This window comes from Miscanthus floridulus, chromosome 6 (genome assembly GCF_019320115.1).
Source record: "Miscanthus floridulus cultivar M001 chromosome 6, ASM1932011v1, whole genome shotgun sequence".
NCBI lineage: Eukaryota > Viridiplantae > Streptophyta > Magnoliopsida > Poales > Poaceae > Miscanthus > Miscanthus floridulus.
In genome coordinates this window covers 125,918,854-125,990,134 of record NC_089585.1, presented here as the reverse complement: position 1 = coordinate 125,990,134, position 71,281 = coordinate 125,918,854, and the positions used below count along the sequence as shown (strand labels likewise).

The window sequence follows — 71,281 nt, the reverse complement described above, 5'->3', positions numbered from 1 at the left end:
GAGGGTCTGTCTGTCGAGCCCCCCTCGGGTGCGAGCCTAGGTCGCGGGGTCTCGGCATCTTTGCAGAAGGAGCTCCCTAGCCTCTGCACGGAGCAAGAGGGCCGTCAGGAGTTCTTCTGGCTTTTTGAACGACCCTCACGCTTCCTTTTCGCTCGGAAGGAGGGTTTGTTTTGCCGAGCCCCCTCGTGTGCGAGCTTAAGTCGCTGGGCCTCGGCAATGTTTCGCAGGAAGAGTCCCTTAGCCTCTGCACAGAGCAAGAGGGCCGTCAGGGGTTCTCCTGACTTTTTGTTCGACCCTCGCGCTTCCTTTTCGCTCGGAAGGAGGGGTGGAATGTGCCACGCTACCCTCGGTGGGCGCAAGCGATGGCATTTCCGGTGAGCTGTTATCGGGTAAGTCCGAGTGGAGGCCCATACCCCGTTCGCTGGGGGTCGGCTAGTGGTCCGAAGACGCGCTCCAAGAGTACTGGAGGGTTTCTCTAGTGGGTGCCGAGGCTGTTCACTGGGCCTCGGTGGCTCGGTGCCTCCCTACGGTGGGATCCCATTCGAAGACCTCCCTGCCGGTCTCGGACGCGACACAGGGCGTCCCAAGCGTTTTGCTTGCTTGGGCCTCAGCCTCGTACAGGCTCGCCCATAGTCGCCCCTAACTCTGTTGCCCTGGGGCGGCTGTCGAAACCCCTAAGGGCCCAGCCTTCAAACCCCTGGACCGTAGTGGGCTCGGTGCCCAGTTCCTTTGCCTGAAAGGAATCGGGTAGGGATTATTTTTCTCCCTACGGCTAACAACGACAGGCACGTCTTTTGAGGCGACTTTTTTAGGGAGGCGAAACGGCGCCTGCTGCTGCTGTGGTTGGACGCGACGTGGTGTCAGTCGACAGGACGCGCAATTAATGAGGAGGGAGTGGGCGCGTGAGCGGAGAAATTAGATCTGGATTATATGCACCGGATCTGAGGGAAACTTCCCTGATTTCGTCGCCCAGTGGTTTCGCCTCGTCCCTGCATAAATACGCAAAGAGCCTCGCCTTCCCCCTCCTTACCTTTTCTGCATTCGCTTTCGCTACCTCCGTGCCATTGCTGAGAGCATAAAGCGCCAGGGAGGAGAAGGGCGAGAGAGAGACTGAAAGAAAGAGAGAGAGAGAGAGATTACCGCCGTAGCAGCGTCCTCCACCGCGCAATGGCTGGTGGTCCCGTCATCCTCCCGGCGGATCCCTAGGAGCGGTCTGACGTCACCGAGGAGAAGCTGTAGTCGCTCGTGGAGGCCGGTCTCCTTCGCTCGATCACCGACCCCGACGAGCCGGAGTGGATCGCTCCGAGGAACGAGTCGGAGCCGAGGCCGCGTGACGGCTACATGGTGAGCTTCATCATCTTCCACGAGCGAGGCCTCGGGTCGTCGGTGGATCAGTTCATGCGGGCGCTCCCACACTACTATGGCGTGGAGCTTCACAACTTCAGTCCCAACTCTATCGCGCAGGCGGCCATCTTCGTTGCCGTCTACGAGGGGTACTTGGGGATCGCTCCCCACTGGGAGCTGTGGCTCCACTTGTTCCGAGCGACGTTCACCACCAAGCCAGGGGGAACGAAGGGGGCTCAGAAGCTGCTGAGGGCCGGTGGCTACACTCTTCACGTGCGCCAAGACCGGCAGTCCCTCTACGTCCTGGCCCAGCTGTCATCGTCCAACCATCGTTGGTATGACAGCTGGTTCTACCTCCGCAACGACGACGGAGGACTTCCCCCTTATACCGGGCGGGTTGTAGAGAGTCAGCCAGAGAAATGGGGATACGGCGTCATCAAGGTCGATCAGCCTAGGCTGGAACCGCTCTTGAGGGCCTTGGGGAAGCTGTGTGACCGCAGCCTTTCGGCGGCCGTGGTCGTGGCGGCTTTTCACCGTCGGAGGGTGCTGCCGCTGATGGCTCGGCGGCGGTGGCTGTTCGAGATGACCCCGAGCGATCCGATCGCCAGTATCAAGATGTCCATCTTCGCCCTTACCGACGACGAGACCCTGCGTCGGGTGAGAGAGGCGGTAGACGGGAAGCCGAGGATTGGCGATTTGATGCCGTTCCCGATGCGCCCGTCGCGGGGGCACATTTCACTGGTAAGTTGGATGTCACCGAGGCTTTCGCGGCTTTCTTGTTTTTTGCCTTTTTTGTCTGTTGTCTTACTTCATCATTTCCATAGGGGATAAGAGACGTGCGAGACTCCCCGCCACCCGTTCCTGAGGACGCCCGGCGGCGAGGCGTGAACAGGGCGCGCGCCGAGGAGCAGCAGAAGAAGAAAGATGCCAAGGAGGCGAAGCGCACGAAGAAGCTCCTCACGCGCGAAAAGCTAGACGCCCGTCGCCGGCGTCAGAAGCTCGACGGTCTCCCGTTGGAGCCGTCTCCCTCGTCGTCAGTGTCGGATTCTTCGGGCGACGGCGACGAGCGCGAGGTGGGGACGGCCTGCCTAGAACACCTTCCCGACACTAGGGAGATGGTGCCAGGGGCACTGGTAAGGAGCCTGACGCCCCTAGGAGGAGGAGGTGTCCCGGGGCCGGTGGCGGCCTGTCCCGGGGCCGAGGCCGACACGCCCGAGGCGCAGGTGTCGGAGGAGCGTGCCGTCAGCCCGATGGGCTCGACGGTGGAGGTGGAGCGAGCGACGGTGGGGGCGACCCCATTATCTCCGCGAAGGGTCGAGGAGGTGCCGGGGTCCGGGGGAGGCCAGCTGGCACCGGTGGACACAGAGGCCGTGCTGCTGCCGCCACCGCCGCCGTTGCAGAGGAGGCTGGCCGTGCTGAAGCGGCTGCATCCCCGTTCGCGGTAAGCGTCTTTTTTTTTGGTGGAGTCCGTAGTACTTCTTGTTTGCCCCTTGGTTGCATGCTGACCTTGGGAGTGTCTTTGCTTCCAGCCAGAAGCATCTGGTGGAAGATCCTGCCTTGGCGCCCCGTAAGGCGCTCAAGGTGAACGTTAGCTCCTCCGCCCATCAGGCAGCGGAGGCACAGGCTGGCGTGCAGCGTGGCACGGCGTCGGGCGGGGCCATTTCGAAGGAGGAGGCTGCCTAGGAAAAGGGTGCCGAGGCGGCCGTGGAGCGAGTGGGGGAGGAGGAGCCCACGCCCCGTGATGTCGTGGGTCTTGGGGCGAATGAGGCTGGGGCGTCCACCATTGCCGAGGCCATTGAGGGTGAGGCCGGAGCCCCCAAGACCTCCGAAGTCAGGGCGGTGGACGCCGGGGCCACCGAGGTAGAGATGGCGGAGGCCAGAGCCCCTGGGTCTGTTGAGACCGAGGCAATGGAGATGGAGACGGAGCAAGTTTTGGCGCCACCCCTGGTTCAGACAATCTCGTCTGATGATTCCTCCCATGGGAAGGAGCGGCGGACGTCGAGGTAGCTAGTACCGTGGAGTAGCCAGTCCCAGATCCCGCCGAGGGGAGTTCGGCCCTTGTCCGGCTATGGCCCGAGCCCCGTGGGTGGAACTTCCCGCGTGTTTTCTAGCAGAACCGGGCTGACCCTGAGGGGGAGCCCGTGTTCGCCCTTGAAGATATCGCAGAGGGGGGGCGATGGGATACCCTCGAGTAGTACCGCCAACTGGCAGTGCAGTTGCTGCAGACTGCGATGACTATTATGGAAGGGGACTTGCCCGGTGTCACTCAGGTAAGTACTTTCCTCTCTCGTGCCGCGTTGTTTTCTCTCCGAGCCCCCTCGCAGTATTTGACGTGCGTTTCTTGCCTCTTTAGGAGCTTGAGACCCGGTCCCTTGGGAAATCGGTGTTCCTATGAAGGGAGGGGGATATCTGGGACCAGCTCCGGTGGTAGAAGGGCCTGCTTGCCGATGCCGAGGGGCTTTTGTCGGCGCAGAGTGCGGAAGTGGAGGACCTCTACCTTCGTTGTGCTGACCTTCAGGCCGAGTTGGCCACGGCTAAGGAGCAGTCTGCCCCTCTGGTGGCGAAGATCAAGGAACTGGAGGAGGAGCGAGACTCCTTCAGGTCTCGGGCCCAAGAAGCGATGGCCTCTACCAAGGCCACAGTCGGGTAGCTGGGTGCGGAGCAGAGCGAGCATCGGCTGACGAAAGTCGCCTTGGCAGAGGCTACTAAGGTGGCCGAGGCCTCTCGGGTCGAGGCCTTAGCCTTGAAGAGCAAGGCCGAGGGTAAGTTCCGCTGAACCGTGCTCCTTGTTCCATTTGTTCTGGTTCGCATTTGACTCCTGACCCCTCGTTGCGACGTAGATCTAGAGAAAGAGGCCTCCCAGTCGGTTGAGGCCTCCATCGCAGTGCAAGCAGCGCTGGATGTTGAGGTCCGGGAGCACAAGGCGCTGCGCAGCGCTGTCCGTACCGCCTGTGAGGCCCTGGACGTCGAGGGGGTCCAATCAGCCAGCTCCCTTGGGAGCCGCCTGATTACGTTGAGCGGCTACGTCCACGAGAGGCTCCGGGGGGCGTTGCACACGGGTGTCAAGCGCGCCTTGGCCGTCGTCTCCTCGCACTACGCCATCAACCTCGAGGCTATCAGCGATGGCTACGTGTTGCCAGAAGATGACGAGGAGGCTGATGCAGAGGTCGTGAAGCTGTTGGAGGCGGCCAAGGCACCTGGCACAGCGCTGGCCGGTCTATTTGAAGAAGAGGTGGTCCCTCCCGCGCCGGCCGCCGATCCTTGAGCTTTGACCTGGGCCAAAAGGGGCCATGTAACCGGATTGAGTTAGTTGCCATACCGTGACGTTTTTGTGGCCGTCGAGGCCTTTGTGAAGTGCTTGTATATATACATTTTTTTTTCTAATCGCTTTATTGTATTTCCGAGCCTCTGTCCTCTGTCTCGCCTCCGAACGTATCATCTGTAAAAACTCCCTTGGAGCCTAAGTTGCCCCTCGGGTAAAAGGTGGTGAGGGAGTTGCCGTAGCCCGGAGGCGTAGGTCATTCTCACCGCTCGGCCAGCCTTTTAGCCTTGAGACATACTTTTGGTCCTTAGGTTCTTCACAAATGATCTGTTAGAGCGCGCTAGAGAGAGTTTGGCGTAGGAATTTAACTGAAAATCGATTAAGGAATGGTGTCCGAGACTTAGGGGGGGTTCCCCCCCCTTCTAGCCCCCGAGGGAGGCTCGGCCCTGCGGAAGCATGGCCAAGTCTCCCTTGAAGTGTTATCGTAAAGCGTTTTATCTTCTGTTTCGATTTCTAGACAAGTCCTTTGTAAAAACCCCCTCAGAGCCTGGGCTGCCTCTCGAGTGCAAGGTGGTGAGGGAGTTGCCGTAGCCCAGAGGCATAGGCCTATCTCTCAGCTCGGCCAGCCTTTTGCTCTTGAGGTGAACCTCTGGTCCTTAGGTTTTTTTGTAATCGACTTGTCCTAGTACGGGACAGGTTCCCCTTGATGGGGGTTTCTTGAAAAATTAGAACAACTAAAGACGCTTCTTTAATGTATTTCGAGAGACAAAATATACAATGCTTGGAAATTTAAGGGTAGAAACGACGTTGCTGTTCTATGTTCCAAGCGTTGGTGAGGACTTCGCCCTTCTCGTTGGCTAACTTGTAGGTCCCGGGCTTCAGCACTTGAGCGACGATGTACGGCCCTTCCTAGGGTGGGGTCAGCTTGTGGCGGCCCTTGTTGCTCTGCCTTAGCCTCAGCACCAGGTCGCCCACCTTCAGGTCTTGGCTCCGAATGTGCCGGGCTTGGTAGCATCATAGGGCTTGTTGGTATTTTGCCGAGTGTAGTAGCGCGACGTCTCGGGCTTCCTCCAGTTGGTCGAGGGCATCTTCGTGGGCAGTGCGGTTGCTTTGCTCGTTGTTGGCCTATAGTCTCGGGGAACCGTACTCTAGGTCAGTGGGGAGGATGGCCTCGGCCCCATAGACCAGGAAGAACGGTGTAAATCCCGTGGCTCGGCTTGGCGTATTCCTTAGGCTCCAAATGACCGATGGGAGTTCGGCAAGCCATTTCTTGCCGAATTTCTTCAACCGGTTGTGTATCCTAGGTTTGAGACCTTGTAGGATCATGCCGTTTGCACGTTCTACTTGGTCGTTTGTCCTGGGATGTCCTACGGCTGACTAGGCCACACGGATGTGGCGGTCGTCGCAGAATGTCAAGAACTTGTGGCCGGTGAATTGCGTCCCATTGTCATTGATGATGGTATTTGGGATTCCGAACTTGTGGATGATATCCGTAAAGAACAGCACCGCTTGCTCGGATTTGATCTGAGCGATCGGACGAGCCTCGATCCATTTGGAGAATTTGTCGATGGCTACCAGCAGATTGGTATAGCCCCCGAGTGCCTTCTGCAGAGGCCCAACCATGTCCAGCCCCCACACAGCGAATGGCCATGTGATGGGGATGGTTTGGAGGGCTTGGGCCGGGAGGTGTGTCTGTCGAGCATAGTACTGGCATCCCTCGCAGGAGCGTACTAGCTTCGTGGCGTCGGCTACCGCTGTTGGCCAATGGAAACCTTGGCGGAAGGCGTTACCCACGAGCGCCCGAGGCGCCGCGTGGTGCCCGCAGACTCCCGCGTGCAAGTCCCAAAGTAGGGATTGGCCAGCCTCGGTGGTGATGTATCATTGGAGAATACCAGATGGGCTACGCCTATACAACTCGCCATTGCAGAGGACGTAAGTCTTGGCTCGCCGTGCAAGCCGTCGGACTTTGGTCCTGTCTGCAGGGAGCTCTCCGCGGATGAGGTAATCAAGGAACGGGACTCACCAGTCCGTACCCTGGTCGGCCTCGAGAGGCTCTGCTTCGATTTCCATGACTTCGGGCTCGCCTATGGAGGTCTCGGCGGCAGAGGGGGCCTCGGGCCCTTCGACAGGCCTGACCGGTGAGCCATCTTCCGCCGCCGAGGCGCAGTCGATGGAAGGTTTGCGGAGGTCTCTAGTGAAGACGTTCAGGGGGACTGGGGCCCTCGCCGACGCCATCTTTGCCAGTTCGTCCGCGGCCTCATTGTAATTTCGTGCAACGTGGTTGAGTTCGAGACCATCAAACTTGTTCTCCAGGCGACATACTATCGTGCAGTACGCCTCCATTTTTGGGTCATGGCAGCTTGACTCTTTCATCACCTGATCGACGACGACCTACGAATCACCCCGTACATCGAGACGTCGCACTCCAAGTTCGATGGCGATTTGCAGGCTATTGACGAGGGCCTCGTATTTGGCCACGTTGTTGGAGGCGGCGAAGTGAAGCCGGATCATGTAGCGCATGTGTACTCCGAGGGGCGAGACCAGGAGCAAGCCCGCGCCAGCCCCAGTCTTCATCAGAGACCCGTCGAAGTACATGGTCCAGCATTCCGATTGGATCTGAGCGGGTGGCAGCTGTGTGTCGGTCCATTTGGCTACAAAGTCGGCTAGGACCTATGATTTGATCGCTTTATGAGGCGCAAAACACAAGGTTTCCCCCATGAGTTCGACAGCCCACTTGGCTATTCTACCCGAGGCCTCCCGGTTTTGGATTATCTCTCCTAGAGGAAAAGACGACACCACAGTCACCGGGTGGGACTCGAAGTAGTGACGCAGCTTGTGTCGAGCCAAGACTACGGCGTAAACCAGCTTCTGGATGTGGGGGTAATGCGTCTTAGTCTCGGAGAGCACTTTGCTGATGAAGTAGATAGGTCGTTGGACGAGTAGAGCATGTCCCTTCTCCTGCCTCTCGGCTACTACAGCCGCACTGACCACTTGGGTCATCGCGGTGACGTAGAGTAAGAGGTGCTCGCCCTCGGTGGGTGGAACCAGGACGGGGGGGTTGGTGAGCAGTGCTTTGAGCCTGGCGAGGGCTTCCTCGGCCTTGGTGGTCCAAGAAAAGCGCTTGGACTTTCTCAAGAGGCGGTACAGGGGCAGGCCTTTCTCACCGAGGCGCGAGATGAAGCAGCTCAGGGCTGCAAGGCATCCCATGACCCTCTGCACCCCTTTGAGGTCTCGGATCGGGCCCATGTTGGTCACAGCCGAGACCTTCTCCGGGTTGGCCTCGATACCATGTTCCGAGACTATGAATCCTAAGAGCATGCCTCGTGGAACCCCGAAGACACACTTCTCGGGGTTGAGCTTGATGCCCTTCTCTCTGACACATGTGAAGGCAACCTCCAAGTCGTCGACGAGATCACCGGCCTTCCTAGACTTGACTACGATGTCATCCACGTAGGCCTCGATGGTTCGCCCGATGTGTTCGCCAAAGACTTGGATCATGCACCGCTGGTAAGTGGCCCCTGCGTTTTTGAGGCCGAACGGCATGGTTAAGTAGCAGTACATGCCGAATGGAGTGATGAAAGAAGTCGCGAGCTGGTCGGACTCATTCATCTTGATTTGGTGGTAACTGGAATATGCATTAAGGAAGGAGAGGGTTTCGCATCCTGCAGTGGAGTCGACGATTTGGTCAATTCGTGGTAGTGGGAATGGGACCTTCGGGCACGCTTTATTTAGACCAGTGTAGTCCACGCACATCCTCCACTTGCCACTTTTCTTCCTGACTAATACAGGGTTAGCCAACCACTCTGGATGGAATACTTCCTTAATGAACCCGACCGCCATGAGCTTTTGCACTTCTTTGCCAATGGCCCTGCGCTTCTCCTCGTCGAACCGGCGCAGGCGCTGCTTTGCCGGCCTGGAGCCCGCTCGGATGTCTAAGGCGTGCTCGGTGACCTCCCTTGGTATGCCCGGCATGTCCGAGGGACTCCACGTGAACATATCGATGTTCGCATGGAGAAAGTCGACAAGCACGGCCTCCTATTTGCTGTCGAGGGTGGCGCTGATCTTCAGTCCTCGGCCGTTGGGGACGGTGGGATCGACAGGGACGAGCTTGACAGCCTCCGCGGGCTCGAAGGTCCCGACGCGCCGCTTGGCGTCGGGAACCTCGCTGCCAAGCTGGTCAAGATTGGCGATGAGGGTCTCGGCCTCCACGATGGCCTCGGCGTACTCGATGCACTCGACGTCGTAGTCGTATGCATGTTCGTACGTGGACTCGATGGTGATGATGCCGTTGGGGCCTGGCATCTTGAGCTTGAGGTAGGTGTAGTTGGGGACCGCCATGAACTTGGCGTAGCACGGGCGCCCCAAGATGGCGTGGTAAGCCCCCTTGAACCCAACCACCTCGAAGGTGAGGACCTCCTTGCGGTAGTTGGAGGGAGTGCCAAAGCAGACGGGTAAGTCGATGCGCCCAAGGGGCCGTGTGTGCTTTCCCAGCACAACGCCGTGGAAGGGCGCGGAACCGCCTCGGAGCCATGACTGGTCGATCTCCAGGAGCTCCAGAGTGTTGACGTAGAGGATGTTGAGGCCGCTACCTCCGTCCATGAGCACTTTGGTAAGCCGGGTGTTGCCGACGATCGGGTCGACGACGAGCGGGTACTGCCCGGGGTTTGGAACATAATCGGGGTGGTCATCCCGATCAAAGGTGATTGCCTCCCGAGACCAATCGAGGTACCGGGGGGTGGCCACCATGACCGAGAAGACCTCCCGGTGTTCCCTCTTTCGCTGGCGCGTCGTGAGGCATGCCGAGGGTCCGCCAAAGATTATGAAGGCGTTGCGTACCTCGGGGAACCCATCATCTTTATCGCCGTTCCTCTCGTCGGTGCCCCTTTTCCTGGCGTCATCGTCGTCGGGGAGCCCTAGCCTGGCGTAGTAACGCCAGAGCATGGTGCACTCCTCGAGGGCATGCTTCACTGGACCTTGATGGTAAGGACAGGGCTTCTTAAGCATGTCGTCAAATAGCCCGGGGCCCCGGGGGCCTCGGGGATTCCTGCGATCTGCTGTGGCAACATGGCCGGCCTCGAGGACCTCCTGCTTCCCCGGGCGACCCTTCTTCTTTCTCTTGGGGACGCGGGTGGGCGAGGCCTCGGGGGCCTCGTCCTTCTGTTTCCCCTTGGCGTCGTTGTTGGGGAAGATGGCCCCAACCGCCTCTTCGCCCGAGGCGAAGTTGGTGGCGATGTCGAGGAGTGCGGCCGCTGTGGTGGGTACGTTCTGGCCCAATTCTCTGACCAGGTCTCGGCAGGAGGTGCCAGAGAGGAATGCTTGGACGATTTCCGAGTCATCGACGTGGGGCAACTCGATGCATTTCTTGGAGAAGCGCCGGATGAAATCTCGAAGAGATTCGTCCGGCTTCTGGCGGCAACCTTTGAGGTCCCAGGAGTTCCCGGGGCGCACGTAGGTGCCTTGGAAATTCTCAACGAAGACCCTCACCAAGTCGTGCCAGTCGTGAATCTGTGCGGGGGGAAGGTGTTCGAGCCAGGCTCGCGCTGAGTCTGACAAGAACAAAAGGAGGTTGCAGATGATGAGCAGGTCATCGTCCGCACCACCTAGCTGACAAGCCAGGCGATAATCGGCTAGCCATAGCTCGGGGTTCGTCTCGCCGCTATATTTTGTGAGGTTGGCAGGTTGCCAGAACCGGGCTGGGAAGTGAGCGTTGCGGATGGCTCTACTAAAGACCCGAGGGCCAGGTGGCTCGGGAGAAGGGCTGCGGTCCTCTCCGCTGTCGTAGCGGCCGCCTCGGTGTGGGCGGTAGCCCCAGGCGGCTTCGTCATCGTGGCACCACCGCCTGCCGACTACTTCATGATCGCCTTGTGCCTCGTGTTGGTCTCCAGGTCGATCGCGCACCGAGGGGGCCCTATCGACCGTCGGCGCACGAGCGGGCTCGGGACGGACCGAGGCATCCTAGCCCCGGCAAGGTTGCGCCGTGGGTTGCTCCGAAGTGCCTCCGCGTCGGCGGGAGGCGGAACTTTCGGCCTGCTGCACCGCAACAGTCTCGAGGAGGTCTCAGAGCTCTCCGCGGACTCGTCGCCCCTCGGTGGTGGAGGGCTCGGGCATTGCTCGGACCAGCATCGCAGCCGCTACGACATTCTGGCTAGCGCGATTGAGGATCGGGGGTGGCTCACCCCCCTCGTTATCGTTGATGCGGTGGTGGACGTCGTGGGCCCTCTGTCGGGCTCCTCCGCCCTCACCGCGCCCTTGCTGCTCCTGCTCGAGAGTGCCCCAAAGCTATTGCAGAAGGAGTCGGTCTTGTTCGACCTTGGCTTGAAGCTCACGGAGCTGCTCCAGGTCTGGGCGTCGATGCTCCCCGCGGATGGGATTCTCGTTCCATGCCGCCGGGACTTCGAGATGTGGAGGTGTGGCATCGCCCGTCCTTACCTAGGGTGGGGAATGGTTCCTGTCCTCTCGTCCTCTTCGCCCGCCCTTGGCATCCCGAGCTCGATGTGGAAGCACTCACGAGACGGATCATAAGTCCCTTCGTCATCAGAGTCGGAGTAGCCAAAGCAGTAGTCGCTTGCAGTCATGAAGCGGCGCATGGCTTCGGGGTCACAAAGACTGGAGAAGTCTGCTCCGGCCCGCGCCTCGTCTTCTTCTAAGGAGTCGGCGTGGGCATGCGCCGATGTTGCGGGGGAGAAGTCGAGGGCGAAACGTTGGTGGAGTCCTGAGGGCTCTGCGTGCTTGGAAGCGTAGGCGGAAGCGAAGGCGGCGGTGGCGTTTATCAACCTGAAGGGGTACGGGGATGGTGCCATTGCTGGGCGCCACTCCGCTGGGGCTGGCCCCTCAGGAGGTGGCGGGACAGAACTTGATGATGAGGCGTCGCCGTGTGTCGCCAGAATCTTTTCCTTGCCCAAGCTCAGGTTAAATAGGTCCTCGGCCTGGGACTCTGTACCAACAGCTAGGCAAGGGATACCGGCGGAGCGCGGCGCGTTGCCTGAGCTTGCGTGGTGTCAGGGCGGTCCCGCTCGCGTCGCGCCTGGCGAGTGCTACGGGAGCCTGGCCCGGACGCTGCCTGCGCCTGGGCTACGGGTCTGTGGTAACATCGTCGGGTAGTGGAGCTCGGGGTGTGAGGAGTACCATATCGTATCCACATCCTAGAGACATGAACTCTAGGCTCCCGAACCATACCATCATGCCGAGACGCAATGGTCGTACGGGGTCTGCCATCCGGAACTTGCTGGGACGATGAAGCTAACACGCAGCGAGCTCCTACCTGGCGCGCCAACTGTCGGTGTTTTGGAACCAGGGATCCCTCAACCGACGAGTGAATTTGTGCTGCGTGCCTCTAATTCCCGATGGTGATGCAAAGAGACATAAGGTTTATACTGGTTCAGGCAATCGACGCCCTACGTCCAGTCCGAGAGATCGATCTTGTATTCCTTGCACCGGAGTGCTCGTAGTAGGGGGTTACAAGCTAGGCGAGAGAGGGAGCTAGCCCTAGGTCTCGGCGGGGGTGGTGTGGGCTGCTTGAGGCGTTGTTCTCAAGCAGCGCGGAAGTGTGTGGTTCTATGGGTGAGTTCCTCTTTCCGTTCCTTCTTCTCCCTCCCTAGAAATGACCCTGGTCCCTCCCTTTTATACTCCAAGGGAGAGCCAGGAACGTACATATGTTGCTACATAGCATTCTATGAATGGGGACGGCATATCCGAGCCCTGCAGCCAGCCACTATTGCGGTATGGTCGATGGAGTGGCTCCGTCCTTGTTGTGCAGAAGTGACACGCCGATCATATGTGATCCTGTGCGTCGTGGGGCTCTAGTACAGCTTGAGGCAGGACATGGCGGGTGACGTGCCGGTCATCGTGCGATGACGTCGTAGGGAGCCGAGGCTCTGTAGATGCCGAGGCCGAGCCATCATGGGGGGCTTCGATGGACATGGATCCTCAGGCCGCCGAGCCCCTGAAGCAAACTGCCGAGGCTTTGGAGGGAATTATTGGTTCTGGGTACTGATTCCGAGGCCACAGTATCCCGGACGTGGCTCCCCACGCCACGTTGTTCTTGGAGCAGGAGTTGGCAGCACAGTGAGGCATGGGCGTCAACCATGTGCATGGCGGTGGGCACAGTGGCGGGCCACCCCTGCCCAGTCCTACCTCCCGTCCCGTCGGCCATTCCGCTGTACTGTGCCGAGCATGCGGCCGATGTCAGTGGCAGCAGTTGGCTGAGTTAATGCGACGCGACATTTTGTCAGAGGGACAGGTGAAGGAAGGGGCAGCGGAGTGTTGCCGAGCCTGTCTTGCGTGAGGCGGAGGGTCGGCGACCCGGCCGGGGCCTACGACGAGAGGGGGTCGGCCGAGGCCTTCGGTGGGGGATCGCCCGAGGCCAGCGGTGAGGGGGCCTCGAGCGATACGGAGAATTGGCCGAGGCCTTTGGTGAGTGGTCGCTCGAGGCCAGTGGTTGATTTTTACGAAGTCTAAGCAGTCGTTTTTTGGTTCTTGCTTGGGGTACCCCTTCTCATGGTATCCGACACGAGGCGACGACGCGGTACGTACCTCCTCAGGCGCAGACGCCGTGGAAGGGAGCCACTGCCACCGGAGGCGGCTGCGCGCGCGGCGCCGTCTTGCCGGCAGTCGACGCGCAAGCGGCCAAGCTTTGCTCTCCACCTGTCGCGGCGAAGTGCCAAACGAGCTGCCGAAGCGACCGAGTGCTAAACGGGGAGCGAGACCTACTGCCGCGGGGACGCGGGCATGGCCATATGTTGGCGTGTGCTGGGGGCCGGGGCGTGGTGGGCTCGGGGGGTTGGAAATTTGACTACTGTAGCACTTTCGTTTTTATTTGATAAATAGTGTTCAATCATGGACTAATTAGGCTCAAAACGTTCGTCTCGCAATTTCCAACCAAACTGCACAATTATTTTTTTTCCGTCTATATTTAATGCTCCATACATGTATCGTAAGATTCGATGTGATGGCTACTGTAGCACTTTTTTGAAATTTAGAGTGGAAACTAAACACGCGCTTATAGTAGGCGTGGCCGCGTGGGACGAGACGATGCGCCTGCCGCTGCTTGCCCCTCTGGCCCCGTTCACTTAGCTAAAAATAAACCAGCTAAAATACTGTTTCAACGAGAGAAAAATACCTTCTCTTTCCACCGCCAGCAGCAATGGCTATCCTTTCCTTTCTTTCTGGAAAAGGGTGGGAGGGAGTCACAGGGAGCCAGGGAGGGTGATGGGCTCCGAGTTCCGAGGGGCCGCTACGGGCCTACGGCTCAGCCCCTGCATGCGGCTTGCTTCCGCCTCGGGGTTTTGTCAGGCCTGCTGCCCATGCAGGCAGTAGGCGCAGGCAAGGCCGCTGCCCACAGTCTGCCACGCGTTTATCTCCTACTTTTGCCTTGGACTCTGCCGAGTTGCGCGTCACACAGTGCCACTGCTTCGGGCACAAGCACTGGTGCACACCGGAGGAACGTTTAGAGTGTGATACACTCTGCATGACCGATTTGCGCCAAGGTAGTGTTTAGTTTCCAAAATTTTTTAAGATTTCTCATTACATCGAATCTTTAGACGTATACATGAAGCATTAAATATAAATAAAAAATAAAACTAATTATACAGTTTAGATGAAATCCACGAGACGAATCTTTTAAGCCTAATTAGACTATGATTGGACACTAATTGTCAAATAACAACTAAAGTGCTACAGTACCATTTCACCAAAAAATTTGCCTACTAAACAAGCCCCAAGTTTAGCATGGCCGAGCAAGAGCTCCCTGATGATCTTGTCCCCAGTCCCGTCCATGTCCAAGAGCGCGTGCCCGGCCTCGGGGTGCTCGTGGTACCACACCCACGGCAGCTTCTGCGCCACGTACCGCTGGATGTCCACTTGGATGATCTCGTCCTGGTACCCCTGCCAGATGCTGACGACGCCCTCCCCACCGGGGAACGGGTTCTTTGGGCATGTTTACGACCCTGTACCTGGCTGGCCTGGCTAGCCCAATTGGCCCAGGCCTGAGCAGGCCTGCCCCAAGTGGTGCAACAACTCTTGTTTGCGCCTGTGTACCCAGTGAGCTCGACTCAGGCGAGGATGTGTTTATCATCAAAGAGGCAGCCAGGCTGAGAGGCTAACCGCCACCAACTGCCACACCGAGATAGTGTTTTGTCATTTGGCTATGGTCGGCTAGGCCCATAACAACAAACAGAAATGGACATAAATGAAAGGAGAATGAGGTTGCTCTTCCATAACTGTTACAACACCAAATCAAAGTTTCAGCATGCAATAGTTGGCCTCAGGCATGCTAGTTTAACAATTCATGGCATTACTGGCTACATGGGATAATCAAAGTCAGTAAAGAAGAACAGCAACATCCGCTAGTCAAGTTTTGAAGCCAACAAACGAAAAAGTTCACAGAAACAGATAAGAGGCAGCAAAATGATATATAGCCAGCTAATGCATCGATCCATTGTGTCATCATTGGCCAAAATACAACATTTAACAGTTTGGCAAGCCGAGAAGGGCAACAAGTTAATAGAAAGCATGTAGCCAGCTAATGCAGTCATCCTATTGTGTCATCATCGGCCTAATTAAAACAACAGCTGTGGCACATGAACAGCTTGAGTGATAGACCAACTACAACCATAAACAAGATCAAGATGACAGCATTTTTGCAACAGCCTTGCAGCCCAGGTGAATGAGGATAGATTTCAGAACCTTGAGCTGTCACCAGTTCATGGGATGCTGATGCATCCCCATGAGGGGCATCAATTGGTAACAGCAAGGGTTCTTGAGGTACCCTTGCATTAAAATCTCTAAGAGCATCATCATAGTTGTTGTACTTCTGATAGATAGCCCCTTCTTCCCTAAGCACTTGCTTAGCACACTCATACCATGTAAAATAAATCCTAGGTTTCTTCCCTTCAAATACCACATAGCAAGGAGGCATTCTCTGAAACCAACCAAATGTAGAACATGTAAGTGGTCTGAATGACATGCCTTAGTCGACCATTCAGTTTGAATGATGGTGAACATCATCAGCTACTTGATAAAAAAATTAGCCTCAGCTTAGTAGTTTGGTGGTTTTTTTCCTTGTTTAGTCATTGGTGGCTACCAAGAATTGTAAGAACCAAATAAAGAGGCAAATAAACAACAGTTGCACTCACTGCCATATAGACCTTTTGATCAGTTGCACTCGCTGCCATCAGCCATCACAAGAGGATGTTGTTGCTGTGGAGTACAACTGAGCATAAGTGTAGAATGAAAGGATAGGCAAATAAAGAAGAAAGCACAACAACAAAACCATCAAAACAAGAATAAGGTAGCCACCTCAAGTTTGTTTTATGCATCATAGGCCTTTAAATCCCATAGTTACCACCAGAGGCATAAACAACACAAATAGGCAACTAGTTATCAAATAAAAAGTAGCCAACAGAGGCTACAAATAACTTTCTTACAATACCAAGATTAGCCCAATAGCCAATGGCTCAAATGTTCCCAAATCCTTGCCTATTGTTAGCCACCCTCCTAGGCAAATTACTCCATCAAGGTCAGGTGTCAAAAGAACAAGCAGACTGCACAAAAGCTTCTGTTGTCAAAAGAAGAGAGAGTGGGTGAGGGGAGGGGGTGGAGGAACTATACATCTCTACAGTCAACCCCCTCCTAGCCTTCTAGCCCTTCATGTGTAGTGGAACTACACATAGTAGTTTTTGGCCAGAAAGGTCCTAAGCCAAAGGGCCCTGTGGGCATCACTCATGTTCACAAAGCCCCTGCCTTGGGCCTTGTTGTCTAGGAGGAAGGTGTAGGCAACAATAAGTGCCTCCTCACTGAAGCCAGGCATCTCCATCACAGCAAGGTATAGATTGGCATCAACATGGGTAGGTCCAGTCTCCCTAAGAGCACTGGCCACATTGTTCACAGCATCTGACATGTTAGTCAACATGAGCATCTCCTCCTCAGAGAAGTTCCCTCTCTTCCTCTTTGGGCCAGCAACTGAGGAGGTAGGAAGCAGTTCAGTGGCCTTGCTATCCCCTCCCTGTTCACTGGGAACTGTGGTGTGGGTCAAAGGAGGACCATCAGCCTTGGCACCAACACTGTCAGCCTGGTTCTGCCCTAAGGCTTCACTAGACCCAAGTGCAAACTTGCCTGTGGCCATGGCATTAGCAAAGATAGCCTCCATCTTAGTGTAGAACCTAATAGGACAGTTAAGAAACTTTGCATCTTTAGGATGGTCCTGCAGAGTTGGGCAAATGTAGTTTAAGAAAGGCAAATGTAGGTAGTCAAGGCAAAGACAAGATCAAACTGCTACCTTGCAGTGGCCAAGGTAGTGCTCTTGCTCAAGCATGATAGCATGAGCCTGGTCATCCCAAAGAGCACCACTAAGGTCCTTCAACTTGCTCACCCTAGCCCATTTCTGTCTCAACTTCCTCAAGTGGTTGTACACTTGAGTTGGGCTAACAACCTCCCCACAGAATAGCTTGAGGGCTTTGGCCATAGAATTCACATATTTGTCCTTGAAAACCTTGTCAAGCCTGCTACCATCACAAACAAGGGCAGCCATCCTCCTAAACACAAAGCCAGAGGTGGTGTTGGTCCACCTCATTGCCCTCACAGCCCCATTCCCAGCTACAGGAGCAGCAACATCAACAGGGTTTGCTTCACCTGGAGCAGCACCAGCACCAGCACTAGCTGCAACAGGGGCAGCAGCACTAGCACTAGCACCAGCTACAATAGGGGTAGAACCACCATTGATGAGCTGCTCCATCACTGAAGTACCAGCAACAAACCCACCCTTAAATGCAACTGAATCCATCCTAGGACTGGCATGTAATGAAATCAACAATAGAATTAGTCAAGAACAGACTGACAACAATATTAACAGTTGTATAAATAAACAACAGACTAACAGATCATGAAGAATAGAATGATTCAAGAATGGGCTGATAGTAAGATTAACAACAGAATGAATGAAGCATAAAATTGGTCTCAGCTTTATCCACCAAATTATTATATCACCATGACACACACATGAGTTCCATAGCAGGGTACAGAAGCTAAATTCAAGAACATATTACATCAAATAGTGTTTGTTCCCCTCCCTTCCCACATAGCATTGCAAATGGCATCCCTTATTTCAGCCATGTCAACAGAGTCTTGGTCCAGATGGGCTGAGGGCAGGTTGGTTGGATCAGTAGAAGTAGTGAAACCTTCCTCATCAGACACTACTTCATCAATGCCAAAACCTAGGATCTAGTTATGCAAAATGGCATAGGCAACTACAAGCTTCACTTGTGTCCTATACTTGTGGAAGGGTTTGTTGTCCAAGATCCTAAACCTGCCCTTCAGTGCACCTATAGCCCTCTCCACAGTCACTCTAAGTGATGAGTGCCTAAGGTTGTAGAGCTCCCTTGCATTGGTGGGCCTGTTCCTTGGGCCATACTCAGACAAATGGTACCTAACCCCCCTGTAGGGAGGTAGGAAACCATTTTTGCATGCATACCCAGCATCTACCAAGAACATTTTACCTACACAAGACATCTACTGTGAGAGTGTGTGTTAATAGACCATGGAATATGTAATTAGTGTTGGTGTGCAATTATCTTCTGGCAAACTCAAGCCATCTTCCCTGGCTACAGCATCTGCCAAAACAGTTGCATCATGGGTAGAGCCCTCCTAGCTAGCCAGGACATAAGTGAATTTCAGATCACAATTCACAGCTACCATCACATTTTGGGTGGGATCCTTTTTCCTACCCCTAAAAGCTTGTTGCATACGCTTAGGAACCCTTGCTAGGAAATGAGTGCCATCTATAAAGCTAATGACATCCTAAAAAGCATGGGTCAGTCATTGCAACAGGTCTAATGTAACTAATGAACCCAGGGTATACCATTACCTTAAAATATGGATTCCATGTATGGCTTCCAAGAATCTTTAGGTGAGTGGTAGTGCTAGCTGGCTTTATCATTTCATTCCTAAGCTCACCCACAGCATACAACACCTGATGGAAGTGCTTGTGGACAGTTTGGATGGACCTCCTAAAGGACTGGTGGACAACCCTAAATCTTTGGTTGTGCCCTACAACATGTAAAAACATGGCAACCTGCTCTTCTACTGACACCCCCTCCCTATCAGTGATAAGACTCCTCTCTCTAAAAGTTCTCACTAACTTAAAAAAGCAGCTCTCTTCATCCTAATCATAGAAATACACTCTGAATAAGTGGAATTGTATATCATTCTCAGTGTTCTCTATCTGTGCTGTTCATTTTCATCCCTAATCAGGGCCAGTGCTATAGGATCAGGCAGTGGGGTTTTAGGTTTAGGGGTTTTCCTTTTTAGCCTAGTGGATACAAAGGTAACCATAACAACAGTCAAGGCAGCTGCCTTCCTACACAGCATGTCATGGCTCAAAGACAGATCCATCTACAAGCATGTAAAAATGTAACATGATTTTAGCTTAATGTACCCTGCTAGGCATCAACATGAATGTGAAATGAATGCATGCCAACAAAAGCACGGCTGCATCTTGTATGTGATGCCTCCCAGTGCAAAATTTGGACAACATCATCGACCAATGATGGAACAAAAAACTCAGAGCAATAGTAATCAGAAACAGATCAACACCCCTAATAGATCAAGAACAGCAAGGTACAAGTAACACTAGCAACTGCATCAAACAGTTATGAATAGCAAGGCACAATACTAATTTGAAACAGATCAACAACCCTAACAGATCACGATCCCAATAGATCAAGAACAACAAGGTACAAGTAACCCTAATAGGAGCATGAAGCAGTTATAACAAGTATAAAACCCTAATAGATCATGAACAGCAATGAATAAGAAACCCTAAGAACTTCAAGAAGCACCACAAAAAAGAAGATTGGGGGTTGATTTCACCTTGGCTCGGGGTCCAAACAATAGAGAGGAGGCAGACCTAGAAGTAGAGGATGCATATCGAGAAGAAGACGAAGCAGATGCGGACGGAGAAGAAGAGGAACACCGCTGCCACGGAGTCCCAGCAGCAGCCGGAGCGGGGACGCGGTGAAGAACCTTAGCGCCAGTGACCTAACCCACAACTAGCCGGAGGTCGCCACCGCCGCCACGCACCACAACTCACCACCGGTCTCTCATGAGGGAGGTGGAAGAGCAAGCACCGAGTGGAAGAAGGAGAGAGTGGAGAGTGGGAACCCGTATATAAAGGCCGGCGAAATCGTCGCCATTTCGCTTCACGTGCGGCGGCCAGAGCGGGAGCGAAGAGCGGGGACGCGCGTGAAGAAGTTTCCCCTTCCCACCAGAGCCCACACGAGCCACCCCGTCGCCGCCAAAAATTGCCTAAGAGCGTCGCCACGAGCTCGACTCCAAAGAAACGAGGGTTTCGGTCGTTTCCAGAGAGCCGGGCGGAGAGGTCAATTTTGGCTCTGGGAAGCCAGGCTCGCTTGTGGGCCATCGACCACAAACATGGCAACTTGCAGCCCACGGGCGTAGCTGGGCCTCCGGGCCAGGGTCGCAAACGCCCCCTTTATCTCCATGGGATCGAACTCCCACGTGCCGAACAGGATCGTCGCGTCGCGGCACAGTGACTCATAGGTCCCCTGCTACGTTGCTTTGGCCTTATACAAGAAAAACATGCGGTCAATACTCCTATGTGCGGGTAAAAATTGCAGAAATCGAACGTGCCTGGATTCATCATGGAGTTTCGTACCAGATCGACCTGGCCGCTTTCGCGCTACTTCCTCTAGAGCTCGGTGAGGATCTCCCAGTCCTTGGCGGTGAACGCGTCGCGCTCACCCTTGACGATCGGCGACACCCGAAACCACTTCTGCGCGAGCCAGGCGTGGAGCAGCGACAGCACGTGGTGCGCGATCTAGAAGGTCCTACGGTCCCCGGACGTGGAGCTTCCCGTTCACGGTCCTTGACAAGTTGGCAGGCAGCGGCCACCAGTAGTTCACCGCCGGCGCGGCCAGAGCCACTCCGGCCAGCCTGCAACAACTGAGCCACACAGTTAGAGCATACAAGTTGATCGATCACCTATTCACCTGAATGGAGATGGCGGTGTGCAAGCTGCTATAGCTGCTATCCTTGACCGACCTGTGCGGAATGTAGTTTTTTTAGGGAACTGGAGGGACTCGGATAGCCCCTACTGAAAATTTATTAAAGTAACCAAGGAGGTTAACAAAAAAAACAAAAGTTTTGCAAAAGGTTACAGGGAAGACCGCAGGCAGAGAGAAATTCAGGAAACAAAAAAAAGAAAAAAAGAAAATTAAGACAATTACAGAGAGTGCTCTAGCCATAATTCAATTGAAGGAAAATATTTTTTTAGCCTTCCACGGGAGCAAGCCAAAAGTGCGCTTAAAAATAGCTGAAGCCCTTTGAACGGTATCAGGTAGTCCTCTAAAAATAACATCATTCCTAATATTCCAGATACTCCAACTCATAATGATGATAACTTCCATATAAAAACTGACATTTAGCTGCATTTTGAAACTCTCAAAGATTTGTAAAGGGTCTAGAGATAAATTAACTATGATGCCAACAAGATTCTAGCAGGCTTGAGCCATTTCACGTTCCAAAAATAGATGCTGAACAGTTTCCTCAGAGTTCAAAGAACAAAGTACACAATTATAAGAAGGAAGGTGCATGTGTTTCCTCCTCAAAATGTTAAGGGTGCTCAGTCTGTCATCCTATTAATGAGCAACTAGAAGAAGACCTTGTGCTTATGCTGGCAAGAGGATTTCCAAATCCATTTATAGATTGGGTGTGACCAATTTCTTCCACGCAGCTGACAGTAAGCCTTCTTGGAGGTGAAAATGGAGCTGCCCAAATATACATCCAAGTGTCAACACCATCAGACAGCTGAAGATTTTGTAGGATGGTTTCAAATTGCTAAAATTGTGCAAACGTCTCTATTGAAAGAGGAAGGCTGAACAGACTAGGGGTGTTAGTAACTGAGGCTGCACATTGGAGTGAAAGGAGAGGCTTCTTGGCAAAAGAGAACAATTCAGCAAAGATTAATCTTAGAGGTTGACCCATCCAACAATCATTCTAGAGAAGGCAAGAAGCACCATCTGTCACTGAAACTGATGACATGCTTTTGAACTTATCTAACAATTTCAAGACATCTTTCCACCAGAATGATCCTTTCTTGACATGATTAGGGAGTCTACCGTTACTATAATATTTCTCCTAGATAAGATGCACCCAGGGGATGTCTGCTTTTTTGTAAAACTTGTGAAAGTTTATTAGGAGCATAGCCTCATTTTGAGTTTTGAGGTCCAGCACCCTAAGTCCACCTTCTTCTTTTGACTTGGTCACCATGTGCCAAGCAGCCTTGGCATTGATTCTGTTGTTTTCTTTAGACCCTCTTCAAAGACAACGCCTTCTGTATTTGTCAATTTGCTCCCTGACAGTGGAATAAAGATGGAAAGTGCTCATGAAGAACATGGGAAGGGATGTGAAGACAGAGTTAGTCATTTGGAGCTTCCCAGCTTGAGAGAGAAAAAGGGAGGTGCTGACCAGTCTCCTTTCACATCTAGTCACCAAAGGCAAGAAGTCCTCAACCCTTGGTTTAGTAGTACCCAAAGGGAGCCCTAAGTAGGTTAAAGATAGACTACCAGTGGAGCAGCCAAAGGTGGCAGCAAGATGTTGAAGCCTTTCCTCCGAGAGATTAATTGGGACTAGCATTGACTTGGAGAAGTTCACCTTCAGACCAGTGGAATCAGCAAAAGTGTTTAGAAGGGCTTTTATCATAAACAATTGCCTAGCACATCCTTCCATAAAGATAGAGTGTCATCAGCATACTGAAGGATTGGGAAGCCATTAGTATACTAAAGAGGGATTGGGAGATTGAGCAACCCTTGCTCCTTTGCCCTGTTGAGAACTGATTGTAATAAATCTGCAGCAAGCACAAACAGAAGAGGGGATAGAGGATCCCCCTGCCTAACTCCTCTTCTGCAATGGAAGACCTTATCAGGAGCACCATTTAGTAGAACAGAAGAGGTCCCAAGAAGAAAAGATAAGCTTCAACCAAGCCAACTATTTTTGCCCAAAACCTTTCTTCCTTATGATTTGCAACATAGCCTCATGTTCAATTTTGTCAAATGCCTTTTCAAAGTCTAGCTTCAAGATTACAAGTTCCTTTCTTGAAGTGTGGCAAAGATACAGATACTCAAAGGACCAAGCCAGACAGTCCTGAATAGATCTAGACTTGATGAAGCCATATTGATTGACATGGACCAACTTAGTAATCCAGAGCTAAAGTCTGTTAGCCAGCAGCTTAGTGATGATTTTTACCGAGGAGTTGAGTAGGGAGATAGGTCTATATTCACTGATTCTAGATGGCCCATTAACTTTTGGGATGAGGGTTATAAACGAGGCATTGATGCTCTAGAGGCAAACCTCATCAAAGAAGAAAGCAGAACATAGTTTATAGAAATCATGCTTGATCAGAAATCAACATTTCTTTAGAAATTCATTATTAAACCCATTAGGCCCTGGAGACTTATCTGGAGGCAAATTCTTCACAACTTCATCAATTTCTTGATTACTAAAGGGCACTTCTAAAGAGCTTAGATCACTTGGCTGGCCAAAGAGGGAATCAAGGTCAAACAACATGTTCTGGTAGCTTGAGAAGCCTAATCTGTCCTTGAAATCAGACCAAATGAACTCAGCCTTTGAATTATGGTCATAAACTGGGACACCAGATGGGCTATTTAGTGAAGTGATCAAATTTCTCCTATGCTTGACAGTTGCTATTGAGTGAAAGAACTTAGAATTCTCATCCCTCAACTGTACCCATTTAACATTGCCTCTTTGCTTCTAGTAGATCATTTGCTGGTAGAGGAGAGAACTGAGCTTCAGATTGAGGATGTCTCTGAAATTCCATTCTTGTACTGGCAGATCCCTCCATTCTTCAATAGAGTCAAGGAATGAAATCACTAATTTAACATTCTCAATTGTGATCTTGAGATTTGAAAGTTTATCCTGCCAATGCCTTAAAGCACATCTTAGAGACTTGAATTTGGCAGTCAGGAGCTTGGCTGCATCCTGTTGAGAAAAAGAGCCATTCCAACAACTAGCAACCATAGGCAAGAAGCTTTCATGTGCCATTCAACAATTCTCAAATCTGAAGATTCCTCCCTTAGGAATGGAAGTTTTGATCTTAACCACACAAGGCCAATGATCAGAGATTTCCATGACCAAGGAATGAGCAGTGGTAAGAGGATACCTTAGAGTCCAAGATTGAGAGGAGAAAAACCAGTCAAGCCTTTCTAAGAGAGGTGGATTCTGCTTATTGGTCCAAGTAAAATTTCTCCCATATAGAGGAATTTCAATAAGCCCCAATGCACTGATTGCATTATTGAACAAGAGCATATCACCCATATTTCCACCTGCTCTATTTTTGTCTTCAGGTTTTTGGTAGAGATTGAAATCACCAATGATAAGCCAGGCAAGATCATCTAGCATTTGAATATTTTCAAACCAGTGCATGAATTCTACCTTGCCTTCACTATCGCAAGGCCCATAAACTAAAGTGAGAATCTAGGGATCGTTATTGTAGACAGAAGAGAATTCCACAGAAATTGCAAACCTATTTTGGAAAACCTCATGACCTAAGAAGATAGAACTCTTCCAGACAATAAAGATACCCCCTGAAGCTCCAACCGAAGGGATGAAGCAGAAGCTATCAAAAGATCTGGGGCCAAAATTCCTAATATAAGTAAGATAAAAAAACTCTCTCTTGGTTTCCTGAATGCTAATGATATCACATTTATTTTCAGTGATTTTATTTCTAATGGACTCCCATTTGTTACCAGCATTGATGCCCCTAATGTTCCAACATAGAACATTCCAAGATCTATTGTAGTTTGTACTATCCATAGAAAACAGTAAAGAGGTAGGCCCAAGTACAAGTATGCATAGCATAACTACATAGTTCAGGCAAAAGATAGAAAGAAACATTACATGTGATCTCAAAGATCAATAGACCATCCATGCCTTGAGCCAAAGCTACCAGAAATTTTAACATTCCAGGTACTAAAAAAAGCAAAAGCAGGAAGGCAAATCTGCCCACTTCTTCCATGCACCGCGAGGAGAGCAGTCCTTACTTATCAGCAACATCATTCTTCTTACTTGGAGGGTCATCATCATTCTTGCTTGAAGTTGCAGCATCCTTCTTGCTTGAGGCATCCTTCTTTTTTTGATAGCCAGCTCCCACAGGGGCCGATTGACTCTTCTTCTTACTAAGAGCAGCATCGGTGACTTGAGAAGCATCAAGATCACAAAGAGTGGAGCTAATACTCCTGATGGCCTTAGTTGAGAGGGAAGGTGGTTTGGCATTACAGCCAAGGCAAGACTTGTCCTTACATATTGGATCCTTGAATCCTTTTTTGTTCACCTTGATCCTGGGACCCCTTCTTCTGGTTGTTTCTTACTCTTCCTTCTTCATCAACACGAGGGGCTTCATTTAAGTCCACAAACATATCTGTAGCTACACTTTCTGTCACCATACTGGCACTGTCCAGTGCTTCATCATCTGCAACATGTGCTTTAACTGTGCAGGAAGGGAAGGTCTTCACAGGACAAGAAGCAGGCAGAGTGAAACCAATTTTCTGACCATTATTAATACTACCCAAGAGAGCATTGGACTGCATGAATTGTTTGGCATGACTAAAATGGCCTGGGGACATCAAGAGGGCAGTGAAGTAGTTGGCCCAATCACTGGGGATCAAGAACTAAGGGACCTTGTTAGGACTAGGTGCAAAGAATTTAGCCCAAGGCCCAGCTGGGTCCATAAAGGACTCGTAGTTGTGTCTTTCAAAGAGGGATTGGGTGGAAGCATTGAGCTGATCACCGATCAGGACCATGCCAACTTGTAGATTTTGAGGCCCCATACCCTCATTCTGGGCTTCCTCAGCCACAATTTGTTGAATCTCTGCATCGTTCATGAGGTCATCCTTCTGAATCTCTAAAGGCATGAAATTATCAGCCGACCCATCCAAGATAGGGATATTCACATCAACAACTGGTGGATCATTCAAGGCATTGGCAAAATCCTCCTGAATGTGATCCAAAGCTATTGTTCACATTATCATCTTCCTCCTCCTTGTTTACTTGATTAAGCAGATCACTGAGCTCAAGAAACATTTCATGATGTTGAGGGCCTTGAATGACTGGGTCAATAATCATCTCCTGAATGTCAGGGACCTCATTTAGATTAAGCTCTGGTGGGTTCTCTACATCCTCATTGAGATCAAAATTGAGGATCTCCTAAACATTATTTGGCCATCCTTCCCAGACAGCATCAGCAGGCTGGTTATTTTGTCCCACGTTGCCTCCACGAAGACCAGTAGTTGAGGCAGCTCCACACTGGGTAGCCGCCCATGGAGCACCCTACCACGTAGAACTTGTCCCCGAGCTGCAGCGCGTCGGCGAGCTCCTCGACGTCCGTGGCGTCGCTCTTGAGACTGCGCTTCGGGTTGGCGTCGCTGTCACCGTACCCGGCTCTGTCGAAGAAGAGCATGTATATGCCGAGCTCCTCCACAAGCTCCTGCATACAGTCGTGGAGGCCCGAGCGTTAACAACCTAACGAACTCTTGAGTACGAACACCCGAACACACAACACAACACGCTGCTCAATTCCAGTTTACGAAACGATCAAGAACAGTCGGCCGGTTGTTACCTGGGACACGGGGAACCCGCTCTCCTTGGTGGAGGAGAAGTCATGGATGAAGATGATCCTGAACCTGGCGTTCTCCCTGCGCACTCCTTCCTCCCTGTAGGCCAGGTGCCGGCCGTCTTTGAGCCGGATTCGAGGGGAGGTGATCACCGGCCCTCCTGGGGGGCCCAAGATCGCCGGGGGCGGCGGCCGGGTGGCCTGGTACGCCCAGCCCAGCAGCGCCACTGCGGACACCAAGGCTAGTTTGGAGAGAGCGACCATTTCCACTCGTCGGCCAGCCTGCACGTGAGACGATCAGAGTTCTCTTCGAATGGAGGAGAGGACGTGAAGATACTGAGCCAACAGGAGCGGCATACAGTTTCAAAGTGCGCTAGTGCGTGCACAGGAGACAACTACGGGATTGTGAATTGTGATTCAGCTAGGCAGTCTCGGGATCAGGCAGCTGCCGATCAGGACTCCGGTTAGACGGTCATCAGTTGGCTGCTCGGCTGTCAAGTGTCCATCGTCCCCGTGCCAGCACGCGCATGGGGCACCGCGTCGTGACGCACGGCGCGGCTGGTTATAGCGATCTTGTAGGCAACCGCGGCTCCAAGCGGCAGCGGCCGTCAGCTTTGTGCCTTTGTCCCAAAGGAGAAGGGCCGGTGATGTGCACGTTGTCGGCCTGCTGCTGCACGGCGTGATCTCGCCGGCGTCGAATTTGTCCGTAGCCACGATCTTGCGCAACAGGCTGCAACCGGCCGAAGAAAATTTCGGTCTTGGGTCTGTGCTGTTCGGGTAATGATAGCGAACCTTTGATGCATCCCATGACGCTCGAGTCTTTTCACTGGCCGTAAACAGGCGGTGGGCGCTCGCGTCTTGCTCTCTCCTTGTTTCGGCAAATAAACAACGGCGAAGACTATTGCGTCCGTATCGCTGTATGACTGTGACTCCTGAGTCTTGACTGTCGAGAGCATCACTAGGGTCGTCATCCATGAACAAGATTGGTCGAGGACAGATGCTGTGTAAAGTCACAAGCAAACGCCGAGCGGTGTCCGACTCACCACGGAGCTGGCCGTGCGAAGTGAACGTGGATATTTCACGACGTTTCATCGCCTTGCGGCTTCTTGTGGTCGCCGCTGCCTGTCGCACGCGAGCACGGACTGAGCCATCACAGTGGTGCTGGATACCAGAATGGCCCAACGAGTTCAAGCTTCCAGCCCACAGGGCTGGAACTAACGAGCCCTCTAACTATACACGGGCTACACGGAAGCTGGGCTCGACCGTGCAACGCCTGGCCCGATGCCGCAGGCAGGAGCCCTGCGCCGGTCCGCCCCGACCGTCCCGGGTCTCGCGGCCGAGCTCCTTTCCGCTTTCGAGTCCACTCCGTGTTTCCGTCCCACCAGGTTCGAGCCTCCCAGACACAGGAGTCCCAGTCCCAGGCGACCGAGTCCAACACGGCCGATTCGTGTGCCGCTTTTGAACCCCATTTTCTACAATTCTCCCGGTCCAGGCTAATGATGTCTGGTGCCTGGCGCCTCTACGTGTGCGGCGCCTCCGTTCCAAAAGCGATCCACGAGCCCCGTATGCATGCACCTCGCGCGCGCCTTGGCCGGGCCGCAGCAGGGGGCAGCTGGACTGGAGCGCACGCGCCCGCCTACTTCTCGCCATCATCGACCGGCACGCGCTCGCGCGCGCGGCGCCCTGCGTCTGTGGCTCCCCGGTGTGTTGGACACGTAGCGCAACGGCTTTGAACGGTTCATTGTTCGGCGCCGGCGGCGGGCGTGGTCGTGTAGCTCCACCAGCAAGCAGCATGCGCTCCAGGTGATCGGATCAGCGGCGGGTCCGGTCACGCAGCCGGCGGCCCTCCTGCTTTTTGACGACGTCTTGCCCATTCGCGTCATCATGTTCATGTTCCATCAAAGTAAGGTAAAGCTGCACTGGGCTATGTCGGCACCAAGTGATTTTCCCAGTTTCTACTTCGTCTTGCCTGTCACGAGGGCGCACGGATTAGACTCGAGGGGAAAGAGGCTCAAGTGAGCTGCATTGTGGGGGCAATCTGGACATATTCCAGGGATTTGGGGAGGCCGACGCTAGTGGAAGAGCAGCAGGGCCGACACTGGTGAACTGAATTACTGAAAGTTTCCGAGTTGGCGCAGTTCTCAGTTGTGTCAGGAATGAAACAAAATTTTAAGTTGATCAAATTTGCCATTTCAATAGGCCAAAAGGACTAAAACGTAAACAATACACCACCATATAGTGTTTAAATGGTCCAATATGAATGGTGGGACATTATCAAAGGTAGACGAGACACCAGGGACCGCGACAAGCTGCCTTAACATGCGGTGTCTAGGGTTTGCTTGGTTTAGCTGTGAGCAATGGAAAAAGTTGTGAGCTATGTGATATGGAAAAGTTGTAAGTTGTTTGGATAAAACAAGTATATTACATACCCCTCTCTCTCTATCTCCTTTGAAATAACTGTGAAACAACTATCTATTTTCATAAATATCTAAAAGCAAAAAGCCACAAGTAGGATCCAAGATGCTTCTGTTGACGGTAGTTAACAACCATTATAAATCGTCAATAAAACATGCATAAGGGCACAATTGAGATCACCAACAAAGGTCTAGGGGTTTAAACTAATAAATTCTATGAGTTTTGGTGAATCTGTGATTTCTGCAGGGTTTATCTAGAAAACCGTCAAGGTGGACCTACATGTCAGATTTAATTGTGTTTATCCACCGCGAAACGGACACTAGAAGGTTCTAGAGGACACCACGCCGAGACAGAGCGAGGGGCTGCCAGGTGGGGCCGCCTGCAGGCCGCTCGGCCCCAGGGCCCACCTGTCAGCCTCCGCGTCGTCAAGTCGATTTCCCACCGCCTCCTAGGTTGCATCTACGCCGTTCCTTAAGTCAGTTTGATACAATGGCTCACGTTGAACGCTGTGGGCTATATAATCAGCCCATGTCCCCCTGAAGTCATCAAGTCATTTAAGAAAACAGAAACCATAATCATCCTTAGAGCTCCATCATATTCTAGGGCATAACTAGTTAGGCTAGGTCTAGAGGGAGGCAAGCATGCTTCACTTGGATTCCTGATCGTGTCAAGAGCGTGGTTCGGTATAATCTTTGTACCCCTTCTCTCTTTTGTATCTCTATTACTTTTATATGCTTGCTACAATTGTTATGACAATATTAGTATTCATCTTATTCATGTTCTTCGTTATAATATTCATCGTATACTTTAATTATATACCTAGTATAGTTCGATTATCATCATATTCATGCATATGTTCATATAGCGTTCACCCTAAGGATCCATGGGTGGGTGGTCGATATTGTGCAAGTGTGGTGCTTATACGTTGTTTACCTGCGGATATACTCTATATTCCGGGTCATGTGATAGATCGCGGATGACACATAAGATCAAGAGCAAGTTTATTTGGCTATCTTCATCCACCCAAAGTACATCTTCCTGAACCGCGGCTGTACTCGCTACACATGAGGAACGCAACTTCTGGATGAATGAGAAGAATATCAGCTAGGAAACCTGCTCCGACAAAGATCACTCAACATTCAACAATCATTCACAACAACATCTAGCTTGGGGGAGAAGCATCCCCTGTGTATCTAGCTAAGTATTTCTTTCCCTTAGTTTTACTATTTTGAGTTTGCTTTATGCTAGATATAATAAAATAAAACGATATATAACAAACTAAAATAAAATAAAAATTTATCTTAGCTAGTTATAGATATTAATAAGGTGTGATCTTAAATTTTGAAAACAAAATAAAAAAGTATGCGTCTAGTTTTCTGCTTTTAAGAGCTGAATAAATAAAATGGACTCTAAAGATAATCCCTTGCTATGGAAATGATGAATAGCTGCTCTGTTGTAATTCCTTTCAAGTACCTAGTTTTCAGCCTTGAATTCTCTCGAGTTTTGTATACGACTGTTTTGATATAAGAATTTACTGTGAACTTGAAACTCGTGGGTAGCATATGCTTGATCTAAGTCTAGGTAATTGACGGATATGATATGAGAATGTCTGAGCTGTTGTTTATCTTGTTCCTAGAGATACTAGAGTTCCAGAGATTTATCTTTTGAAAAAAACATAAAAATACTTCATGATGAGTTCCTTATATGACAAAGCTTGAATTTCTGCCAGAGCCATATATGATACTTAGATTTAAAAACTTCCACATATATGTTGCTTGCATTGCATTGAGTTTACTCAAGCTTTGTTGACCCTTATGAGAGGTTTGTCATGCTCTTAAAATCAAGATCACGTACACACCACCTATATATGCACTACTCCTACAGTGGGGGTAGGCGCAACAACATGTCATTCCATCTTGATCCACCTAAAAATATTTTACTCTTACACTGAGAGTGAACACAAAAAATATACCCTATAGGATATTCACCAAATAAATGCTCCAAATTTTTGTTGCTATCTCTCAGAAGTTTTGTTGCAGCAAAAAAAGCATGATGCTATGCAAAAATTATTCATGAAAAGAAGAAAAAAGGAAAAAAGTGTTGAAAAATGGACAAGTGTCTGAGATATGTAAAACAATGGGTACTCCAATGCCCGCCTGAAAAAAAAGAAAAAAAGAGATGAATAAGATAACCCATATTTTAAAAAAGAGATATGTTTTCAAGGAGCAAAGTAGAATTAGGTTAGCCACCATAGACATCCACACACATGCACATCTTGATTTGATTATATGACTTAACTCTCTTTGGATCCGAGGTTTGACTTTACAATATATGTATTGTAAGTATGCTCTTTCATGCTTTTTTCACTCCTATGAGCTCTACATAAGCCTTAGTTGTAGGAAGAGAAAGACATAATATTATTATTGCCTTTGTGAGGATACACAAATACCACATATATTGAGAGACATGAGAGTGTCATACAATGGAAGCTCTGAGTTTTATTTTGAAAACCTATAAAAACTTCGGAATAATGGTTGAGCAAAGAACTTGAGACATAGTGCTTGACTTGATTGTTCTATCTTTCAATTGCTCAAGACCCAAGTGAAGGCTAAGAAGCCCCATAGTTGAAGATAATATGGGTAAATTTGAAAGTCAAATTAGTTTATTTTAATCCAGAGGAGACTTCTTTTTTGAACGCATGTGTACTTTTAAGGAGTGAGAGCATTGTAGCAACTCCTGATCCATTTTGCTGAGTTTAGCTTTGCTAAGGGACTAGCAAAGGTTAAGCTTGGGGGAGTTTGTTGGCTTTAGTTAACAACCATTATAAATCATCAATAAAACATTCATAAGGGCACAATTGATATCACCAACAAAGGTCTAGGGGTTTAAACTAATAAATTCCATGAGTTTTGGTGAATCTGTGATTTCTGTAGGGTTTATCTAGAAAACCATCAAGGTGGACCTACATGTCAGATATAATTGCGCTTATCCACCATGAAATGGACACTAGAAGGTTCTAGAGGACACTAGAGGACACCACGTCAAGGCAGAGAGCTAGGGGCTGCCACCTGCAGGCCACCCGGCCCTAGGGCCCACCTTTCAGCCTCTACATCATCAAGTCGGTTTTCCACCGCCTCCTAGGTTGCATCTATGACGTTTCTTAAGTCGGTTTGATCGAAGGGCTCACGTTGGATGCTCTGGGCTATATAATCAGCCCCTGCCCCTCCCCTTGAAGGCATCAAGTCATTTGAGAAAACAAAAACCCTAATCATCCTTAGAGATCCATCATATTCTAGGGCATAGCTAGTTAGGCTAGGTCTAGAGGGAGACAAGCAGGCTTCGCTTGGATTCCCGATCATGTCAAGAGCGTGGTTCGGTATAATCTTTGTACCCCTTCTCTCTTTTGTATCTCCATTACTTTTATATGCTTGCTACAATTGTTATGACAATATTAGTATTCATCTTATTCATGTTCTTCGTTATAATGTTCATCGTCTACTTTGATTATATACCCAGTATAGTTGGATTATCATCATATTCATGCATATGTTCGTATAACGCTCACCCTAAGGATCCATGGGTGGGTGGTCGACATTGTGTAAGCGTGGTGCGTATACATTGTTTACCTACTGATACACCCTATATTCTGGGTCATGTGGTAGATCATGGACGTGACACTCTCGTTGAGTCCTTTGTAGTCCACTCGCCAATGTAGGTAGCACATAGGATCTGGTTATGAAGGGGGACAAGCTATGTTCTTTATCTCCCTTAGTGATATCCCTTATGTGTAGATATGAAGATGATCTTAGCAATGACTATTAGGTGTAATTACACTAATCAATGTATGTGTCGGTGCAGAAAGTGACCAATAAGTAAATATTTATAGTTTTGCCGTATGTTGTGATCGGAGGTGGCCTAGCACTCAATGACACATGGTTTATACTAGTTCAGGCAACGTGCCCTACGTCCAGTTTGAGTCGGTCAGTGACTTTATTCCTGAGCCTAGGTGCTCGAAGTTTGTAGTGTGGTTACAAACGAGAAGGAGAAAGATGGGGTGCACGAGAGGTCCGGTCAGCTCCGGTCAGAAGGGCTGAGAGCGATAGGAGCTTCTCTATGAGCTAAGTGTTCAAACGTGTGCTTGAGGTCCGAACCTGGCAGTTCTGTGGTTGTGAGCTAGTGAACTTGGTTGATCTAATGAATCTGGAATAACTTGTATGAACTTGAATCAACTTGGGTCTCTTGGGAGAGAGCGCATTCCCTTTTATAGATGAAGGGGATGGCCTTACAAGTGAGAGGGAGAGAGTTCATATGCTTCTAAGTCTTGTTGCCCACGCCGGCAGGTACAGGAGGATGATAGGCGCCCACAACACTGTTGGATGTCGGTTGTACATGGGAGGTTACGTCGTCTTATTTTGGATATGGCAGATGTCGGCACCTGCATATAATGTTGATGCCTAGAGGCATGTGAGGAGTTTCACCATGTTCACTTGGTATGGTAAATCCCGGCGCCCGCAACACTATCGACGCCCAGAGGCATGTGGGGCCGTATGGGAGTTAACGACGCCCACAATACTGTAGAGGAAAATATCGGCGCCTATAATACTATTTGTGTTAGGGCGGTTACAGAGTCCTATTCCTGCAAGTGATAGGGTACGGTCCCTGGTATCATGGTTTGACTTGGACGCCTTGCCTTGCTTTCTCCGTTCATTCCCTAGTCCCTTTTGGGCGGGCGTCCCCGGTCGATTGGTCCTAGTCGGCTCTGGGTGCGCATGTCGGAGAAGAGCAGTGAGCAGAGTCTTTGCATACCCCGGTCAGAGACGTGGGGTCAGAGTCGGAGGTAGTGCTTTGCTAGGCCTTTCGGTCGGAGAGACCGTCCGGAGGCGGCTAGAGATCGAAGTGAACGCTACGGTTAGAGAGGTGGGTTAGAGTCGACAAGCGGACGTTGTTCCTCCTCGGCCTAACCTTTCAGTCGGTGACTAGACCGTCCTTTTCTGGCCTGTTGTTTTAGACACTTGGGCCAGCCCATGAGTTGTGCGTTGTCTGCTTGGGCCGAGCCTTTGCGGGGAAGCCGGTCCGCGAGGGACCCTAGGTTTATGAATCCAATAGGAGCCCCCGAGCCCCCGGACGATTCGGGCAGAATCGTCTGGGGGATTTTTACCTTGACGGCGGGTGCACGTGTGCTCCCACGGGTGTAGCCCCCGAGCCCCAAGGCAGTTCGGATAGAACCGTCTAGGGGGTTTTCCATGTTGCCAGCAGGGGAGGTGCGCGCGAGCGCACCCACGGGTGTAGCCCCTGAGCCCCCGGGCGGATCGGGCAGAACCGTCTAGGGGGTGTTTGTTAGCGGGCTTGTGCGTGTGTTCTTCAGTCAAGATGGAGTTTTGTTTAACCAAGACATCGTTGCGCGGCCGAGGTGCTTTAGTTTTTTAGGGGTCGGTTGAGAGGGAGCTTGCGGATCCTGGCGTCGATGCGCGCCGTGGGATCGGGTGAGGCAGTTAATTTGGTTAGTTTGGGATTGGGCGAGCTAGAGCTTGTAGATCCTGATGGGGCAAGTTCGGGGTTGCAGACCCGGGTTTTTTGGAGCGCAGTCGGAGCATAGCCAGATGGGGCGTGTTCGGGGTCGCAGACCTAGGTGTTTTGGAGCACAGTCGGAGCATAGCCAGATGGGGTGAGTTCGGGGTCACAGACCCGGGTGTTTTAGAGCGCAGTATGAGCGTAGCCAGATAGGGCGAGTTCAGGGTCGCAGACCTAGGTGTTTTGTGTCTTGAGCCCCCGAGCCCTATTGGGCCTTAGTAGGGGTCGGTGTGAGTTGCGTGTGTTACCATGTCCTCAGTTCCTCACAACCAGAGGGGCTAAGTTTTGTCACTTGTCCTGATCGCTTAGGCTCGAGTGACATGCTCGGTGAGTTTGCTAATGGGTATGATCGAGTGGAATATGGGTCCGTCGTTCAAGATGGGGTTGGCATAGCCCTCTTGTGACATTCCATTGCTCCTTTACCTGTAACCCAGCAAATGCCTAGGTCATTCCGGAGAATGACCCAGATGGCCTAACGGCCTCCCCTTGATGATGATTCTATAGGCTTAGCAAGAAGTTCAGGATCAAACAAGAAGGTTGAGATGACCCTATCTACCAGACTAGGCGAGGGCCGCACGGGGCTCATCTCTGTTTTTCTCCCCTGGCTCTGTTGTTGCTCATGTCGAATGACGCAACTGCTGCTTCATGACGCAACACAGAGCGTTGTGATGCATTTCGCTGCACGTGCGATGCTTAGTTCTCGAGCCCTCAGGCGGTTTAGGGCCCGAATCATCCAAGAGGCATGGGCGTATGGAATGAATGTGCGTATGGATGTATGAAATGATTATAACGAAATAGAGGGGGTTTGGTAGTGTTACCTTGATGACCCGAGTGATAGGGTTTGGAGAGCTCCAGTCGGAAATGTCTGACCGAGACCCATACTCATCGTTCATGGCGGAGTCGGCATGGCCTACATGGGGCATCCCTTAGCTCCCTACCTATCTCTCGGTGTGTTTCTTGTATCAATGAATACATCAGTACTATTTTTTGATAGAAATCACTATCTGTTCCTTGTTTTTATCCTAGTATATCTTTTGTTTTTTGTCCTTTCTTTTTTGTACCTGCCCATTAGTTCCATAGGCTGCAGCTTTTTTAAGAGCCTAGGCATGGCCCGCGGGGCTTGGCTGCTCGTAACCGTAGGTCATGGCGGGGTGCGTTCGGTTAGGAGTAAGAACAAAAGTTACGTAGGGCAATCAAAGGAAAAGGAATGTGCTTCCATTCGGGGACGAAGTTGTTTACCAAGTGACAGTAAAAAAGAGAGTAAAAATAAGAGGTAGTATTCAGTATTGTACCCTTATGGAGCCCCCGAGCGACCCGGGCTGAAAGTGTTCGGGCTAGGGTGCTTTACAGGGACAAGTGTTGACTAAAAAGTGGTTAGACCAAATTTAGCGGAAAAATAACGTAGCTGTTCAATGTTCCAAGTGTTGGTGAGAACATTGCCGCTGTTGTCCTCTAGTCGGTAGGTGCCCGGTTGGATTACTTCGGTCACCGTATAGGGTCCTTCCCATGGTGGAGAGAGCTTGTGTTTTTTCTTCATTGATTGGGTCCTCTAGAGTACAAGATCGCCGACTTTGAGTATCCTCCCTCTGATCTTCCTTTTGTGGTACCTATAGAGGGTTTGTTGGTAGCGAGCGGAGCGGATGATGGTCGTCTCATGGGCCTCTTCGAGCAGGTCGACTGCATCTTGTTGAGCCTCCATGGCTCGATCGTGATCGAAAGCCTTCACTCTTGGGGCGCCATGGTCGAGGTTGGAGGGTAGCACTGCCTCAGCTCCGTAGGCCAGGAAGAAGGGTGTGAACCCTATGGATCGGGGGTCATTCTCAGGCTCTAGAGGATCGCTGGGACCTCTACAACCCATCGCCCGGCGTACTTGTTGAGTCGGTCGAAGATGCATGACTTAAGTCCTTGGAGGACCATGCCATTGGCACGTTCGACCTGATCGTTAGTTGATGGATGTACGATCGAGGCCCAGTCGATCATAATGCCATATCCTTCACTGAAGTCTAGGAACTTCTTTCCAATAAAGTTAATCTTGTGGTCAGTGATGATATAGTTAGGTACGCCGAATCGGTAGATGATGTCGAGGAAGAATTTGACTGCCTCCTCTGAGCGGATGTTGGTAATGGGCTTGGCCTCTCTCCACTTGGTGAACTTGTCGACTGCTATGAGTAGGTGAGTGAAGCCACCTGGCCCCTTTTTGAGGGGCCCCACCATGTCAAGGCCCCAGACCATGAATGGTTAGGTGATGGGGATAGTTCAGAGCTCCTGTGGTGGCAAATGGGTTTGCCGAGCATAGAACTGACATCCTTCACACCTGTGGACAACCTCTTCTGCATCTCGTAGCACGATGGGCCAGTAAAAACCTTGGCAAAAGGCTTTTCCGACCAGCGACCTTGGGGCTGTGTGATGTCCACAAATCCTGGTATGGACCTTAAGGAGGAGCTACTTCCCCTGGTTGGTGGGGACGCACTTCATGAGCACTCCTGACGGACTCCATTTGTAGAGCTCATCACCGAGCGTGACGAAGGTCTTGGCGCATCGAGCGATCCATCGGGCTTTAGTCCTTTCGGGTGGGAGAACCTCCTCGAGGAGGTAGGTGAGTAGCGGCGCTCGCTAGTCAGTTTGATCGAGTGCCAATACAGTGACGTTTATGGGTGATGTCTTCATGGAGGTACTGGGATCGGAGCTCCCGAGCGCCGGCTTGGTGTTGGGGTCGAAGCCCCCGAGTGCTGGCTTGGCACTAGGGTGTGTCTGGATCATACCTTCTAGGATGCGGGTGGACGGCTTGTGGACGTCGTTGATGAAGACCTTGCTTGGGGATGGATCCCTCCTGGCAGCCAATTTCGCAAGGAAATCAGCGGCATCGTTGTCCCTTCGAGGAACGTGATGTAGCTCGATCCCCTGGAATTTGTCATTGAGCTTATGCACCTCTTGGCAGTATGCTGCCATGAGGGGCTTTTGTAGGAGGACTCCTTCATGACCTGATCAACGACTAGCTTTGAGTCACCGTGAACGTAGAGTCGCATAGCACCGAGCATGATGGTGATGCGTAGTCCGTTGATGAGGGCCTCGTACTCTGCGGCGTTGTTTGAGGCTGAAAAGTGGAGGCAGATGGCGTAGCGGAGCCTACTCCCATCCGGGGAGATCAGAACCACTCCAGCCCCTGAGCCGGGCGCCATTACGGACCCGTCAAAGTACATTGTCCAGTACTCGTGGGTGACGTCCGGGGTCGGTAGCTGTACCTCTATCCATTTGGTGACAAAATCCACGAGAGCCTAAGATTTAATGGCGGTATGGGGGATGTACCTCATGTTGTGGCTCATGAGTTTGAGAGCCCACTTAGAGATCCATCCTGCGGCATCGCGGTTGCGGATGATGTCCCCGAGTGGGTATGAAGTGACGACCATGACTTTGTGGTCGGTGAAGTAGTGTAGGAGCTTCCATGTGGTCAGTTGCGGCAACCAGCGCGGTGTTGTCCAGTCGGCGCCGGTACTTTTTGTTCTTCTTGCCCCTCTGTGTGGAGGGGCCCTTGTCTTGGTCCATGCGCTTGGCCTTGCCTTTGTCCTGGCCTCCGTTGAAGTCCGCTCCAACCGCTTCCTCGTCGGAGGCGTGGTTAGTGGCGACGTCGAGCAGGTCACGGATGGTACGGGGCTTCAGGCATCCAAGCTTGTGGATTAGGGACTCGCAGGTCATCCCGGAGAGGAACACACTGATAATGTCTACGTCGACGACATCAGGGAGGGCATTGCATTGTTTGGAGAACCTACTGATGTAGTCCCGCAGGGACTCGCTGGGCTCCTGCTGGCAACTCTTAAGGTCCCAGGAGTTCCCAGGGCAGACATACGTCCCCTAGAAACTCCCGACGAAGACCCTCTTGAGGTCCACCCAGTCGCGGATGCTGTTGTGTGGGAGGAATTCAAGCCATGCCCGAACATGTCCCCCCCCACACAGATGGGGAGATACTGAATGATGAAATAGTCATCATCCACCCCTCCGGCTCGACAGGCGAGCCAGAAATCTTTAAGCCAAATACCGGGGTTTGTCTCCCTGGTGTACTTGGTGATGTTGGTGGGCGATCGGAAGCGCTGTGGGAACAACGCTCTCCGGATACACCGGTCAAAGGCCCACGGCCCTGGACCCTCAGGGCTAGGACTCTGGTCGTCCGATCGGTGACCGTGCCTGGGGCGCGTTTCACCACTCCCCTCGATGGTTCGATCAGGATCCGTGTTGCCTGCTCTTGCCACCGCCCGGTGGACATCATCATCGTGCCAGGCTCGATGTCGGTTGTTGACGATGATGCGAGCGTCCTGGTGTGGACCGGGCCGCTCGTGTACCAACGGTTGGTGGGGAGCAGGAGCTAGGTCGGACCATGGTGCGGCTGTCACCCCCTAAGCCTCACCTGGCGGCTGTAGCGGCGAGCAAATGGAGTGATCCATCTAGTGTGTCCCCATTCCCCCGGTGGGGAGAGAGGGCGCGTGTCGGAGTCATGATGTGAAGCTTTTTGCCTGTTGAACAGCGGTGGCTTCTACTAGAACCCGGAGGTTCTGGTAGACTGCCCGCTCCTGGCGGTCGACGGGTTCGGGAACACCGCGCAGAAGCATTGCCACAACGGTGATGTTCTGGCCAGCCTGAGTGAACTATGGGAGATCGTTCCCCTCGTTCATGATGTCATGTTGGACCTGATGGGCATGACCCCGGGCGCCACCCATCAGGCCATGCGCATGGGGCGCAACGTGCTGTACCGAATGCGCCGCCACAGGCGGCGGCTGGTTCTGTCACCGTTGTTGTAATTCCTCAGCGTGCGCTTGCGTAGATGCGAGGGCCCCCGCACACAGGTCTAGAGGGGTGTGAGTCTGTGCAGATTCCACAACCACCATCGGCTATCCCAGAGCGTCCGCCATAGCATACTCCCAGAATGGACGGTGGCGAGGTGCCACATCGCCGATGCTGGAGCCGTTGTCTCACCCTCGTCATCTAGGAGTTCGTGGAGAGTGGCAGGAGCGTAGCTCGCCATTCCCACGAATTCAGATGTGAGGGGGGATGGTGCCAGCATCATTCGGAGCCCCGAGCATACGCATCCACGGGGGGCGCGAGGCCGTAGAGGAACTGAACATACAGTGTTCGTGGCACGGGCAGTACGGTCCCTCCAAATGATTGGTGGGAGATAGTAGATAAAGAGTAAATAACAGTACGCATATTACTTTATTACTTACAGCGGGGTTTGAGCAGTGTCGGTGTTTCGTACGAACACCGGCAAGTAAATTTATAGTAATGCGCGTTAGGCTCGGATGGTGCGCTAAAGGACATAAGATTTATACTGGTTCGGGCTGAATATCCCTACGTCCAGTTTGTTGCTGCTCGTGTTATTAGCACCGTGAACGGTTCGTAGTAGGGGGTACAAACGATCGAGAGAGGGACTAGTCCCAAGTCTCTGATGGAAGGATTGAAAGAAGGTCAAGAGCTTGGTAGCAGCATGACTATGTGTGTGTGTCTTGTATTGTTCGGTCAAAAGTCCATCCCTTTGATGGAGGAAGCACATCCCCTTTTATAGAGGAAGGGGCTGGCTTTTACAAGGGTGAGGGCTTTAGGATGCGTACTCTACTTAGTCTTGTGGCTCATGTCTACCTGGCCTAGTTCTTCATCCTGATGAGTACGAAGGAAGATAAGCACCTACAATACTGTTGATGTCTCTGTAGAATGTCAGGTTGATTATAGAATGCTGCCCTACACAGGGTATGGGCTGTAGTACAGTGGTTTTGACTTATTAGCCTCTCCCAGCCTTGGTCCGCATGCCTTCTGGTTCCTGTGAGTCTTCGTCGGAGGGACGAGGGGTCGGGGTTCGGAGTAACGCCGTGGTCAAGGTCTTCTGACTTGGTGGACCTAAGGGGTTAGGAAGCGGGCGCCGCTCCCTCGGGTCCATGGCGTGGTGATGGAATATCCGTCATTCTTGGATATAGCAAATCCTTTTCTAGAGCATAGCGGTTGTCGTATATCTTCATCGGGTTCCGTGTCCCAGGGCTGAAGGCGGCGCCTACAACTCTACAGGGCGAGGAGTTCGCACCTGTAATACCTTTCGAGCTATGCGACGCCCGGAAGGGTCTAAAGCACCTGTCCCGTCATTCCCTGGCAGTACTTTTCCTGCCAGGGCGTAGGGTATGGTCCTTGGAGCCATGGTTGACCCGAACGTCTTGTCTTGCCCTGTACCTATCATCTTGAGGGAACGGGGAGAACTTGTCAGGTAAGATGAAACCATTCTTTAGATATGGAGCAGGGCGAGGCTCGTTCCTTGCCGTCGGGTGAAACAAAGACCAATCCCTATCTCTTAGGTGAGACCAACCCTGCCCCTCTGAGGTCGGGCGAGGCGGAATCTATCCCTCAGCCCTCGGGCGAGACCGGGCCCGCCCTAAAGGCGTCGGGCGAGACGGAGACTAGCCCTGAGCCCTCGGGCGAGTCAGAGCCACCTCAAAGGCGTCGGGCGAGACGGAGACTAGCCCTGAGCCCTCGGGTGAGTTAGAGCCACCCCAAAGGCGTCGGGCGAGATGGAGACTAACCTTGAGCCCTCGAGCGAGGCAGAGCTATCTCAAAAGGCGTCGGGCGAGGCGGAACCAAACTCCTATCATTCGAACAAGGGACGAAACGGCACCCTTATGCATTCAGAAGTTTTTAATGTTCGGTAGTTATTGGTTCCACCTTCTGGGGTACCCCGGTATTAGGTCCCCGACAAGCAGAGAGTTTGCTCAGAATGGCACGTAGATGCCGTGTGGTTGAAGTCGTGCGTCCTGGAGTCGATGGAGGGCGCCCCTCCGACGGGTGCCGGGATGAGTGCCTCCTCGCGGAGGTGTAGTGTGCCGAGCCGGTTGGCGATGAAGTCTAGGCTTCCGAAGAGGAAGGCCTGGGATGGCTCAAAAACGGGTGGAACCCACATCCCAACAAGTAGGAGCGTGGGAAACTCTAGTGAGCCAAAGCGAATCGAATCGCTAGAGCCCACCACGGTGAGGGTGGTAGAAAAGTGGGCCATCTGATGACTAAAAAGTGTTGAACGTATAATGTCTTCCCCACGGACGTCGCCAATTGTCGGTGCAGAAAGTGACCAACAAGTAAATATTTGTAGTTTTATCGTACGTTGTGATCGGAGGTGGCCTAACACTCAATGACACAGGGTTTATACTGGTTCAGGCAACGTGGCCTACGTCCAGTTTGAGTCGGTCGGTGACTTTATTCCTGAGCCTAGGTGCTCGAAGTTTGCAGTGGGGGTTATAAACGAGAAGGAGAAAGATGGGGGTGCACGAGAGGTCCGGTTGGCTCCGGTCGGAAGGGCCGAGAGCGACAGGAGCTCCTCTATGAGCTAAGTGTTCAAGCGTGTGCTTGAGGTCCAAACCTAGCGGTTCTATGGTTGTGAGCTAGTGAACTTGGTTGATCTAATGAATCTGGAATGACTTGTATGCACTTAAAAATCAACTTGGGTCTCTTAGGAGAGAGCGCATCCCCTTTTATAGATGAAGGGGATAGCCTTATAAGTAAGAGGGAGAGAGTTCGTATGCTTCTAAGTCTTGTTGCCCACGCCAGCGGGTACAGGAGGATGGTAAGCGCCCACAACACTATTGGATGTCGGTTGTATGTGGAAGGTTACGTCGTCTTGTTTCAGGTATGCCAGATGTCGGCACCTGCATATACTGTTGATGCCCAGAGGCATGTGAGGAGTTTCACCATATTCACTTGGTAAGATAAATCCCGACGCCCGCAACACTGTCGATGCCCATAGGCATATGGGGGGCCTTACCGTATGGGAGTTAATGGCGCCCACAATACTGTAGATGAAAATGTTAGCGCCTACAATACTGTTTGTGTCAGGGTGGTTATAGAGTACTGTTCCTACAGGTGACAGGGTACGGTCCCTGGTATCATGGTTTGACTTGAGCGTCCTGCCTTGCTTTCTCCGTTCGTTCCCTGGTCCCTTCCGGGCATGCGTCCCCGGTCGGTTGGTCCCAGTCGGCTCTGGTTGCGCCAGTCGAAGAAGAGCGGTGAGCAGGATCTTTGCATACCCCGATCGGAGACATGGGGTCAGAGTCGGAGGTAGTGCTTTGCCAGGCCTTCTGATCGGAGAGACCGCCCGGAGGCGGCTGGCGACCGAAGTGAGCGCTCCGATCGGAGAGGTGGGCCGAAGTCGACAAGCGGACGCTGTTCCTCGTCGGTCTGACCTTTCGGTCGGTGACTGGACCGTCCTTCTGGACTATTGTTTTAGACACTTGGACCGGCTCATGAGTTGCGCGTTGTCTGCTTGGGTCGAGCCTTTGCGGGAAAGCCGGTCCACGAGGGACCTCGGGTTTATGAACCCAGCAGTATGCTTTGACTTATAATTAAGAATGACTTATGAATTATTCCTCTAATATTCTACCTGCCATTGCTAATGCCATAGAAAGGAGTACTCTGAGTGATTTATCATTATCATTGATCAATACTTATCATTCATATATATATATATATATATATATATATATATATATATATATATATATATATATATATATATATATATAATCATATGACTTACTCCTGTTATGAGTAGAATATTGGTTATGGTTTACTTCTCCATCAATAATATTTGTTATCAATACATGTCGATGCTAGATCGTCCCTGTGGTAAAAATATAAATAACGATACCTGAAATACTCCCGGGTGAAGTGCTACAATGGTATATTATCTGCGCGCTTGCAGATCCCTTTTCATTCATATCTATATATTCTTTCTAGTCACATAAATTAATAAAGAACTACTTAGAGTTATTTCAATAGTAATGCTAGGCAGTACCAACAAGTATCTTTGGTATTATGACTAGGGATAACAATTTAGTAAAGTAATGTTAGAAGATATATGTTTATAGTAAGTGGCTACTAAAACAAGTGACAAGTTAATAAATACCAACAACTTCTAAAATAGTATTACACGAATGTAGCTATTTCGCAAAAAGTAGATTTAAGCTTCACCTATTTGGTTGGCTTTCTACTTTTTAACAACATAATTACTTTCAGATGGTCAACTAAACATATAGCCTTAGTTGAAAATTGAACAATGGATTGAGCTGAAGGTGGAAGACGGTTTGTGAGTTGTCGGTTCATAATCTAGCGTTAGCAATAGTCACCTGAGAGACATCTTAGACTTCATAATAAACTTGTAAAAAGTCGAATTATTCACGAGAAATGTATTGCTAGCGACAAAAATATTACATCTGGTTTTGGACGACGATGAGTCAACATGGCCGGACCGGACCCCGTTGTTGATGTAGAGGACACAGAAACCGTTCCTCATCCTGATCTGTTTTAATTTATCGTCCCAGTGTGTACCTCTCACCTAAACTCCATTCAATACTCGGCATACCTCAGCACTGGCCAGTGACGACTATTCACTGGTCCAGTAATCGCAATTGACCGCGCGCCTTCGCCGGGCCTTCAGTCCTGATGCGCGGCGGCATGCAAGGCCAGGGACCATCAGTCCCAAGCTGGTTTTGATCAGTATACGCAGCACTCAGTATGCATTCGCACGCAAATTTATCAACAAGGTGTACAAATGACTGTACGATGTATGCTATGGTTCCGCTTGATCGGAGTTCATTCACACTACCACGCGTTATCTGACGCAGGTTTCCTGATTCTTTGCCTGCCTCGGGTGTGAAAGCCTCCAAACTTCAACCGCGAGGGACACACACGTAAACATTAGAGCGAGAAGCGTTGGACTCGAGCATATATATGGCAACCGGACTGGTGGCCACAGACCCTTCGTTTTCCACAGGGCCGTGACAGGCACGCCTTGACATTAAGCTGCTGCTGCTTGTTGTTGTTGCTAGCTACACCTCTCTCTCCCATCTTCTCCACTCCACCAAACCCCAAAGATCAAGAGAGCTAGAACACACTTACTTTGTAGTGGCTATATATAATAAGGGTCGTCGATCGGTGATAGATCGATATCAGGATCCATGGGGCCGCGGACTTGTGCCGCCATGGAAGGTGAGGCCGTCGGCTCGCCTTTCTTCCAGTGGCTCAAGCCGCGGCGCTCCTCGTCGCCATCGTCGTCGCGGTCGTCGTCTGGCTCGTCGTCGTCGTCGGCCTCGATGGCAGCGTCCGGGAATCATGTACTAGCAGCGCTTGGTGAAGAGGGACAAGCAGCCGGTGGAGTTGCGCAGGAAGCAGTGAGCAGCATGACGTGCCTGCCGCTGCTCAGCAGGCTCGGTGAGGGGAAAGGGGCCGGTGATCACGAGCAGCAGCAGTGCACCGTCAAAGAAGAGATCATGAGCGGCGGCGGCGGCGGTAGCGCGACCAGCGATTTGGCGCAGTCCGGCGTGGATTTGAGCATCGGCTTGCCGGTTGGTGGATCCTGCATTGAGGATGCCATCATGGAAGAAAAGGCTGACGAGGAGGAGGAGGAAGACGACGCAGAGGACGAGAGCGAGGAGGAGGGGGTGGATCAGCAGCAGGAGCATGACGAGGTGGTGCCGGCGTCGGTGGAAGGATCAAACAGCATCGTCGTCGGCGTGGGGAAATTCGGCGTGGTGGGTGAGGAGAGCGGCCTGCCGATCGCCGGCTGCCGGTACTGGATCCCGACGCCGGCGCAGATCCTCATCGGCCCAGTGCAGTTTATCTGCCATGTCTGTAACAAGACCTTCAACAGATACAACAACATGCAGGTATGTTACCATGTTTATTTGCCTATATACTGGATTGAACTTGGATCTTATTTGTTGCCGCACTTTTTTTGCGTTTCCCTGCCGTAACTCAAGTTAATTACTTATCTATCGACTCTCGTGTTGGTTTCGATAAAACAACAAAAGGCACGTCGCAATTGAGAGTGCCCCGCCCGCATGAACTTGCAAGAATTGAGTCAATAATTGATGAGTGTTATTGTGTATAAGCTAGAAATGACAGCAGCACACGCATTTCTACGTCATATATGATATGCGGCAACAAGAAGTTGTATAGGTGATGCAGATCATGATATTTTATTGGAAACTGGAAGTCGATCGATCGAACTCAATTTCATGCTTGACCTTGCCTCCAAAACCATGAACCATCATATATATACAGGTACAACCAATCATACACCATTTCTGCATGCACACACAACGACTTAATTACCCAGTAGTTCTTCAAAACAAAAGCACAGTAGTAAGCAATTCGATGTACTACAATCCACCCATGCATGCAAACAAAACAAGCAAAACGTTCATAAATCTTTTGCTTGTTTTGTTTGCATGGGTTGATAAATCTCAATTCACAAAAAAAATGTTCATAAATCTCCAATCTGTTACTACTCCAACTAATTAATCTACATGTGCATGCATTATACTCCGTACGTATACGTACTATTCCAGATGCACATGTGGGGCCACGGGCGCGAGTACCGCAAGGGCCCGGAGTCGCTCAAGGGGACGCAGACGCTGGCGCTGCTGAAGCTGCCGTGCTACTGCTGCGCGGTGGGGTGCAAGAACAACGTGGCGCACCCGCGCGCGCGGCCGCTCAAGGACTTCCGCACCCTGCAGACGCACTACAAGCGCAAGCACGGCGCCAAGCCCTTCCGCTGCCGCCGCTGCGCCAAGCCCTTCGCCGTCAAGGGCGACTGGCGCACGCACGAGAAGAACTGCGGCAAGCGCTGGTTCTGCGCCTGCGGCTCCGACTTCAAGCACAAGCGATCCCTCAATGACCACGTCCGATCCTTCGGCGCCGACCACGGCCCCGTCGACGAGCCCGCCGCCGCCCCAACAAAGGACCGCACCGTACGTTTCCACAATCGGTGAGGTCGTCTGCTGTCGGCTGCTATAGCTGCTAGCTAGCTAGAAGAGGTATCTATCTCCCCACCCATAAGATAATGAGACTTTTCCCTGTGTGCCATTATAAAAGATCGTAATCCCCTGTGTGTCTCTGAAAAAATTCAGCGGTCTTCAGCGCCACTACTCCAACTTTTTCGTGTCATCCATGCCACTTCCGTCAGTTTGGACTCTAACGCCGTCAAACTGCAGGTGTGAAAAGACGAAAATGCCCTTAAGTTCAAATATGTTATTAATTTTTTTTGAGCATCTTAACGACTTCAAATGAAAAAACTCAAAACTAGAAAGTTGTAGATCTCGTCGAGATCTATAATTTTCATATAAAAATTATTTTCATTTAATTCGCAAAAAAAATATGATTTGATATGATTAATATATTTTAGAAAAATCATATTATTTTTTTTGCGAAATTAAATGAAAAAAAATTATATGAAAATTATAGATCTCGACGAGATCTACAACTTTCTAGTTTTGAGTTTTTTCATTTGAAGTCGTTAAGATGCTCAAAAAAAATTAATAACATATTTGAACTTAAGGGCATTTTTGTCTTTTCACACCTGCAGTTTGACGGCGTTAGAGTCCAAACTGACGGAAGTGGCATGGATGACACGAAAAAGTTGGAGTAGTGGTGCTGAAGACCGCTGAATTTTTTCAGGGGCACACAGGGGATTACGATCTTTTATAATGGCACACAGGGAAAAGTCTCTAAGATAATTAAGGTGGTCTGCAGGCAGCAGCTGATGCAGTTTTGTTCCTACTCGTACCGTCGTGTACGTAGTTGCGAATGAACCATGCAGCCAGCCCATGCGATCGAGGATGATCAAGGTAACTAATTAAGCACAAGTACATATAGTATTTCCAAGGAAACAATTTAAAGCAAAGCTATATGTAGCTCAATAAGATGGCTCGTGCCAAATTAAGCTGTGAAGTAGCTGAATTTTCTTCTGCCAGTATCATGGGCTGCAGGCTGTGCAACCCGGCCTCTGCGTGCCCATATGTAACCTCTAGCTTGTAATGGAGAAAATTTCCCAGCTTCACAGGCTAATTAAATTTAGTGTGCAATCTAATATGCAAATGTATGAGATGAGGATACTGGATACTGGATACTGGATACTGGATACTGGATATTGAGGCATTGTTGATTGTTAACTGGCGTATATTGTTTGACTGGTTACGTTTATTGACAATGCTCCTTCTTGCTTAATTCATCAAATTTTCGGTAACTATCACTTCAATTTATATAGATATATTACTTCATTTTGCATGTGACTTACATATTTAATCTTGAAACACTGTTTTGCAGAAAGTTAAATTTGTATTGTATCTTCACTGACCACGGAGCTTATAAGGAAAATCGGTTAATACTATATAGGGCATGTTTGGTACGGTACAGTAGAGCTCCGCTCTAAACTCCTTCGTAGCAAATTCTATGGAGCCCCATCAAACGGTTAAAATGCTATTACTCTAGATTCTGGTAGGGAGTTAACAAGAATCACTAATCCATTTACACTATGATTTAGGAGCTAAAAAACCTAATGCTCTCCACTGCTCCTCATTTAATCACCACCGGAATCATCCAGAATTACTCCTCACCGGCTTCCTACCTTGCCCCGCACCAGAACCACTTTATTAGAGGAGTGAAGCTCAATAATTGGGAAGTGAAGCTCTACCACAGTGGCCCATAGTTTTATTTGAGTGTTGTTGTTGGGTCTTGAAGCATTGCAGGAGCTAGCTCTGCATATTAAGTATAGAGGTTTTCTTGGCCTATCTAGAGTGAACAATACAAGTACTTTAGGCTATGCGCAAAAAAAGATACAAGTATTTTGGGTGCCCCAAGCTCCAAACGAATACCCCATTATAGTTGACACACGTATACATAGTGCCTGTTTAACACAACTATCTAGGTGGGTACGTGTTAGACTTGCATTTTATAGTATAAAATAAATTAATTTAAATATATATAACTTTCAAAGTGTCCACTGCTCTTGCTCCAAAATTTTTGGAACTAGGAATGAGTAGCCCTAGAAATTCTTAGAGCTGGAGCTGTGCCAAATGTGCCATCTTACCCATTTTAACAGTCTAATTGAAACATAAGTGTGTGCGTCAAACTATAAACTTAAATTGGCTATAGCAAAAACACAGACGCAGGTACCATGAATGAGTTGTAGGTTCGATCACTAAGCACAACCAATATGTATATCCCTTCGTTCTAAACTACAGATTGTTCTGAATTTTTTAAATATATATTATATTTGCTACAAATTTAGGTATAGATTATGTCTAGATATATATATATAATAAAAGTTATGTATATTTAGAAAAGCTTGAATGATGTATAATTTGAATGGACGAAGTACTCAAGGACCAGTAGTGTGCTGTAGACGCTGCATCGCCAGCTGCTAGCTAACATGCATGCACATCAGTACTACCCCTGTACTGTATATAACATACAGTCGTGAGCATGCCGCGCGAATTTGGCCTCTTATGTGGCGTTAGCTAGCAAAATTTTCAACATTCTTCGCGGAAGGCTACACGCGGGCGCAAGTCAACCGGGAAAGCGACGGATGCACGCGCACAGGGGCCATATCATATCGCGTCACCAGCAGACGACGCAGATAAAATCAAATCAAAGGTTAACTTGGACAAGGATCGCACTCACACACAGTCACAGCTCTTAACCTTGATCAAGTGGGCCGGCCGGTCTCACCAGCTAATAAGAGTAATTATGGCGAGGATTAGCTTTGAACCTTTTGCCAGATATGCTTTCCGTCTCCACATTTCTAAAGCCTCCGCCGGCCCTGGGAGGGCAGTGCAAGGTGACGAGCGAGCTAGCTTTTCTCGACCGAGTCCAACTTTGTGGCGCGCGGCATGGACCATCACAGCCTGGTCACACGCACCTCTCTAGATCGATCGAGACCCAATGCAAGTGTTCGCTTCATCCAGCCTTCATTTGGCGTGAGTGCGATGGTATGCAAGCTGAGAAAAAAAGAAGATTTATAAGAAAGCAGAAGGATGACGCACGTACGTGTATTCCAATTTGCGTACTTGACTACATACATGAAAATGTGCTCGGGTAATATACTAGTCCAAGTGGTTGCATTTGCATACATACGAGGCAGTAATGGTCTAATGCTTAAGAGCAACTCCAGCAAGAGGACCATTTTTTTTTTGGTTTTGACAGCTACAGTATGTCCATTACTCGGTTTGTAGTTTAAGGTTGAAAATTAAGGCCCTGTTGAAAGGTCCTAATATGGCTAGAGGGGGATGAATAGCCTATTTAAAAAATCTACAAATTAACTAGAGCAATTTGATTAGTATGACAAATAGCGTAATGCAAACTTGCTCTAGCTCTACAAGGGTTGCAAGCCACCTATCCAACAATTCTAGTTGCAATGATTACTTAGGCACACAAACTTGCTATGAAATTACTCACTAAGAGCTCTCAACCTTGCTACTCTAAAGAGCTCAACTAGATGAATGTAAATAACAAAGCAAGCTCTCAATTCTAATTACACTAAAGAGTTTGTATCAACTAGTTTGCAAGAATATAAATAAGTGAGTAGGGTGATTATACCGATGTGTAGAGGATGAACCAATCACAAGATGAATATATAGCCAATCACCGGTAGAATGCCAAAGACACGAGACAATCGATTTTCTCCCGAGGTTCACGTGCTTGCCAACACGCTATGTCCCCATTGTGTCGACCAACACTTGGTGGTTCGGCGGCTAAGAGGTGTTTCACAAACCTCGTCCACACGATAGGACACCGCAAGAACCGATCCACAAGTGAGGTAACTCAATGACACGAGCAATTTACTAGAGTTACCTTTCGGCGCTCCGCCGGGGAAGGTACAACTCCCCTCACAATCACCGGAGATTGCCACGAACAATCACCAACTCATGACAATCCTCCACCACTGCTCCAACCGTCTAGGTGGTGGCAACCACCAAGAGTAACAAGCGAAATCCACAGCGCAACACGAATACCAAGTGCCTCTAGATGCAATCACTCAAGCAATGCACTTGGATTCTCTCCCAATCTCACAAAGATGATGAATCAATGATGGAGATGAGTGGGAGGACTTTGGCTAAGCTCACAAGGTTGCTATGTCAATGAAAATATGCAAGAGAGTGAGCTTTAGCCGGCCATGGGGCTTAAATAAAAGCCCCCATGAAATAGAGCCGTTGTACTCCTTCACTGGGCACACTGCGGGCTGACTGGACGCTCCGGTCAGACTGACCAGATGCTGGCCCCCAGCGTCCGGCCACCCGATGGACGCCACGTGTCACTAGCTTCAAACGTTGTTCGTCAGATTTCAACGGCTATGAAGCTGACCGGACGCTCCGGCAAAACTGACCGGACGCTGAAGCCCCAGCGTCCGGTCGTTTCCAGTAAGCTCCCCGAGGCGTATTTCTTCGACCGGACACGTCCGGTCCACCTTGACTAGACACAGACCAGCGTCCGGTGCAATACCCTAGGTACTGTGCTGACCGACCAGTTCGACCGGATGCATGCTACCAGCGTCCGGTGCTTTCAGACCCAGCGTCCGATCAGTTGACCGACGCCAGCGTCCGCGCGACCAACTCGTTTTTCACTTCTAACTTCTTCACCCTTGCTCCAATGTGCCAACCACCGAGTGTATCACTTTGTGCACATGTGTTAGCATATTTTCACAAATGTTTTCAAGGGTGTTAGCATTCCACTAGATCCTAAATGCATATGCAATGAATTAGAGCATCTAGTGGCACTTTGATAACCGCATTTCGATACGAGTTTCACTCCTCTTAATAGTACGGCTATCTATCCTAAATATGATCGCACTCACTAAGTGTCTTGATCAATAAAACAAAATGGCTCCTATATTTTATACCTTTGTCTTGAGCCTTTTGTTTTTCTCTTTCTTCTTTTCCAAGTTTGAGCATTTGATCATCACCATGCCATCACCATTGTCATGATCTTTGTCTTTGCTTCATCACTTGGAGTAGTGCTACCTATCTCATAATCACTTTGATAAACTAGGTTAGCACTTAGAGTTTCATCAATTAACCAAAACTAAACTAGAGCTTTCAATCTCTCCCTTTTTGGTAATTGATGACAACCCTTATACAAAGATATGAATTTAAGTTCATTTGAGTCCATGTTGTTTGCCCAAGCATATTTACCATATGTAAAGGATATGGACAAGTTTCATGAACTCCAAATGGTAGTAATTGCTTTCTCTACATATGTGCTAGGAGTTTGGATTGAAGCTTGCACATATGCTTAAATAGGAAATATAGGAGTCAATTTCTACCAAATGATGCTAAGGTATAAGAGATGGACCTTTGAAGCGTGATACCAATCGGAGTGCACCAATATACCATCCTTAGCACCATTAGTAACTAGACATATACAAGAACTAGAATATCCCATGAGATCAACATTATATGCAAGGGTCTAGTTTCCATAAAATGAACATAAGTCTAGTTACTTAGCCTATGCATGCTAGTTTTTCATTTCAACATTCAAACCTACAACTAGCATACACCACACAAGCATGGACATTTGAAATTAAAACTTATGCCATGTAAGCAAACATATGTAATGTTCATTCAAATGCACCATACAGGTTTATGAGCTTGCTCCCCCTATTTGTATGCTCAAAATTTTAATTGATCCCCTTCTTTTGTCATATATTATCTCTCCCCCTTTGTTTCACTATCTTTGTAGACTATTTCTCCCCCTTTGTCATCAATGACCACAAAGGCTTAAAGTGTAGATAGGGTAGGATTATTAATGTCAACAATTTGCACAAAAGGTGGCCTCAAATTATAGATATGTTGGGGTGAAACCATGTGAAATGAGGATCATTTTCTCAATTTGGTTCAATCTAGATTACTTGTAAAAGATATTTAACTCGGTTTGATCCAAGGACAAGCTTCTTCACACCTCCAAATAAGGGTTATCTTGTACCATGTTGAGTTAAACACTTATAGCTCATTTTCTAAATCAAACACTAGGTTTACAAGCCCACAAACATGTCATATGATACCACTAGATCATTTCAAACATACAAGCAATAGTGGTACCATACAAGCATCAAATATATTTGATTTTCATGAATGAGCCTATTCAAATGTGAAATATGTTCTAGATGCACTAATCATATTCTTAGCAAGGATGTATGCCATGCCAATCAACTTTTACCTTGGATTGCTCGAAGGAGAGGCATGTCATATAATGGGGGTGCATCAACACATATTGGAGAAATCAAGTATGTTCAATTCATTTCTTAGCTTACAAAACCTTTTCTCATCAAGTGGCTTGGTGAATATGTCGGCAAGTTGATCTTCGGTGCCCACACTCTCTATGCAAATGTCCCCTTTTTGTTGGTGATCTCTTATGAAATAATGGCGGACATCAATATGCTTTGTTCTTGAGTGTTGAACCGGGTTGTTGGTGAGCTTTACGGCACTTTCATTGTCACATAGCAATGGCACTTGCTTGAACTTGATTCCAAAGTCACTTAAAGTAACATTCATCCAAAGTAATTGAGCACAACAACTACCGGCCGAAATGTACTCCAATTCGGCGGTTGAAAGTGCTACACTATTTTGCTTCTTTGATGACCAAGATACAAGTGATCTTCCCAATAGTTGACATGTGCCCGATGTGCTTTTTCTCTCAACTTTGCATCCCGTATAATCGGAATCCGAATATCCAATCAACTTAAATCTTGCTCCTTTGGGATACCATAATCCAACATGTTGTGTATGCTTCAAGTACCTCAATATTCTATTTATTGCCTTCAAATGACTTTCTCTTGGTGAGGCTTGAAATCTAGCACACATGCATACACTAAACATCACATCCGATCTTGATGTGGTCATATAGAGTAGGCTTCCAATCATAGACCGATACATCTTTTGATCCACCATGTTACCACTAGCATCACTATTCAAGCTTCCACTTGTCCCCATTGGTGTACTAATAGCTTTACTCTCATCCATTTTAAACTTATTGAGCATGTCCTTGATATACTTGCCTTGACTCACAAATGTGCCATTCTTCATTTGCTTGATTTGAAGACCAAGGAAGTAACTAAGCTCTCTAATCATGGACATCTCAAACTCACTTGCCATCATCTTGCCAAACTCCTCACAAAATTCTTGATTTGTTAACCCAAAGATGATATCATCAACATAGATTTGCATTACAAACAAGTCATTCCCAAGCTTCTTGGTGAAGAGAGTGGTGTCAACCTTTCCCATCTTAAATCCCTTAGAGAGTAGGAAATCCCTTAATCTCTCATACCATGCTCTAGGTGCTTGTTTCAATCCATACAAAGCTTTTCTCAACTTGTAGACATGGTTGGGTTTCTTCTCATCTTCAAATCCGAGAGGTTGCTCAACATACACAAGCTCATTGATGTACCCATTTAGAAATGCACTTTTCACATCCATTTGGTACAACTTGATGTTGTGGGCACAAGCATAAGCTAGCAAGATCCTAATTGCTTCCAATCTTGCAACCGGGGCATATGTTTCTCCAAAGTCAAGACCTTCAACTTGAGTGTAACCTTGAGCCACTAATCTTGCTTTGTTCCTTATTACTATCCCATCTTGATCTTGCTTGTTCCGAAAGACCCACTTAGTTCCAATCACATTATGATCCTTAGGCCTCTCAACTAAATCCCATACTTGGTTTCTTGTGAAGTTGTTTAGCTCTTCATGCATAGCATTGATCCAATCAACATCCCTCAAAGTTTCATCTATCTTCTTAGGTTCAATGGATGACACAAATGAGAAATTCTCACAAAATGAAGCCAATCTTGATCTTGTTTGCACACCTCTTGAAATATCACCAATGATAGTGTCCAATAGATGATCTCTTGCAACATTGGTTGGTTGAAGCACTTGCACTTGATTGCTAGCATTTGATTGATCACTTAGTTGAGATGATGAACTAGCCATTTGTTGATCTTGCACATTGCCATTACTAGTGCTTGCTTGGATTTGATCATGAGAACCGCTAGCTTGCACATTTGAGTTAGAGAGCACTTGATTCTTGTCATCTTCAACATCAATCACCTCTCTAGACCTTAACTCACCAATGTCCATGTTCTTCATTGCATTGACCAATTGAGTGCCTTTTACATCATCTAGGTTCTCATCTTCCTCTTGGGAACCATTTGTTTCATTAAATTCCACATTATGAACCTCCTCAAGAGTACCACTAGCCAAATTCTAAACTCTATAAGCCTTGCTAGTAGTGGAGTAACCAAGCAAGAAACCTTTATCACATTTCTTTTCAAACTTGCTTAATCTAGTGTCTCTCTTCAATATATAGTATTTACAACAAAAAACCTGGAAGTATGCTATGTTGGGCTTTCTTCCATTCAATAGCTCATAAGGTGTCTTTTCTATCATGGGGTGGCAATAGAGTCGGTTGCTATAGTAGCAAGCCATGTTGATTGCTTCGGCCCAAAATGAATGACTCACATTATACTCACTCAACATTGATCTTGCCATATCAATCAAAGTTCTATTCTTCCTTTCAACTAAGCCATTTGATTGAGGAGTGTACTTGGCCGAGAATTGATGTCTAATTTCAAATTCATCACATAACTTATTAATTATAGTGTTCTTGAATTCACTACCATTGTCACTTCTAACCTTCTTGATGGTTGTTTCAAACTTATTGTGAATGCCCTTGACAAATGATTTGAATATTGCAAACACATCACTCTTGTCACCAAGAAAGAACACCCATGTGTATCTAGTGAAATCATCCACAATCACAAATTCATATTTGTTTCCACCAATGCTAGTATATGTGGTTGGTCCAAACAAGTCCATGTGCATCAACTCAAATGCCTTGGATGTGCTCATCATGCTTTTCTTAGGATGTGTGTTACCAACTTATTTTCTGGCTTGACATGCACTACATAGCTTATCTTTCTCAAAAGTAACATCTTTCAAGCCTCTAACTAAGTCATGCTTGATTAACTTGTTTAATTATTTCATTCCAACATGACCAAGCCTTTTATGCCATAACCAACCCATGCTAGACTTAGTGATCAAACATGTTGACAATTGAGCTTCTCTAGCATTGAAATCAACTAAGTATAGATTCTCATATCTAAATCCTTTGAATATCAAGTTAGAGCCATCTACACTTATGATCTCTACATCATCCACACTAAATATGCACTTGAAACTAAGATCACACAATTGAGCTACCGACAATAGGTTGAAGTTCAAGCTCTCTACTAGTAGCACGTTGGAAATGCTTAAATCATTTGATATTGCAATCTTACCAAGCTCTTTGACCTTGCCTTTGCCATTTTCACTAAATATTATTTTATCAATCCCATTGCTCTTGCTTTCATTGATTGAATTGAACATTCTTGGATCACCGGTCATGTGTTGTGTGCACCCACTATCAAGCACCCAATGCATTCCCCCGGTTTTATAATTTACCTACAAAAGAAGATAAATTCCTTTTAGGTACCCAAACTTGCTTTGGTCCTTGTAGGTTAGTCACCAAGGTCTTTGGTACCCAAATGGCCTTCTTCTTTGGGCCCACAATTGGTGTACCAATAAACTTAGCCTTCACACCATTGGCATCCTTATAAAGCATGTAACAAGAATCAAATTTGATTGAGGATACATTAGGTAGCTTGTTCTTGTTAGTTTTGCAATTTTGCTCTATATGCCCAACTTGCTTGCATCTATTGCAAAACCAACCATTGCCCTTCACAAAGCTAGCTTTGGGAGTGACAAAGGCCGTCTTGCCTTTCTTGGGGGTATAGCCTAATCCCTCTTTGTTGAGAGAAAACCTTTGGCTACCCAAACACTTTAGCAAGTGGGCTTCTCCACCATAGGCATTGCCTAAGGCACGAGTAAGCTCATTCACCTACTTTTTGAGGTTCTCATTTTCCACCATAAGTGATGCATCATTTATAGATGGAGTGGAAGTGGTAGTGCTACAAGAGGTGTTAGTAGGAGCAACAATAATGGGTTCATGAAAAGATTCATCAATAAGATCACATGTTAGTCTCGCATCACATGTTATGATCACTTGCTCCTTCTTGGCTTCCTCCACTTTGACTTGCTCAATGAAAGAGGAGTGAGCCTTTTCAAGCTTAGAGTGAGCTTTGCCAAGCTTCTCATGGGCTTCCATTAGCCTCTCATGAGTGGCATTGAGCTCATCAAGGAATTGCTCAAAAAATTTGACTTTCTTATTCAATTCCTTGCACTCCTTTCTCTTCATCTCAAAGCAAGTATGCACTTGCTCACACATGTCCATGAGCTCCTCCTTGGAGTACTCCTCATTATCATCATCACTCCTATAAGCATCACTTTCACATTCATCATCATCACTCATATCATATTTTACCTTGGTAGGTTTTGCCATGAGGCACGTCGATGGAGTGTCGAAGATGGAGGGCTTGTTGTTGATGGCGATGCTTGCTAGTGCTCTCTTGATAGATTTTTTGTCATCATCACTAGAGCTATCACTATCCAAAGAGCCATCACTATCCCATGTGACCACATAGCCTCCACCCTTCTTCTTCTTTTGGAAGGTCATTCTCTTCTCCTTCTTCTCCTTCTTTTCTTTCTTATCCTCCTTGTGCTTCTTCTTCTCATCCTCATCATTGTCACTATTATATGGACAATTTGCTACTACATGATCGGGGTTTTTGCAATTGTAGCATCTTCTCACATACTCTTTCTTCTTAGTGTGATCTCTTCTCTTTCTTGCACCATAGCCCTTCTTCTTCATGAATTTTCCCATCTTGCGCACAAAGAGAGCCATAGCTTCATCATCAATATCACTAAGATCATCATCATCACTTGATTCTTTCTTGGACTTGCCCTTATTTTTGTATGATGATGAACTAGCCTTGAATGCTATGCTTTTCTTCTTCTTGTCCTCTTCTTCCTTCTTGTCCTCCTTGTCATCCCCCTCTCTTTCCACACGGTATGTCTCTTGTGTCATGGCATCACCTAGTACTTAGTTGGGGGTAATGTCCTTCAATCCTCCTCTTATGATGAGCAATCTTAACATCTCAAATCTTGAAGGTAAGCACATCAAGAATCAATGGGAGACATCATCATCCTTAATCTTCTCTCCCAATACCTTCAAGTCGTTGATAATGACTTGCAGTTGATGGAACATCTCCGGAATGCTCTCATCATCCTTCATCTTGAAACTTGTCAACTTGTCCTTGAGGATGTACAACTTGGCACTCTTCACCGCTGGTGTGCCCTCATATGTTTCCTCCAATCTCTTCCACACCTCATTTGCTCTATCACAATCCTTGATTTGCTCAAACGCTTTGGAATCAATGGCATTGTATATGGTGTTGAGAGCCATTATATTGCATTGCTTGTCGATCTTATCTTGATTGGTTGGATCATCGGGATCAATGATAGCATAGTCATTTTCAGTCACTTCTCATACTTGATCATTGATTGAACCAAGATACATCCTCATCTTTCTCTTCCAATAACCATAGCATGTGCCATCAAAGAACGGTGATTTGCCTCCCACATGGTTGAACACAACTTGAGCCATAATTTAACACCAAGGTTGTTAAGCCTTTAACCAACCAGTGACCACGGCTCTGATACCACTTGAAAGGTCCTAATATGGCTAGAGGGGGGGGGGTGAATAGCCTATTTAAAAAATCTATAAATTAACTAGAGCAATTTGATTAGTATGACAAATAGCGTAATGCAAACTTGCTCTAGCTCTACAAGGGTTGCAAGCCACCTATCCAATAATTCTAGTTGCAATGATTACTTAGGCACACAAACTTGCTATGAAATTACTCACTAAGAGCTCTCAACCTTGCTACTCTAAATAGCTCAACTAGATGAATATAAATAACAAAGCAAGCTCTCAATTCTAATTACACTAAAGAGCTTATATCAACTAGTTTACAAGAATATAAATAAGTGAGTAGGGTGATTATACCGATGTGTAGAGGATGAACCAATCACAAGATGAATATATAGCCAATCACCAGGAGAATGCCAAAGACAAGAGACAATCGATTTTCTTCCGAGGTTCACGTGCTTGCCAACACGCTACGTCCCCATTGTGTCGACCAATACTTGGTAGTTCGGCGGCTAAGAGGTGTTTCACAAACCTCGTCCACACGATAGGACACCGCAAGAACCGATCCATAAGTGAGGTAACTCAATGACACGAGCAATTTACTAGAGTTACCTTTCGGCGCTCCGCCGGGGAAGGTACAACTACCCTCACAATCACCGGAGATGGCCACGAACAATCACCAACTCGTGCCAATCCTCCACCGCTGCTCCAACCGTCTAGGTGGTGGCAACCACCAAGAGTAACAAGCGAAATCCACAGCGCAACACAAATACCAAGTGCCTCTAGATGCAATCACTCAAGCAATACACTTGGATTCTCTCTCAATCTCACAAAGATGATGAATCAATGATGGAGATGAGTGGGAGGACTTTGGCTAAGCTCACAAGGTTGCTATGTCAATGAAAATGTGCAAGAGAGTGAGCTTGAGCCGGCCATGGGGCTTAAATAGAAGCCCCCACGAAATAGAGCCGTTGTACCCCTTTCCTGGGCACACTGCGGGCTGACCGGACGCTCCGGTCAGACTGACCAGACGCTGGCCCCAGCGTCCGGCCGCCCGATGGACGCCACGCGTCACTAGCTTCAAACGTTGTTCGTCAGATTTCAACGGCTATGAAGCTGACCGGACGCTCCGGCAAAACTGACCGGACGCTGAAGCCCCAGCGTCCGGTCGTTTCCAGTAAGCTCCCCGAGGCGTATTTCTTCGATCGGACGTGTCCGGTCCACCTTGACTAGACACAGACCAGCGTCTGGTGCAATACCCTAGGTACTGTGCTAACCGACCAGTTCGACCGGACGCATGCTACCAGCGTCCGGTGCTTTCAGACCCAGCGTCCAGTCAGTTGACCAACGCCAGCATTCGCGCGACCAACTCGTTTTTCACTTCTAACTTCTTCACCCTTGCTCTAATGTGCCAACCACCAAGTGTATCACTTTGTGCACATGTGTTAGCATATTTTCATAAATATTTTCAAGGGTGTTAGCATTCCACTAGATCCTAAATGCATATGTAATGAATTAGAGCATCTAGTTGCACTTTGATAACCGCATTTCGATACGAGTTTCACTCCTCTTAATAGTACGGCTATCTATCCTAAATGTGATCACACTCACTAAGTGTCTTGATCAATAAAACAAAATGGCTCCTACATTTTATACCTTTGTCTTGAGCCTTTTGTTTTTCTCTTTCTTCTTTTCCAAGTTTGAGCATTTGATCATCACCATACCATCACCATTGTCATGATCTTTGTCTTTGCTTCATCACTTGGAGTAGTGCTACCTATCTCATAATCACTTTGATAAACTAGGTTAGCACTTAGGGTTTCATCAATTAACCAAAACCAAATTAGAGCTTTCACCTGTTTGGATACAAAGTATTTTTGGAGTTTTAGGAAAAATACCATAGTTTTGTGAAATACTTTGATTTTAGAGTGTCATGAATTGTTTGGGTGCAACAAACTTTATGATTTGGAATACCATGGTATTGCTAAAACTGTAGTCTTTTTGGAGTTTTAAAAACTCCAGTCTAGACCTCTTTTTTCTAAACCACAGTTTTGCGCATAAATGATTTTATAAAACTATAGTTTTTTTAATATTATTGTTTCTTAATACTACGACATTCAAACAAGGCCTAAATTAGAGCAGACCATCATATAAGTTCGAGGTTGAAATATACTTTACCCACATAAAATTTTTTTTCAGCATATTAGATGGTTACTGTGTTTAGTAGACTGCTAGGCAGTAGGCACCCTCTATTACCTAAAGTTTTATGCATGGATGAGAAAGAGAAGAAGAAGAGGATGAGAGTAAGCGATCACTAGGCAGCAGGTTACACGGAATGTCAAAAAGGAGGCCATGGGCGAGCGCCGAAGGTGACCGCCGGACCGGTGATGTAATCCTCTGCCTGGTGGTGCGCCGGCGGGCGTGTACATATATGCCGTGCGTGCTGCGTGGGTGCTCATGTGCTACATGCATCTAGCCATCTAGCTAGCTGCGAATAAATCACCACCAAGGATTGTCGTCGTCGTCGTCCCGGCACACACACCACCGGCCATTTCCCACTCGGTCGGGCTCGCCGAGGTAATTAATCAACCAATCCACGCGCCCACGGGCCACGGCCATGGTCCAGCAGGCAGCAGCCATCAGGGCCGCCCACCGGCCGGTTCACATGGCAAAACAAGCAAGCGGAACGCATGGCACGGGCGCGCGCGGCCGGGGCCCGGGGGCGGTGGTGTGTCGCGTGTGCGTGCGTGTAAGAACGACGAGCGGGCTAGCTCTGGGCGATCCATCTGCATTGCGGCCGCAAGCAACATTCGGACGAGAGAATCATATGCTAGGCCCCATGCCTGGACGTTGATCGTGCATACGCGTAAGTCGCAGCGACGTTTTCGAAGTGTCGAGTGACCATTTGCAACAAGCCAGCTACACAAATCTTTGGGGTGTTCACATGAATGATTGCCATGCACGTACGGATGATGACGGCAACTTGTTACGACAACATTATTATTACTACAGCTCACTGCACGTCATGTTGACGTCGGGAAACGGATAGCACGATGCGGCGGCTGCCGGCTGCAATGAACCTTAAACACTGTACATACAACTAAGCTAGAACGGCTCAGCGTAGAACAAGGTAGTAGTAGAATACTTTGCTTGCACGGGAGGCATATATATCGGCACTAGCGACTTCGAATGCAAACAATCCATCCTTCTCCAGGTTTATTCGCGTACAAACTCCATCTCAGTCACGCTCACGGATGGAATGATTAAAGACGGAGAGAAGAACGACTTTAACTAAAGAATGTCGGAAGTGGGAGGCGCAGTGCAAAGAAAGAATTAAGCAGCTGACCGAAGGCGTTTTGCCTTTTCACACCGACAGAATTAAAAGCAAAACCGGTGAAAATTGTTTATATGTGACCACAGCATCAGCCGCCGGCTCACAGTCCCCTCGTAGCTTTTGCCTCCGGCCGCCGGCGAGCTCGCTGGCGGCCGGGGAGAAGCAGCGGACCCAATCCATCAAGTAAATGGAGTAGTTGTCTATTAGATTTTAGCCGAATTTAAATAAATCTATTACTCTATCAGGTTAGTAACTAGTTTAGATACAAGCAAGGCAGGAGTTGAGTGGTCTGTTTAGGTTTGGACTGACGGGACCTTTAGGCCTTTGGCCTTTTTTTGCTCACCAACGACCCTCCAACTTGGTGTAGAGCAGTTTCAGCACCGTGTTTGAGCCTATGAGGATAGGTGACCCCTATTTGGTGGCAAAGACCCGTAGCCCTAGTGGATAGTGATTGCGGCTTGCATATTGCTTGCGGTAAGACGGTCTCCAACAAAAACGACCCAAAAACGATACCCATTCCTTAATATATGTCATCTACAGTGAAAAGACACGGACTCAAATCTCTGCCTTCTCCAACAGAGCCCGAGCAACCACACCACCGCCCCCCGCTAGATCTGCTCCGCCGCCACCGACACCCCCCTCCTCGCCTTCATCCGGCCGCCAGGAGGACGAGGTGGTGGCCCCCGCCACGCAGGAGCAGCGCGGCGAGCGCGAGGACCAGGAGGAGGAAGAGGAGCAGCGCAGACTGCGTCGGGCCGGGGTGGAGCCGGTGGTGGGCGGCCCGGCGGAGCAGCGCCCGGGGCTTGCCCAGCAGCGGCGCCTGCGCCTTCTTGTCGTCGGGCTCCGGGTCGTCCAGCGCGTGGAAGGACGCGGCGCCTGGGCCCGCGCGGACGCTCGGCAACCGGAGCAGCGACGACGGTGTCCGTGTCAGCTTACCGACCCCGCCGCCGTGCCCATCCATGCCTCCCCGTCGTCTCGCCGCCGCCGCCGAGAGTACGAGACGGATCCATGGCACGGAGGGAGTGGTTGGGAAGTGGAAGAGAAAGAAGAGGGGAAGTGGGCCGGAGAGGCGTCTGGAGGCGCCGGATCCAACAGAGCCCGAGGAGGAGGACTCCCACTTGCGCCGCTCCTGGAGGCGTCGGTGCGGCGGCGGGGTGGACGGAGCTCACGCCGAAGCCCCCTCAGCTCCCCTCTCTGCTATGCTTTTGTGTCGTCGCGAGAGACAGACGCTTTTTTGCCTATCGATTCGTCAGGTACCCAAAATGGCTGCTTCGGATGCATCCTTCGTTGGAGCGTGATTCTAAGACGCAAAACACTGTGCGTAACGCATTTTGCGTTTGGGTTACGCTTTGCCTACGCCATTAGAGACAGTCTAAGCCAAGAGACTTCAACTGGGGAATGGCTTGGTTACCGGGTGTGAAATTCTTCTCATAAAGCTCCAATATTGGGTAAATGTTTCCATCACTAATACCTCGAGAAGACATGGCTTTGTGTGTTTTGTTACTTTCTAGGGTAGATCATAGGTTAGACTTAGGGTTGGCTCTAGGTTGATAATGGGTTATATTTGTGGGTAAGTAGAGATGTTCTCATATTTTTAATTTAGTTTAAACCCGTCCCAAAAAAAGTGTGATTCTCGTTTTTTAGAGTCAAACACTTTCAACTTTGACTAAATGTATACAAAAAGGTTAATATTTATAGTACACAATTAGTATTATCAGATAGATCGTTGAATCTATTTTCATAATAGAGTTATATTTGGAGATGCAAATGTTGCTAATATTTTCTAAAATATAGTCAAACTTATGAAAGTTTGACCGGCATGGATGAATATCGTAACGACATTTATTTGGAACGGAGGTAGTAGGTTTTATGTTTTTATTGACAATACCCCTATTTTATGTTTTTATTTGGAACGGAGGTAGTAGGTTTTATGTCTTTATCGAAAAAAGTGACCTAATTTATAACATTTTTTAGGTCCCGTACACATGATCACATGCATATACACACCATGATTCACTAAAATGTCATAAATACAACAGATGGTTTAGAAGACATGACCGAATAGCTAAACAAAATGTGTTGTTCACAAGTCGAAACATAAAGAGAGGTAAACTAATAACTGAGCCCTAGCATCGGTTAAGTCATAATCTATAGAGCAAGTAGCAATGTGGAGCTCTGACCAGGCCAGCAAAATTTCTCCTTATAAAATACAATTGTACAAAAACAAGTGCTACTATCATCGACACAAGCATAGTTAAGGGATATGGATGTTGTGTGATTTCATAGCATGCCTGCGGCAGCTGCAAGGAAACTCTGAGCAAAGTAATACTTCATTATGAGCAACAGTCACGTCATCAAAGATTGCTGAATTGGACTGTTTCTTTTATTATAGTCTGTCTGTGCAGCTGTGCTCAAAGGCATAAAGACTAGACATTGTTATAGCCAACAAGATCTCTACAAAGGTTGAATTAAGCTTTTCCGCTTTGACCTCTGTTTTGGCAACTAATCAGCTATCCATCTACCTCGATTTAATTCGATGCAGCCATCATGCAGAGTGTGCTCTAGAAGACCTGGTACCTGCTTCTGTAAATGTTAATTCTTGCTCGATTATCACGGCGTATTCGTAGCAAATTTTAAAGAAATCAATTTGGACCAACTGTATCATCAAGGTTTTTTTTCTTTCCAAGTAGTGGTGTAACTGTAACATCAGGGTTGAACACACACTCAATATCTAGGTGGACTTATGCTACACGTACTTGCTATGAATACCATGTTCTGGCCTATTCGCTGGTTGGTTTCTGGGCTGATAAACTCGGCTGATGCTAATTTGTTATGAGAGAAAAACACTATTAGTTGGCTGATAAACCTTGGCTGAAACCAATAAGCGAAGACTGGTTGACGAAAGCACGGAGAAGTTGATTTCGGCGGAAGCACGGAGAAGTTGATTTCGGCGGTAGTACCTGTGTCCTTCACAGGCCTATCTTTGCGATCAGTCAAAGTCTGCGATTAAAATGACACTGACTGGACGTTGGCGTTGGTTCGAATTCCATGGCCATACGTACGTTGTAGCCTGTAGACTGCAGAAACTGGTAATCAGAGACTTTCTGGAGAAGTTGCATCAGACCAGTCACGCTGGCGAGCAACTTTGCGAACTGGTTAATTTCTCAAAGATTGCTCTGGCCAATAGCCGAGCAACAGACGGAGTTGGAACAAAATTGTACTACTACGTATTTGTGCATGTATATCTAACTTCTAGGTAAAACAATTTAGTACCGTCACCAGAACGCAGGTCAATGGTAACTTGGTAACAGCATGTGACCGAGACTGAACTCTATCGCGGGCTCTGTTGTGGTCAGTGGTAAATGTCACAAGTCTCAGGTCAAATGAATGACCAACTGCCCTAAAAAATGATCAACCACCAACCACATTGAAAATAAGACTTGGTTACTCTCTTTGAAGATATATAAGAGATTTTATAGAGGTTCTTTTTGAAAGTTTTCTTTTTGGTTTTGGAATATAGCTTGGTATACTCAGACTGTGAAATAATAAACCTGGTTACCATGACACGATGTCATGCTCACAGACGTCACTAACAGCTGTTAAATGCAAACCTGGGCTTCTTATGTTGTTGGGCTGGGAGCCTGGGACTACCATTATCACTGCAACTTCTGGAAAATTCTCACGTTAAGTTTTTTTTTTCTCATTGGCCCATGAAATCTTCATGGAGATAAGGCCCGTCTATGAACTAGGTAGATGAACAAGACCAGGCCCATCCATCTTGAATAACGGATCGGGGCCCATCTTCACTTGTTGCATGTAGTCTATGCATCTAGCAGAAGAACCTACCGAGGATGATTCCCCCGCCAAAGGGCGCAAGCTCGAATGGTTAGGTGACCCAGCGGCACCCTTCAAGTCCTAGATTTGATTTTCTGTGGGAGTGAATTTCAGGTTAAGGTTAAAAAAATTCCCTCATTCCTCCCCATAACCAAAGCACTAGGGGGCACCGGCCCAATTCTCATTTGGGCGACGGAAAGCCACCATGTAAGGGTGGGGACAGGGGTTCGGGGATTTTCTCGGTCGGGTGAGAAGATCTTTCTTCTTATTTGTAATGCTGCGGGGACAGTCTTAACCTCCGGTCGAGTTTTTTTTTAACCTACCCAGGGAAGATGATTGCATCTGAATACAGAAGAACTGAAGAAGGTCTAATGATAGCAGGACTTGTTAGTGCGAAGCAAATATACTCGCCATCTGAAAATGGGCGGAGCATAGACATATGGAATCAGATGGAAACAAAAACTAAAGATAAAAAACAAAAACCACCAGCTCAACAAAAACCGGCAAGAACTGGTGGAAGCATCAGTGAATTATAAACACTACTAGGCTGTCAAATCGCTTTATTAGGAGGAGAGAGAGTACCTTCAATTGGGGTCAGAGCTCAGAGGTTGCGAAAGTACCATATCAGGTAAGTGATCAGAAGCTTTTAGGTAATGACTAATGATGGAGTGCTTTATATGAGAAACCGTATCAGTCCTCACCGCTGGCCCTTAGCGATGATAACCACGGAGATTGCGCAAAACCCTGCAGATAAACACTAATTTACTACTCACTCCTGACGGCATAGTAGCATTTATCAAATGAGAGAAGAGGAGCACATTCCTCCACAGAACTGATTCGCTGGGATGTAAATCAAGACCAGGCATCACGTAAAGAAACTTAATCATGAGTTCATGACACCACACAAAAGGATGGAGCAAATTGAACTTCTCAAGGAAACAGGGGCGGATCTAGGGGGAAGTGGGGGGAGGGGTGGAGCTGGTGCATCAATAGAAATATGGGGAGTGTGAGGGAGAAGAAGAGGTGGAGAAAAAAAGAAAAATGGAGAGAGAGGGGAAGAAAAAGAGACCAACCTCCTCTTCAATTTTGTTCTGCATCCGCCGCTACAAGGAAAGGCTGAAAAACTGTTGTACAATCATGTTCAGACGGTAGAAATTTGTGCAGACGACAATTGTATAGACAAACAGAACTGTGACAAGGGTTGAGATATTTGGCACGGTCAGAAATGTGTAGTACTCTCTCTCTCTCTCTTGAAATATAACATATCAAATGTTTAAAATTTGACTCCATTGTTTAAAATTTGACTCAAATTATACGATATTCCAATTTGTAAGTAGTAACAGCATATTTTTGTATAGGGAATCTTCCTTCCCTTATACTCCATATAGCAGAGAGAAAGAAATTGCGTAATTGAATTTGTGCACGCCAATTATTTTGAGGTGATATCAGTAAACCACTCCGGTTGCAGTTGTCGATGCGCAGAAATATGCAGATATCAGTGTACTAAAAAAGATAAGGAGGGCCTTGTTTAGATTACCCCAAAGTTTCAAGTTTTTTCACTCTCTCTCCGTCACATCAATTTTTAGCCGCTTGCATGAAGCATTAAATGTAGGTAAAAAAATAACTAATTGCACAGTTTAGTTGGAAATCACGAGATAAATCTTTTGAGCTTAGTTGGTCCACGATTGGACAATATTTACCAAATAAGACGAAAGTGTTACTATTCATCGACTTGATTTTTTTTTGCAATATAAACATGGCCGAGAAATGCATGAAGTAAAGCGAAGTTAGGAATTGATTAACTAGTTTAAGGGAACATCTAGCAATAACGGTGGTGTCCTTTTAACTTGAGATAAAAGTAACAAAACAAGGGTACCGGGCAGTGTTGTACGATATTGCTTTTTAAACAGAGAGATACTAGTTCTATGTAACATGGTGGACCAAATCATCGAATGCTTCTTGAGCACATTGCACATCGGATTAAATAAAAGCCAAGAAGTGGCTGCAATTAACCTAATCATGTCAACAGCAATCGAGAACTTGCAGAACCACTGAATATGCTGCATTCATGTCAAAGAACCATGGAGAACATTGTTGTCAGGCTATGGTGGGTCACTTGTATTTCGTGGCAAAACAAAAAACGGACAAAGTGGCAACCGTTCAGGTCACTGGAATGAGGAGTATTTTCCAGAATACAGTCTTTTTTCTGTAAAATTACTATAAGATTCCTGTAAATTTTCTATGTCATCTGTATTCCAATCTGCCATTAGCATCACGCTGCAAAGTTCAATAAGTAGAAGAAAAAGGACTCCGTAATAAAAAGGAATCATATACCTCGTATAGGTACCAGAGTGATGATAAACGGATAGAACACAGTATTTGAATATAAATGAGTTTGCAACAAGTATATGAAAATAAAATGCCATGTATTCCTGATATACATTTTGTTTCTTAATAAACTGAAATATCAGTCTAAAGTTACAATTCCAGACACTGCCTACTGTCTGTGGTGCTGAAGCCAAAAACCCAAACAATCCCTTCTTCTATACCAGTGGAGTAGCCTAAACCCCAATATACAGCTTCCAACTCCAACAGCACACGAAAATTTTACTATATCGATATGCCTATCTCGCCTAATCACAATGGATTAACCCACCGACACAACAACTTTTACATCGTACTCACTAATCAAAACTGGAAAAATAAGTGGAGAAAACACCCGTTCCACATAACGTCGAGCACATGGCGCGCGCTCTGCGAAGCTGGTCTAATGGTAGATGACGACGGGCGGGACGGCGAGCCCGGAATCCTTGAGGAACGGGACTACCTGCGGATGCTCGGACAGGTCGTGGTAGAAAGCGTACTCCGCTTCGTAGTCGTGGAGGTCTAGCTCCGCCTTTTGGTTGCTGTGGTAATGGTGCTTGGCGTCGGAAGACTTGCCGAAGCCGAACACGCTGACTCTGTCGCACACTCCCACCGCGACCATGATGGCCTGCATCCCGGACGAGTAATGGAACATGGCGGCGTCGTGCGCGCGGTCCCACTCCTCGGGCACGCGGCCGGTCTCGGCGACGAATCGGCGGAGGGAGTAGTACTTGACGATGCGCGCGCAGAGGACGTCGAGGCGGGCGTCGGTGACGGAGATGGGGGAGCCGTGGCGGGAGGACGAGGTGGCGTTGCAGGCGGCGACGTCGAGGAAATGGGCGGCCTGGCAGATGTAGAGCAGGATGGGGACGCCGTGGCCGTAGGGGTGGCAGAAGCAGCCGGGTCGGCGCGCGCAGAGGTGAAGGATGTTGCTGTTGATGAAGGAGAAGTTGGTCTTGCTGCCGACGTGCGCGGCGTAGCCTGAGATGCGGGCGTTGTTGAGGCGGAACACGGCGGCGTGGGAGTCGATGAGGGCGCCGTGGTGGGCGCGCAGGAGGATGCCGCTGTTGCCGACGACGGCGCAGGAGGAGATGCGCCCGGGGATGGAGAGCAGGGAGGAGAGGCTGGCGAGGACGGCAGGGTCGTAGCGGCGGAGGCGGTGCCAGGAGCGGAGGTCCCGGCGGAGGGCGGGGTCGATGTGGAGCTGCTCGTGGCGCGGGAGCGGGTGGAGCAGGACGTCGTGGTCGTCGTCCGGGTAGCGGCCGCGGCGCGGGAGCGGGAAGCTGTGGTGGTGGTGGAGGTGGAGCGGGTGGAGGAGTCGGTCGCGGCGCCACGCGCGGGCCCGCGACGCGGAGGCCGGGAGGCGGCCCTCGAGGAGCTCGTCCACGTCCCGGCGCAGCGGCGCCTCCGAGGGATCGGCGGCGGCCAGGCGGAGCAGCGTGGCGTTAAGGCGCGCCGGGTCGAGCGGCAGCGGCGCCGGGGGCTCCCACGCGGGCGCGGGCGCCACGGCGCGACGGAGCGCGGTGGAGAACGAGGCCGCGCCGACGAGCACGACGAAGATGAGCACCACGAAGGAGCGCCGCAGCGGCCGCTTCATCGCCGCCGCGGACGCAGCAGCCCCAGCCTGGAGCTAGCTGGGTCGGAGCCGCCGCATCCGCATGGGGGCACGCGCATCAGGCACTCCAAGGAGGAGAGAGAGCGGGGGGTCCGTGTCCGTGCGACCGAGCCGGGCGACGGGGCGAGCACTGTCCGAGTGGCGGAGCGGGCGCGTGGGGGGCAGAGCGAGTTCTTTATCGATCGCCGTGCTTGCGTGCGAGGTGGGGTTATATAGGAGTGTGCTATTCGTGGTACTTGGACTTGGGGTTCGGCAAACTGGGATCCAATGTGCCCTGCTATGGTTCGTGCATCTGGCAGAGTAATCATTTTACGTGGGTGGCCGGCGGCCAGCGTGGGTGGGGCCTGCCAACATGCCTGCACGATTTGACAGGTGGGCCCGTTGTACGTACCCCGCCGGGCACCAACAATGGAGGCTACGGTGTAGTACAAATAAACGCCAGGAAATACTGAGATTATTATTTATATAATATAAACTATTACTACTTATAGCTTGTAAAAATTATTTAAAAAAATTGTAGCCGTAAAGAAACTTTTTTTTCATCATGTCTCACTTTCATTTTCTCTTCTTTTTCTTTTTTTAGCATGGATTATCTTCTCTCTTCTTATACATACGTAACTTCTGTGTATCACTGTTACAAATATAAAATACCTACTTTTTTTATGCGTATATGATCAAGGTGGCTACTAGCGGTGGGGAAGGCGGGGAACCAGAGACTGCTATAACTGGAAGAAAGTGCGCACGCCACGCCGCATGCCGCTTTGATGATTGCATGGGCTTGTTTGATCAGATCCATCATCCATCCGAGGAATGTTTGCATCGAGCTCCCCTTTCATGCTTTTCATCTGCATCTTTCCTCGAAGTACTTAATTCCGGTGCTTGTGTGTTATTGCCTTATTGGGCATCTGTGCGTTGCCGGAGTTAATTTTAACTACATCAGGCAAATGCAGTGTCGGTTTCATAAATTCAAGGTTTCTTGTGGACCGGTTTTTCAGAAAAAAGCTCGACCTAATAGACGACGTTGCGAACGACGCGTAACTCCTGGGCCGGTCCAAATACCTAACGACATACCAAAAGGGCGATTCAATCTCCGACCGAAAGGCCTGGCCAAAAAGGAACGTCACCCACTTCCGACTCCGACCCGCCTCTCCGACCGGAAGGCCTGGCCAGGAGGAACGGCGCCCGCTTCCGACTCCGGCCCGCCTCTCCAACCGGAAGGCCTGGCCGAGGAGGAACAACGCTCGCTTCCGACTTTGGCCCGCTTCTCCGACCGGAAGACCTGGCCAAACGCCGCTTCCGACTCTGACCCACGTCTCCGATCTGTGATGCACCGAACCTCTGCTTACATCCCTTCTCCGACTGGCGTAGTCGGAATCGACCGGGACCAACCGACCGGGGGCGTCCGCTCGGTGAGGACCCAGGAAACAGGCAGAGCAAGTAAGGCAGGGCGCTCAAGTCAACCGCAATACTAAGGACCGTACCCAGTGCACCTATAGGACAATACAGACAGGACATGACAGAAGGGTGCCGTACAACCTTCCAGACATGTCAGAACCCAAGCAGTGTTGTGGGCGCCGACGTTTGCCCTATAGTACTGTGAGCGCCATCAATTCTCATACCAGGCAAACACGGTAAAACCCCCCAACATGCCTCTGGGCATCAACAGATTACGGGCGCCGTCATTTACCATACATGGTGAATGAGGTAAAACCTCCCACATGCGTCTGACACAAACATTATTGTGGGTGTCTACCATCATCTTGAACCCGACGACGTGGGCAACAAGACTTAGTAGCATACGTACTCTCTCTCTCTCTCTCTCGCTTGTAAGGTCGTCCCCTTCATCTATAAAAGGGGATGCGCTATCTCTCAACAAAGAGGATCAATACACGGGAACTCTAACAAAAGAGGACTCGAACGATTCGAACAACCAATGATCGATTCACTCTCTGCTAGCTTTAGACACTCTAAAGCTATACAGAGCACACGCTTGAATACTTAGCGCACGTAGAAGCTTCCATCACTCTCGACCCTTCGGTCCGAAGTCTGACCGGACCTCTTGCACCCCCATCTTTCTCTCTTCTATTTGTAACCCCACAGCAAACTTCGAGCACCTAGGCTAAGAAATAAAGTCACCGACCGACTCAAACTGGACGTAGGGCATGTTGCCTAAACTAGTATAAACCCTGTGTCATTGAGTGCTAGGCCACATCCGATCACAACGTACGGTAAAACTATAAATATTTACGTGTTGGTCACTTTCTGCACTAGTAGTTAGCGTCATCCATGGGGAAAATGTCATACGTTCATGCTTTTGGTCATCGAATGGCCCACTTTTCCACCATCTTCGCCATGGCAGGCTCAAGCGATACGACTCGCTTCGACTCATTAGAGTTTCCCACACTCCCACCTATTGGGATGTGGGTTCCACCCATCTTCGAGCCGTCCCAGGCCTTTCTCTTTGAAAGCCTAGACTTC

At 49.1% G+C, this 71,281-nt stretch overlaps 3 protein-coding genes across 3 annotated transcripts; 1 reads left to right on the top strand and 2 right to left on the bottom strand.

Annotated features, from left to right (window-relative positions):
* Positions 1–20,203: 20,203 nt before the first annotated feature.
* LOC136459485 (uncharacterized) lies at positions 20,204–26,972 on the bottom strand. The gene is made up of 4 exons (XM_066459336.1): positions 26,250–26,972; positions 25,923–26,117; positions 20,660–20,676; positions 20,204–20,551 (listed from the first exon to the last, which is right to left on the bottom strand). Exons 1-4 carry the CDS (start codon positions 26,505–26,507, stop codon positions 20,446–20,448), a joined length of 576 nt encoding a protein of 191 aa, XP_066315433.1. The 5' UTR covers positions 26,508–26,972; the 3' UTR covers positions 20,204–20,445.
* Positions 26,973–44,023: 17,051 nt separating this feature from the next.
* On the top strand, positions 44,024–47,196 carry LOC136459484 (protein TRANSPARENT TESTA 1-like). The gene is made up of 3 exons (XM_066459335.1): positions 44,024–44,908; positions 45,593–46,060; positions 46,776–47,196. The coding sequence occupies exons 1-2, from the start codon at positions 44,201–44,203 to the stop codon at positions 46,013–46,015; spliced, it is 1,131 nt and encodes a 376-aa protein (XP_066315432.1). The 5' UTR covers positions 44,024–44,200; the 3' UTR covers positions 46,016–46,060; positions 46,776–47,196.
* A 19,992-nt stretch (positions 47,197–67,188) lies between these two features.
* Positions 67,189–68,969, bottom strand: LOC136459483 (sialyltransferase-like protein 1). The gene has a single exon (XM_066459334.1). It carries the CDS (start codon positions 68,783–68,785, stop codon positions 67,592–67,594), a length of 1,194 nt encoding a protein of 397 aa, XP_066315431.1. The 5' UTR covers positions 68,786–68,969; the 3' UTR covers positions 67,189–67,591.
* Between the last annotated feature and the right edge of the window lie 2,312 nt (positions 68,970–71,281).

What these genes read in the sequence shown, in the direction of transcription:
- LOC136459485 (XM_066459336.1), bottom strand. Translation starts at nt 26,507, where the DNA reads ATGGTCGCTCTCTCCAAACTAGCCTTGGTGTCCGCAGTGGCGCTGCTG. An exon ending in GCGGGTTCCCCGTGTCCCAG is followed by an intron (nt 26,118 to 26,249) that starts GTAACAACCGGC and finishes GACTGTATGCAG; the next exon opens with GAGCTTGTGGAGGAGCTCGG.
- LOC136459484 (XM_066459335.1), top strand. Translation starts at nt 44,201, where the DNA reads ATGGGGCCGCGGACTTGTGCCGCCATGGAAGGTGAGGCCGTCGGCTCG. An exon ending in ACAGATACAACAACATGCAG is followed by an intron (nt 44,909 to 45,592) that starts GTATGTTACCAT and finishes GTACTATTCCAG; the next exon opens with ATGCACATGTGGGGCCACGG.
- LOC136459483 (XM_066459334.1), bottom strand. Translation starts at nt 68,785, where the DNA reads ATGAAGCGGCCGCTGCGGCGCTCCTTCGTGGTGCTCATCTTCGTCGTG.